Raw genomic sequence first — 72,089 nt, forward strand, 5'->3', positions numbered from 1 at the left:
TGTGTGGTGGTCGTTGTGCGTTGGGTTTTGCATGCTGGTGTAGATGTGGTAATTGTGGGGTGAGAGGCGGGGAGGGTGAGAGTGTGAGTTTGTGGGATGTGTGGGGTGTTTGTTTCGTTTGCGATGTATGCGTCTTGCTGATTTTGGCCCCATACGGAGTCTGGGTATACTGTTTAAACAAATATTCCAATTCACCGTATATAGCTCTAAACCTAACTGGCAAATATACACTAGGGGGGTTATTCGAGTGCACCCAAGGGAAACCGACGAGGACCTCAACATATACGCCCAAGAAGCTAACACTATCCAAACCCAACCACAAATAACTAGCCTCTGCAGGATTAAATCAAACAGAAACGGGAAAACCACCCCCACACCTATTGCAATAATAAACTTTAAAAAACCCACAACTAACCACCCTGAAGCCCCCAAACATATCACTTTCGGCGCTAACCATAACTTAGAGGTCAAACCATACATCAAGCAAGTAAAGCAATGTTCTAATTGCCTACAATATCATCACAGCGCTAACCAATGTACTTTCAAAAAAACCAAATGCAAAAACTGTGCCCAAACGGACTGCTCAGGCATATGCACACCCTGGTGCATCCATTGCAAATCCATAAAACACTCACCACTCTCCAACCAATGCCCCCACAGACTATCACTCACCCAACAGGCCAACAAACATATAGACATAAACACGGCCAAAATCCAAACCAAAAAACCCACACCGCAAGCATATATACAAACCACTACTACCAACACCACCCCCAAACAGCAACACTCACACATGCAATGTCCACACGCGAGTGTGATATAAATAGAACGACCGCGAGGGCTATCTTGAAGGGGGCTAACTCGTGATACCTTATCTACAGCTGTCGCCCTATCGACGATAATGGCGATTAACTTGTATACCCGGAAGTGTTGTTGACGATGTGATTGGTTGAAGAGCCCCGTGTACGTGTGCAGTGAATGTGTCGTTCTGTCATGGTAGTTACTGCATAAAGGTGTGTGCTGGCGGACTACTGTGTGTCGTCAAACTGTATCAAACTTTCTATACAAGAGAGGGATGTTCATTCGTTTAACTGATCGCCAGAAGCGATAGGATTTCCAGGTGAGTGAGCACATTACAAAATGTCGGCCATGTCTCGGCTGGAGAAGTATGATATGGGTCATGCTTGACGAATCGTAACATTTATGGTAAAGTCAGTTCGAACATGTTTTTTTCAGCAGGATTATTGACTGGACGATATGTCATAAATATTTCTGAATATTGTTGACAGTGGATTAACCAGCCTACGAGTTACTTGGCATATGCACTGTTTTATTGTATTGAAAAAATGACACTGTTCTATTTTTTTTATATTTACTAAATTAGTAGGGACTGGTAATTCATTTATGATAACGTGTGTGTGTGTGTGTGTGTATCTGTGGGAGGGGGTGGGGGAATCTTTGTTACATAAAATGCTTGGGCCCAGCAAAATATGATTCAGTACTGGTCTATTGAACAATTCCCCCACCTCCTTCATATTAAATGACCAGTCCCTAAAACTATTTGTGGAACAGACCCACATTGTGACGCACTGTCTAGGTTGTCACTCAAGTGACAGTTTGATACGCATGGTTGGTAGTCACCTCTCAGTGCCAACTTAAACCACTATCATTTTCTACATAACTTGTACACTGTACATGTGTATAAAGCTGATTGATCCTACACTGTACAGGTATGTTCAGGTAATTAATTCTACACTGTACAGGTATGTTCAGGTAATCAATTCTACACTGTACAGGTATGTTCATTTAATCAATTCTACACTGTACAGGTATGTTCACGTAATTAATTCTACACTGTACAGGTATGTTCAGGTAATCAATTCGACACTGTTCAGGTAAATTCAGGTAATCAATTCTACACTACACAGGTATCATCAAGTAATCAATTCTACACTGTACAAGTATGTTCAAGTAGTCAATTCTACACTGTACAAGTATGTTCAAGTAGTCAATTCTACACTGTACAGGTATGTTCAGGTAATCAGTTCTACACTGTATAGGTATATTCAGGTAATTAATTTACACTGTACAGATATGTTCAGGTAATCAATTCTACCCAACACAGTTATGTTCAGGTAATCAATTCGACACTGTACAGGTATGTTAAGGTAATTATTTCTACCCTGTACAGGTATGTTCGGGTAATCAATTCTACACTACACAGGTATCATCAGGGAATTAATTCTACACTGTACAAGTATGTTCAAGTAGTCAATTCTACACTGCACAGGTATGTTCAGGTAATCAATTCTACACTGTACAGGTATGTTCAGGTAATCAGTTCCACACTGCACAGGTATGTTCAGATAGTCAATTCTACACTGTACAGGTACTTTCGGATAATCAGTTCTACACTGTACAGGTATGTTCAGGTAATCAATTCTACACTGCACAGGTAATCAATCTTACACAGGTATCTTCGGATAATCAATTCTACACTACGTCTACGTATTAACTTACTATCTATTTGACACATCTCAATAATCACCTTTCAATGGTCGGCCTACTGATCAATAATGACACATTAACCGCCACAGATACATTAACAACTTCGGAATTCTCCCCCGTAAGGTTTATTGTGTCGGCCATTTTGACGTCTTGCACTTGATGTAAATGTATTCTGACGCGCTGTCATTGTGACTGACTTACTGAGGTGGTTCTTAACAGACCTTTCCCACCAAATGATGATATTATCTGAATACAGTTCTTGTAAACGAACTACAATAGATGTTCCTGTAACGCAAGTTGAGGATACATACGCTCAAGTCGCCTCTCTCTTGGGGGGAATTATTTTTAGTCGCAGTAGAGCTGGTTGTTGTTTGGTTGCCAGTGTATCACGGAAGGATCTGGCGCCACATCCCTCGAGGTATAAAATAGTGATAAAAAGATATAAGAATTCACTTCCACTTTCTGTTCGTTCATAGGAGTATGAACCTACATGGGCCAAACACTGTATATGTACGTCGTCCAATGAACGAACAGAAAGTGGAAGTGAATTCTTATAATTTTTGTTGCGTTTAAATACATTCATTTGTTCAGTCTCGGTTTGTTGAAGAAGACGTTTATTCAGGAAATATGTAGAGGCCATGGGCTCATTACGCATACAGGTTGAAAACGTCATATTGGAGAGAGGTCAGTACATGTTATGTTAATCCAATTTACTTTTTTTTTCAAAAACATGGCATGATGTACGCGAATTGCGAGATTTCTAATTGTACATGGATCAGAGGAGGACATCAGCTTCTTATGTTTATTGACTTATCATAATGAGATTGATAATTATAAACTTTTCACAAACATAGTATGGCCTGATCACATTATAAGCATGATTGCAAATCATAACAAAGTGAACTTCATCGTCAATAGCGTTACGTAATACACACACTCGCAGTTGCCGACAATGTCTTTCTTCCTGTTTCTAATTTTAGTTAGCGAACTGCATTTCAACCGAACCAGGGATTTTCTAAATTTGAAAACAGTTATGACTTTAAGGTACAATTCCGAGCAAAAAGAGAGTTTATAAAGGATATAACTATTGGTTTTGCTGCCCGAAGGAGCATCGTGCCAGTCTTGTCGTATTTTGCCTTCACACGAAATACAAAGATGAAAGCTGAAATAAAAGTATTAAACACAAAATCACGCAGAAAAGAGAATGAGTTTTACTTTTGAAATCCAATTCATTTCATCATTTCATTTTAGGACATTCGTAAAGAACCGCACCACTACTTGAAAACGCGTTTAGGTGTACAGATGTAAAGAGTATCAAGTGTATCCCTCAACTAGGACTTAGGGTGGAATTCGGCACTTTCATCGAAAACAAAAATTGTTCCATTAAATACTTGAAGAAAAGAATTATGTTTCGGACTGCTGGTTGCCATGACGTCACAATCACATGACATCACTAATGACTCTGCTACTGAAGCTGTTAGCAGTACCTTTTACACTTAAGACACTGCGTATAACTGTCTACAAACTGCAAAAGTTGGACGAATGATGTTGGATGATAAATATAATCTCACCCTCGTGAGCAAGCCTCGCCTCAGAGTTTTTCCACTTGTATCAACTCGTGTTGATATATCTGATATCAATAGTCACTCGGGTGAGATTCTATATATGTAACGTCTCCCAACTAGTATTTGATAAAAAACCTGGAGTTTTTAGCAATCATGTAAGGTATACATTTGCACAACTATATATCTGCATGTTCCTGCAAAAAAGCTGTTATTCGCCTACACTGTACTACAGAACTCATACGATCGATATGCGCACCATTCCCACCCTGTCCTTTGACAACCAGCCTTCACCACAATGTATAAACTCAGCCTTCTACACAAGGATATATAAGCCTTCCCAACCGTTGTATAATTTTAGTTTTCAACGCAAGGATATATTTGCCTTCTCTTCGTAGTATAAACTCAGCCTTCTACCAAGGATATATAATCCTTCTCCACCGTTGTAAAATTTCAGATTTATACGCACGGATATATTTGCCTTCTCTTCGGTGTATAAACTCAGCCTTCTATGCAAGAATTTATAAGCCTTCTCACCTTTGTATAAAATCAATCCAGAGTTAACTTCTGTATTTATGTTAGAGCTGTAGTTGTGACGTATACCCATTCATGTTCACTTAATGTGAAAATAATATGCTTATATCAAAAACATACCTCCCTCTAAGTCCTCAGTCAGACTGAGTGTTTGTCACAAGATGGTAGAGGTCAGCTCTCTCTGCAACTGATGGAAACTATTCGACTGAATATTGGTGGTCAGTGCTCTGTGACAGTATCCCACTAGATGACAGTGGTCAGTTTTCTGTACATTACTGTCGCCCTAAACCATTCAGGATAATGTATTTCTCTTCCTTATTGATACTACATATTGACAGCTATCCAGTGACGCTTTATGTCAGCTCCTACAGCAAGTGTTTCATTGAGTTCCAGGTCATTACATCATTGGTGTTCAATGGCGTGCCTTATATAGAAATTGTTTCTCCCTCTTTAAGGGCGTTTAATTCTCTCTCGTTACCGACAACACTGCTACCTGTGATATGCCTATTTTACCCCAGAACGTATCAATTGTCGATATGAGAGCGCCACCTAGAAAATATGTAAAATTTGAAACATAATGGATGTTTAATTACTGATACTGTATATAAATGTAGCTCCATGTATGTTTCTCAAATTGTCAGAAGTTATATTTGGTGGCATTCATATGACTGAATGGTCATGACTGGTAGCGACTTTGATTACTTTCTTGAGTAACACTACTGCCATTTCTTGGAGAATGCGGCAGAGTAAAGAGTTCAAGGTTGACATAGTTCCCATCACTGACAGAGTTCACCCCGATCTACAAGAACGACGGCTACTTCACCATCAGAGCCTTAAGACCAGCTTCTGGAGAACCAGGTGTCATCATTATGATATTACAATGAGAAGAGAACTGTGTGTTATATTTGTTATTTTGTCTCATTTATTCGAATTACGTTTCTTTTATTTCTGTGAAAAGAGAACACTCGAGGCAATGCCATTCGGATTATCATGTTCTGCTGTAAACGATGGTATGCACATGTGATAGTTAATTGTGATATCGCTCAATGTTTAAATGTAAAACCAAATCTTTTTGGGTTCAATGAGAAGATTGAAAACAATTGCAAAATACAGTTCATGTTGGAACGTTTAAATTATATAGAATAATTTCGTAATTCCATGACATTTTTATATCCAGAGAAGCATTTCATAACCGGTATTAATGCCGGAAATCGTTGTAATTCCTCTGTCAAATGTAAAATTGCTCTCCGTATGATCATTCTTCAACATCACAGATAGATATCAACCGTTATGATAAGACAGCCCAGAAGACAATGTAAATGAAATCAAGTTGTAACTGTGACATCGAATGTCTACTCTACAGAGTGATTCGATCTACGTCATTAATTAATATAAAGACCCGTGTTTTAATCTTTAAAATGTCATAGAATAAGTTTGACAATTTCTATAAAACAGTTTTTATTAGAATATATTTTATAATATTGTATTTCCCCCGCCTTGCTGGTTTAGGTTGGAGATGAGAAACACATAAAAACATATGGATTGTCTGGCAAACATATGCACTACAATAGTTCCTGAATGTATACAGTACACACATAAACTATCAGTATAGAGATAGGTGAGGTGAGGTGAAATGGGGTTTAACGTCGCATCCAAGATTATTGCACTTATATAGCGACGTGCATGCACGTGTATGTGTGTGTGTGGCTGCTTGTACTAGTCCGGACTGATGCCGATTTATAGTGCTAGCCCACTGAGATACCATGCCGCAGTTTAACATGAATACCCCACTCAGACACAGTATACTGACTCCGAGCCGACCAGTCTTTGTTTTAGCCCCTTAATGCCGAACGCCAGACAGGGTAACAACTAGTACCAGCTTTTAACGTCTTTTGGTATGACGCGGCTGGGGATCGAACCCCGGACCTTCCGGTCTACGGGCGGACGCTGTACCATTAGACCAGGGAGGCGGTCGTATAGAGATAGGGTACCCGTACAGATGGAAACCATGTTTTGAATTTGAATCCAGATATATCAGGTCACGATCATTTCCTGGAACTGGTTACGCTGGCCCAAAGGGTGGAGATCAAAATCGTGAAAGGGACAGTTTTTTACAGTGTAGAAATCTGGGTATTTTTAAATCACATTTCCGTTTCTAATCATAACTTATATTTTTGATAAATTTCAAATTTTAATATTTGTTTCTTATATTCTGATTAACAACTTTCATATACCTTTGATGGGTAGCGTAAAGGCCTAGTAAGGAATGGTGTGACCTTGATGGACTGCGTTGATGAAGTTGAAGGCCATGTCTGTTGTGTACGACTTTTTACACCACCGGGAGTACATCTTCTACACTATAGGGATCCAGGCACTCCAGCACTATAGATAGAAGTGTGTTGCCCTCATCGGGGATTACGTTTCAAGACTAATAAGCGGCCAACACCATCAACACAGCTCATCATAGTTAGACTCATACGTTTTCAGTTCATGAACATATTCAGTGGTATGGTATTTTTGTATTAGTTAAATAATTGTGAATTTTGAAATTATGAAGATTTCTAAAATATATTAACGATATAAATTTATAGTTAAGATATTTGTCTGCAAGTTGTTTGTTGAAATACTGATTTGTTATCTTTCAACCGGACCAAGTTTGTTGAACCACTTATCTCAGTGTCAGGTCATATCAACTTTGGTTGTCATACCATACAGTGATTGGCTCTGTTGGAAATGTTCATGTTGTTGAGGTAAACTGTAGGGTTATCAAATATAAATGGCCTTCTGTTCGATCTTAAACCTACAGTGTTGACATTGCAATTGATGTTCCTCTTACCTTTTTCCTCAAGGGCAGGAAAAAAAATACTACGTCTAGAACTTCCAATCAGCATAGGTTGGTCCAGTCATGACAGATTTTTTTATTTACATCCAGATGTTTCGTAGTAGCTCCTTGAGCTCGTTTAGAAGAGCTGTGAGCTTTTGTAGCTGTGGTTGTTTGGTTGTTCATTAATGTGAAAGGAGAAATTTGACATAATCGTCCTTTTCGTTGTAAGTTGTACAAAGTCAATCTCACAAAGTGCAGCACGAAAGAGGAACAACTACAACAGGATATCCTTATCCTTTTCGCGATCTCCTGGTGTCATCAATGATTATTAGTGATCCTCTTATATAATTTTCGCCGTTGTTTTGCCTTATACGCCCAATTGAATGTTTCGTCGCGATCGGATAGTGAGTGAGTGAGTGAGTGAGTTGGGTTTAACGCCGCTTTCAATAGTATTCCAGTTATATCACGGCGTGTGAGCTTGATGTGGGAGGAAAGCCCAAAGTGGTAAACGTCTAAGACCTGCATCACTCACTGAATAACTTGAAACCTACGGGCACGGGTATGGTGTCGACAAACCTAGAAACATAATGGGGGCGAACCGGGATTCGAACCTACAATCATAGGTTGCAACGGACGCAACTCTGCACTACGAATTGCGGCGCCTTAGACGACTGGGCCCCCAGTGCCCCCGTTTCGTCGGATAATCAAGTCTATTCATTGGCGTTGACGTTTCATATTTACAAGATGAGCTGTAGGTCTTTATCACGTTTCGGGAAAACGCTTTCCTCAATTATATTGTGTTTGTTTGTTTGTTTGTTTGTTTGTTGTTTAAGACCGCACTCAATATTCCAGCCATATGACGGCGCACTGTAAATAATCAAGTTTGTTACAAGCCAGTCCAGTGATTGATACTGTGATCAACGACCCAAGCCGTTGGAGTAAGATGACAACCATATAACCGAGACTGACCACCCGATCGATAATTACATCGTGACTTTACTACAAGTACGCCGACACTTATGACAGAACCTTGTACTTATTTTTGCTGCTTGCTCCGGTTGGTACTGAACCACACTATTCGACCTTTTCCCTATGTTATAAGAATGGTTCGTAGTTCTATTGAGAATGTAGTGACAGAAGCGTACGGTCATAAGCAAACACATAGCATAGATACCAACACACATACGCTACCATATGGGCAGTGAATCATATTCATACAGGTAGCAATGAATGTGTTAATGCATGCTCTCTGGTTCGCAGGCTGTGTGTCGCCAGCAGCTAATGAAGAAGAATCTATCCCAACAGAAGAGCACATTGTTACACTTTGAATGTACACATGTATCTTCATCAGGAGCTTCACAATAGGATGTCATTAGTATCTCAGATGAGGACAACATATGCTAAAGATCACATGGGAACACCAATCAATCTTCTGCTGATGTTCCAATGATACGGTCTACATGAGTGTTTCCCCAAGTAGACTACATTAGTGAGCTGCTATGAAGCTATGGAAGCGCCACCTGAGATAAAGAACGTGTCCATCTTGGTGCTGTCCCAAACAACAAAGAAGGAACTGTCTCTTTTATTAAATAATACATCAGAGACACTTGTCTCAGGTCACGTAATGGACTACCGAGGACTGGCAGAGATATACGGGAAAACCTTCCAGTTCATCTCCGAGCTGGAGGAGAAGAAAGACCCCATGGCCCATCTGCTGGCGTCGCTGGCGGGGAAGGAGGCGTTATTGTCGACATTGTGGGAGAAACTGGGGCAGCTGGGAAGGACCGACGTTCAGAGCAGATGCCGTAACCTCTTCTGTAAGTTGAGACTTGAAGCTTCATGCATTCAATATGTCACATATGTTGTGTATACGGGATGTAAACGGTACTTAATAATGAAATCGTTCTTTTGATACAGTTGGTTTGATATTGACAACGGGTTCTTCCTCTTCATCTTGGCATCTGTCCTGATAAGATACTGAAACTTTATCATGTTTTCTTTATCAGGTAAAGATGTGTTGGCATGGCAGCATCGTAAGCCTAGAAACAGGGCAGAAGGTAGGTACAGAGAGTAAACTAACTTCATGCCAGCCCCAAAACATGTTTTTTCCTTAAATCTATCCAACTAGACAGTGCAAATTAGCCATGCCAGGATCCGCTGATTAGGGGTTCGTGTATTTCATCGAAGGTTAAATATCTTCCAAGTGAGATATGTCTGAAATGTTGTCTCCGGTAGTTTTGTACTTTTTAATCTTTCAGAACCTGTGCATTCTTACTCGAAGCGAAATGAGCGAAATCCTTCTTGGATGTCCATTTTGGTTATTCCGTTAATCCTTACGAGCGCTATTTTCTAATACACGTTCGTTTTTTGTCCTAAAATTTACCCTCTGATTAACTTTACAATTAACTGAAAGAAATTTAAATCTTCCATTCTCGTGCTATTTGTACACTATCCTTTATTTCTAATCTGGGTGTTCATTCAAATTATTGGTGTCTATTTTTTGTCATTTTAAGCGGAACAAATTAGGAACGAAAAGAAAAGGAGTACGATTCAAGCATTCTTTAAAGACTTATCTCCTGGCCATTCTGGAGCAGCTGTTCAAACCCAAGCTGTGGAGCAAGGAGACGTACGGAATCAAGAAATGTGTGCGTCAGGTTCTTCAGAGTCGAATCCTATGTCAAGACCAATCGCATTAAATACACAGAGCGAGGAAAAAGCATCTACGGTCACGAAATCGGGTTCTAGACCATCAAATCGGAAGATTCTCAGCACTGACGATGGTGAGTAGGCCTGTTGGAATGTTGAACTGCCGTACATATCTGATGAAGCGAGATGCGTTGTGTTTTGGGTTTAATGAACATTGGACATAATCGGAATACTGATTAGACAAATATGTTCGACCTTAATGGTTTTGGTTAATAAGTGAAAACATGACTTTGACATATTGTCAGCACTCTCCTAGAAGCCATTGTCAAAGAACTGGGATAGATCCAACTCTGTTGTAAACCATGCCCGTGGATACCTGATGATGTCGTCACTGCAGCGAGTGGTGGTATCTTATTATTTGAGATTTATTGTTATCATGTTCTAAGGACTACAACTATCTGGGTGATGTTTCAGTGATACCATCGAGGCGTGGTGTTTGTAGGCTTGTACTTGATTCTGTGAAGGTAGTGCAAAGCATAGGAATACACGAAAGTCACTCCACTGTACTTGATGGACAATTAGCGGCAGTGTAGCATGTATCCGCACTGAATGCCACATGTCCGTGGCACATAATCTTATTTTGAATGGTTGTATTATACAATTTGATATACCATTTCGTAATGGCACACACACACACACACACACACACACACACACACACACACATTCACACATACACACTTATGTCTATATCTCATATACATATCTACATATTCTTATCGATTTCGACTTATACATAGTATAACTATATATTTCTCCTTATAAACAGTATAAGTATAGATTTGTGCTACGAAAGGAGTATAGTTCATTTATGCATTAAACTCTATCTATTATCTTCTATCAAGTCTTTGAATGGCATTTAGAAGTGAAACACATAAGGAAAAATAATGGATGTCAACTTCTTTATCATGAGGAGCACCCATAAAAAAGCCGTTGACATCCATACATTCTCTTCCTCATCTTCTATTAGATGTAATTAAAGCGACAAACCCCTTTCCATAGCAGGGTCAAATGTACTATTCCGACTAAGTCCCAATGTTAACACGATCTTATCTTTTGGTACAGTTAAGCGGCTTCTCTGTTCAATCATTAAGCCATGTGAACGTCATTTAAACTGGGCCTGTGCATCTCTGAACATTTTCAGATTTATGTCAAACAGGTATTTGAGAATATATATCTATGTTTCCATATATAAGATATTATTTAGTGATAACTGATCGTACCAAGTATAGCCAAGTCTACACTCTTTTAGTGGGAATTGTACGTGATAAGCCAAATAGTATTTTCATACGTTCATGATATTTTATGCTGCAGAATGATCGTTTGTACAATATAATCACAAATGTAATGGTTTATGACAAGAACTGCAAGATCCGTATCATTAGAAATGTTTATTTTTCAGATATCATTGTGATTCTGTTGTCATATATTGTGTTGTACCCAATTAATACCGAATAAAATATGTTCAGGCTTAACGATTAAGGGTAGACTGACATGTGTTAGTTACTATGAGAATATTCTATCTTGGAAGAGACCAATTCTAGGACTGTCTTTGTATTAATTCCACATGTTTAGTCGAATGAGCTGACACACTTTCTTGGGCGTGCAGAGTCTCGGCTGCCAGAATCCGATAGTCGTGGATTCAAATCCTAAATCAACACCAATTATTAAAATCGTTGGGTTGTCTGCACCAAACATTTGCTCACCTCTAAAACGTCTTCAACCAGCATCACTTTGATCATTCATCCAACATGAGGCACTTGCCCATTTATTTGAACAAAATAGAATGGCAAAATCGGCATTGAAGCTAGCGCACAGAAAAAACAAACCAAACACACTTCCTTTGTTGCCTCTCTGAATTGGACATAAGTATATATACTGGCAACCAAGTCGTCAAGTGTAAATGGTTACGATCAAATTATTGGTTGCCAATTCATGGGAAATGAGCTTAATATGGAGTAATGGTGATATGTCTTTAGACGGGACAACATGTGCCATGTACGACGCTTACATCAACTGCGCCGAGAAGGACATCTTTTTGGCGAAGGAAATGCTGAACATCCTTGAGTCCTCCCCTCACAACCTCCGTCTCTTTCTCCCGGAGCGGCAGTTGATGCCTGGGGGGTGCAAGTACGAGGACATCGCTGACGTTCTGGAGGATAGGTGAGGTGATCTTGCAGTAGGGTGGAAGGTATGGACACAGTTGGTGCCTGTGGGTGCAAGTACGAGGACATCGCTTACGTTCTGGGGGATAGGTGAGGTGATCTTGCAGTAGGGTGGAAGGTAGGTTGGTAGACTGTGTGTGGCTGTGTCCGGACTGGTTTTATAGAACTACCCCACTAAGATATCATGCAGTAGTTTACCGTGGACTCCGAGCTGACCAGTCTTTTCGTTCATCCCCTTAATGCCAAGCGCCAGGCATTGTAACAAATGCTTTAACGTGTTTTGGTATGAAGCAACCGGGAATCGAACCACAGACTTCCTGCTCCCCGGACAGATGCTCTCTCCACTAGACCACTGTCTTCAGGGGACTGAGGTTGATGTATCTTTAATCTTGTCCCATCGGTACAGCACGGCTCCTCTACCTCGGATGGCGTAACCATGTAGCAGCTGCTAGTGCACCTGTAACACCATGACATTAGCTGTTAATTATAGTGTTATCATCTAAGTTACAAAGCAACCAGTGTTTGCATGCAGCCTAAATACACACTTCAAACTATGACAGGTCAAAGCATATTAAGCGAATATACATAACAACAGTACACATACTCTTTGTATGGATTTTTTCAAGCCACGTGCAGCCTGTTAATATTTTCAAAACACAGTATTGGACTTCAACGATCCATGTATCAAAGACAATATATATTTTAACACATTGAGCTAGGTTTCACAGGGAGAGATACTAATGGTTACTAGTAGATCTGTAATCGTTTCTCATTTTACTATTCGCGGTTGTCATATTTATGAAGCGTATTAGCCCGGAGTGATTAACAGCTATTGACCTGATGTTTATTTCCGCTAGGTGTCGCCGCAAAGTCGTCATCATCCTGACGCGAAACTATGTGGATTCAGAAGCATGTCAGTTTGTCACCAACTTTTCCAGAGCGTTAGATCCAGGTGGGCTATCTCTGACATCTTACTGGTTGGTTTGTTCTTTAACGCCGAATTCAGCAATATTCCAGCCATATGACGGCGGTCTGTAAATAATCAAGTCTGAACCAGACAATCCCGTGATTGACATCATGAGCAATTGGGATAAAATGACATGCATCAACCCAGTCAGCTAGCCTGACCACCCGATCCCGTCAGTCGCCTCTTACGACAAGCAAACTTACTGTCCCGATGCGAATTGGTTCGTGTTTCCAGCTGCAAAAACGTATTGACGCCCCTGAGACCCGGTTTGGGGATAAATGATATTAATTAACACCAAATAACGACCCAATATGTCACACTGTACTTTCGACTCATCATATAAATGGTCCATTTTGAATAGAAGAACTTTATATGTGAATTGTATTCTGATTTGAGAAAAAAATATTGGTAATAAATGCTGTTTAGTTTCAAAGTCGCATCACAATATATCCATTGAAACTAGTCTCTCCTGATTCATATCTTATGTTGGAAACAGGCCAGAAAAATTTCATTTTCAGATTCACTTGAAAGATTAATAAGTTGTTTCCTGTATAACGTTTATCACATTTGCGGCACAGTCAATAATGTGCTTTTTGACTGAACAAGCCATCTTATGAGTATCGTGGAGAGGTATTATTCTGGGGTCATAGGATTGCACAGATAACATCAAGGAAGCCTTTTATTTACCCTGCTGTGAGGGGCCGGACCCCATGACCCACCCCACCCCACCCTTCCCCCATGACCCACCCACCCCTTCCCATATGTAACTAACCATTGGTTAGAAAGGCAACATTTATACTTGTGGTTGTCATGTGCAAATTTACTTGTAACTTAAAGATCGAGAATCCTATCTAAACCAGTTCAGTTATGTATTTCATGAATAGATATTCAAGATGTAGATGTAGGTTTCAATCAAGTATATGTAAGGTCGACGTCCGACAAGTTGTAGATTTAGACAACTGCGTGGAAAGTTATTAGGGATGCATTTTTCAGTCATGTCTTATGGTAAACAGTTCAAGGGAAAAGTGGATGATACGTTCATGTTGAGTCTGTCCTTCATAGGTTTTCGTTTTAATTTTCATAACATCTTTCTACAGGACATCCCGCATGTCAAGCGACAAGTGATGTTTTTATCACCAGGAAAACAATAAAACGAAATCAATGTAATTCCAGTAATTTTAAGGCATTTCTTAGCGTTTATAAATTTATGAAAACTCCTTCTAGGTGCCAGAGAGAAGCAGATCATTCCGATAGTATACGAGGACATTGACGAAACGCCGCGGATGTTGATAGGGCTTCAGTTCATCAGGAAACAGAGAGACGAAAAACGAGGGTGGTTCTGGTCAAAGCTGAGGGAAGCCATAAAGAATAACCAGAGATGATGAGCTATATTTCATTTTTTGTTGTTGTAATCAGCCTAAGGGTTTAAACGATTGATTGTAGGTGAATCATGTCCCAGACACATCAAATAGTAGTTGCAAGGTAGGGATGGGGCCGAAGAAGGATATGTGATGGTCAGTCAGATCACTGGTGATGTTGCAGTCCAGAAGAACGGCTGGTGATGGTGCGGATGTCGGATATATCATGGTCCAGAAGGACGGCTTGTGATTGTGCAGATGTCGGATATGACATGGTCCAGAAGGACGGCTGGTGATTGTGCAGATGTCGGATATGACATGGTCCAGAAGGACGGCTGGTGATTGTGCAGATGTCGGATATATCATGGTCCAGAAGGACGGCTGGTGATTGTGCAGATGTCGGATATGACATGGTCCAGAAGGACGGCTGGTGATTGTGCAGATGTCGGATATATCATGGTCCAGAAGGACGGCTGGTGATGGTGCGGATGGCGGATATGTTATGGGCCAGAAGGACGGCTGGTAATTGTGCGGATGTCATATATGTTATGGTCTAGAAGGACGGCTGGTGATGGTGCGGATGGCGGATATGTTATGGGCCAGAAGGACGGCTGGTAATTGTGCGGATGTCGGATATGTTATGGTCTAGAAGGACGGCTGGTGATGGTGCGGATGTCGGATATGTTATGGGCCAGAAGGACGGCTTGTGATGGTGCAGATGTCGGATATGTTATGGCCAGAAGGACAGCTTGTGATGGTGCGGATGTCGGATATGTTATGGTCAGAAGGACGGCTTGTGATGGTGCGGATGTCGGATATGTTATGGTCCAGAAGGACGGCTTGTGATGGGGCGGATGAACCAGAGTTAGGGACGGCGATTATAAAGATCGTACGTTCAGTTACGGAGAAGATTGCTTCAGGCATAGACTACAATCTTTCAGTCACTTGGTACAATATTTCAAGCTTGAAGAACAATGCTTCAGTCACGTAGAACAATTATTCTGTCAAGGAGAACAATGCTTCATTCACGTATGCAATGCTTTGGTCATGCAGTACAATGCACATTAAATGTCTGTCATATGAGAACATTATTAACGAAGGCAGTATCAAGATTGTTCAAAAGGAAATAAAAAAATGTTATGCTTAGATCGGAGCAAGATCATGTTCCCGTGCATTCCAATCAATCTCCGGTTTTCCCATGTCCATGTGGGCTTACCCAGTAGAAAACAATGTTGTATTCAATGCAATGTGCATGGCGATCTTCCGTGTTGCACACAAAACGATACGTGCGCTTACAGATAATGGGGGTGTTCTTATGAAGTGACAAGGAAGTGTATCCAAGCAGCGAGGACATCAACAAGGAAGATCAACTCGTCTTTCTTTGTTTGCCACTGTTTTAAATAAAGTATCTGAAATAACTTGGAGATACAATCTTGTTAATCTGCTTTCCTTCTTAGCACTATCTCTATTACATCCATTGCCCCTCCTATCATTACTACATCGTCAACCGACCCACCATCACTACCACAACATACATCCAGCACCAGCACTACAACATATATCCCCCCACTACAACATCTCCCACCACCACTACAACATCTTCTCCCCTACCACCACCACTACAACATATATGCCCCAACTACAACATCTCCCACCACCACCACTACAAACTCAACTCCCCTACCACCAACACTACAGCATCTCCCTACACCACCAGTACAACATCTACTCCCCTACCACCACCACTAGAACATCTCCCACCACCACTACAACATCTACTCCCCTACCACCAGAACAACATCTACTCCCCTACCACCACTACAACATCTCCCTACACCACAACATCTTCTCCCCTCCACCACCACTACAACATCTCCCTACACCACCAGAACAACATCTACTCCCCTACCACCAGAACAACATCTACTCCCCTACCACCAGAACAACATCTACTCCCCGACCACCACCACTACAACATCTCCCTACACCACCAGTACAACATCTACTCCCCTACCACCACCACTAGAACATCTCCCACCACCACTACAACATCTACTCCCCTACCACCAGAACAACATCTACTCCCCTACCACCACTACAACATCTCCCTACACCACAACATCTTCTCCCCTCCACCACCACAACAACATCTCCCTACACCACCACCACAACAACATCTCCCTACACCACCAGAACAACATCTACTCCCCTACCACCACCACAACATCTACTCCCCTACCACCACCACAACAACATCTCCCTACACCACCAGAACAACATCTACTCCCCTACCACCACCACAACAACATCTCCCTACACCACCACCACAACAACATCTCCCTACACCACCAGAACAACATCTACTCCCCTACCACCACTACAACATCTCCCTACACCACAACATCTTCTCCCCTCCACCACCACAACAACATCTCCCTACACCACCAGAACAACATCTTCTCCCCTACCACCACCACTACAATGTATCCCTCCACCACCACCACAACTCCCTACACCACCAGAACAACATCTTCTCCCCTACCACCACCACTACAATGTATCCCTCCACCACCACAACAACATCTCCCTGCACCATCAGAACAACATCTTCTCCCCTCCACCACCACTACAACATCTCCCTACACCACCACCACCACAACATCTCCCTACACCACCAGAACAACATCTTCTCCCCTACACCACCACCACTACAACATCTCCCTACACCACCATCACAACATCTCCCTACATCACCAGAACAACATCTCCCTACACCACCACCACCACAACATCTCCCTACATCACCACCACAACATCTACTCCCCTACCACCACCACTACAACATCTCCCTACACCACCACCACAACATCTCCCTACATCACCACCACAACATCTACTCCCCTCCACCACCACTACAACATCTCCCTACACCACCACCACAACATCTTCTCCCCTACACCACCACCACAACATCTTCTCCCCTCCACCACCACTACAACATCTCCCTACATCACCACCACAACATCTTCTCCCCTCCACCACCACTACAACATCTCCCTACACCACCACCACAACATCTCCCTACATCACCACCACAACATTTTCTCCCCTCCACCACCACTACAACATCTCCCTACACCACCACCACAACATCTCCCTACATCACCACCACAACATCTTCTCCCCTCCACCACCACTACAACATCTCCCTACACCACCACCACCACAACATCTCCCTACATCACCACCACAACATCTTCTCCCCTCCACCACCACTACAACATCTCCCTACATCACCATCACCATCACAACATCTCCCTACATCACCATCACAACATCTACTCCGCGTGTTATTTACATACCAGGAGGTAACTCTACGTGTTATTTACATACCAGGAGGTAACTCTACGTGTTATTTACATACCAGGAGGTAACTCTACGTGTTATTTACAGACCTGGAGGTAACACCACACGTTATTCACATACCTGGAGGTAACACCATGTGTTATTTACATACCTGGAGGAAACACCATGTGTTATTCACATACCTGGAGGTAACACCACACGTTATTCACATACCTGGAGGTAACACCACACGTTATTCACATACCTGGAGGAAACACCATGTGTTATTCACATACCTGGAGGTAACACCACACGTTATTCACATACCTGGAGGTAACACCACGTGTTGTTTCCATACCAGGAGGTAACTCTACGTGTTATTTACATACCAGGAGGTAACTCTACGTGTTATTTACAGACCTGGAGGTCACACCACACGTTATTTACATACCTGGAGGTAACACCATGTGTTATTTACATACCTGGAGGTAACTCTACGTGTTATTTACATACCTGGAGTTAACATCACGTGTTGTTTACATACCTGGACATACACTACGTGTTGTTAACATACCAGGAGGTAACACTACGTGTTATTTACATACCTGGAGGTAACACTACGTGTTATTTACATACCAGGAGGTCACTCTACGTGTTATTTACATAGCTTGAGGTAACACTACGTGTTATTTGCATACCTGGAGGTAACACCACGTGTTGTTTACAGATCTGGAGGTAACACCACGTGTTATGTACATACCTGGAGGTAACACCACGTATTATTTGCATACCAGGAGGTAACACCACGTGTTGTTTAGGGACCAGGAGGTAACACCACGTGTTATGTACATACCTGGAGGTAACACCACGTATTATTTGCATACCTGGAGGTAACACCAAGTGTTGTTTACAGACCTGGAGGCAACACTGCATGTTGTTTACAGACCTGGAGGTAACACCACGTGTTATGTACATACCTGGTGGTAACACCACGTATTATTTGCATACCAGGAGGTAACACCACTTGTTGTTTACAGACCAGGAGATAACACGAGGTGTTGTTTACAGACCTTGAGGTTACACCACGTCCTATTTACAAACTTGGAGGTCACACCACACATCATTTACATACCTGGAGGTAACACTATGTGTTATTTACATACCTGGAGGAAACACTAAGTGTTATTTACATACCAGGAGGTAATTCTACGTGTTATTTACATACCTGGACATACACTATGTGTTGTTAAAATACCAGGAGGTAACACTACGTGTTATTTACATACCTGGAGGTAACTCTACGTGTTATTTACATACCTGGAGGTAACACTACTTGTTATTTGCATACCTGGAGGTAACGCCACGTGTTGTTTACATACCTGGGGGTAAAAGCACGTGTTGTTTACATACCTTGAGGTAACACCACGTGTTGTTTACAAACCTGGAGGTAACACCATGTGTTATTTACATACCTGGAGGTAACTCTACGTGTTATTTACATACCTGGAGTTGACATCACGTGTTGTTTACATACCTGGAGGTAACTCTGCGTGTTATTTACATACCTGGAGGTAACTCTGCGTGTTATTTAAATACCTGGAGGTAACACTACTTGTTATTTGCATACCTGGAGGTAACACCACGTGTTGTTTATATACCTGGGGGTAAAACCACGTGTTGTTTACAGACCTGGGGGTAGCACCACGTGTTGTTTACAGACCTGGAGGCAACACCACGTGTTGTTTACATAACTGGAGGTAACACCACGTGTTGTTTACAGACCAGGAGGTAACACCACGTGTTGTTTACAGACCTGGAGGTCACTCCACACGTTATTTACATACCTGGACGTAACACCACGTGTTATTTACATACCTGGAGGTAACACCACGTGTTGTTTACAGACCTGGAGGTCACTCCACACGTTATTTACAGACCTGGAGGTAACACCACGTGTTATTTACATACCTGGAGGTTACACCACGTGTTGATAACATACCTGGAGGTAACACCACGTGTTGATTACAGACCTGATAGTGACACCACGTGTTGATAACATACCTGGAGGTAACACTACGTATTATTCACAGACTCGTAAGCAACACCACGTTTTATTTACAGACCTAAAGTTAACACCATGCATTAATTACGTTGAAGCACCACATTGTGCTATATGCAGACCTGGAGGAACCACCTGGGTGGATGAGTTTGAGTGAGTGTATGATCCAGCAAAAACAGTGTCGGGACATAAAAATACGTTTGGTATCAATCTGGAAAATCAAACCCACTGAGCTGCTCCGCATGTCTACTTCCAAAGAAGGTAGAGCATGAAGAGAATAGATCATTGCCAAACATTATCTTGACTGCGTGTCGATTTAATCACATAACTCACCAGGTACACATGAAGCCCCTGTGACTCACACAAATCGTTATTTATACACCTTATCAACGCTGCAATCTAAGTCCCGTAATCATACAGGTCAGACTGCATGTTGGACCTAATGCGTCGAGTATCTGCTTCCGTGATGAAACATCAAATCAGTGACTGTTAAAATAGTCTGGCTCACATTATACTCGATCAGGAAGTAAGTGTTCCCTCAGTGGTCACGAGACGTTGACATGGCGGTGTGTCCCCTCTGATCAGCCCGGTGAACTTAGGGGAACTCGGGGGATCGCGGGGATTACAGGTGAGAGTCTTTGTATAATCTGTTAACACAGAATCACTACACTGCTTCAGGATCCTTCTACGAGTCGATGGTTCATTGAGTTGATCGTCAAATAGTGTAACCAGTTTTATACGACAACCATATTTTACACAAATTACTGCATGTGAGAGATTGGTGATTGTCATTGGGTGGAGGATGTTTGTGAGTAAATATGTGGGTGAGTGAGTTATTGAGTGAACTGGTGAGTTGGTGAGCGCTTCGGTACATTTTGACGCTCCTGATGACAGTACTGCAGCAATTTACACCCGTTAAATATTATCTTCTTTTTGACAAAATGTGGTTTTTTTCGTGAGTGTTATCTGGGTATATACTTATAATTATAATTAATGATATAAATAAAGCGACAAAACTCATTCCATATCCAAAAGAAACCTCTGCATAAAGAAGTCGATAGGATTCCGACTATATCATAAGCATGTGTTTTATGAATCACTATCAAATAGTGAAGATACCAGGTGTTCGCGAAAAGGTGAGCGTATCCTGCCCGGCGGTGGCACCCGTCACAAACACATGCAAAGGCAAGTCAATTGGTCACCTGAAGCGTGCATTTATGTCTGATAAACATACGAACGCACGTTATAACTATATGTATTCGTGAACGTATGGACAAAACACTGGTTCCCATATATAACTTTCTGATCCTGGAATAGCTTCCTTGTTTTCCATGCAGATGAGATAAGATAACAGACCTTACACACGGCCCGTCACAGGTGTTCATATCTGGGAATCACTTGTCTGACAATAGAAGTTACACGTATGTGACTTCTTTGGGGGTGGGGGTAGCTGGAATTTTGTATGGAGACTTCCAACAATGTATTTTTGTGCCGACAATTTCATTCAAGAGACGGAAGTTAAAAAGAAATTGCAAGATATTTCGAGGACAAAACACGAGACATTTCCCAGGTCTCGAATATAATGTGAGTTTCAGTTTGAGTAACATGACTTATTTAAAATGTTAATATTTTCATAAGTTGGCTAACTTGTATGTATTATCTACCAAGCTTTCCTCGGGCTGTGATATTGGGAACTGATCTATTAAGATGCCTTTGCAAACACGATCATGAACGTTAATAATATGTCGAGAAGGATTAAATCCCGGGATGTCAGATGAATACAGAAGACTTGGCGAGATCTCAACATCAAAGATATCAAAGAGTACATCATACGGTAGATTAAAAATTATCTAATTCTATTTTTCAAAGTATTAAAAACCTTTGTGGCATGTTGAGGAAGTGTTTTGGTGCTGTATACCAGCTACCTAATAATGATAGATGAACTAAATTTATATAATTTAGGGAAATTTCATCATTTTCCTCCCCAAAGAAAATGCGTTTGTATAATATTGATAAACGCCCATCCCTCCTAACGACAATACTTAATTTTCATTTATTGCATTAAGCAACTAATTTAGTTTTTGCATTCCCAGCAATGTATCTATAAAGATGATGTCATCTGCAAAAAGTAGTATACAAAGTAATATTTTACGCAATTTTACGTATACATCTCTGATCACCTGCATTTAAAACCTTTTTATATTATTCACACAATATGAGAAAAGAAAAGGTGATAACTTGCATCCCTGACGCACCCCAAAAGAATGTGTATATCCTCCATCAAAGGATAAACATGATTTAACATCATTGTACATATTTTCGAGAATTCGATTTTTTTTACCTTGAAGATTGTTAATCCAAATTTTATACACAAGACTTTTTCTACAAACAGAATCGAATGCACCTTTAAGAACCATAAATGTACGATAGAGCCTTGATTTATGTAGAAACAAATGTCGTTTTTTTTCAATTATACTGTTAATGATATATATATATTGTATATATTGTATTGTGTTTTATAACTCGTTATAAAACCGGCTTATTCAGGGATAACGAAATGTTCTCGTGTCGCTCAAAATTATTATAGAGTCCTTTGTATAAAATATTTGCCATGTACTTCTAACAAAGATGTTGGTTTAAAATTACATGGTTCATCTCAGCGTCCATCCTTTAAATATTGTTCTACAAAAAAATTAAACATTTCAAGACAATAAGATGCATGCTTGAAGAATTCTATGAATAAGCCGCCATATCCAGGCACCGCTACAAATATTTTTAAAAATTAGACTTAAACGAACAAAGCTGTTTGTAATGCTTTAGAGCATCAACACGTGCCGAACTTGTTTAGCACGTGCAGAACTTGTGCAATGAGATACGCGTGGTAGACGTATTGCCATAAATCTCAAGAATTCGTTTAACAAATACTTTCTTCTTTCCTTAGCATAATAAATATAGAAGCTTATTACTTTGATTTCTTCCGTAACGTTTGTGGCGGCAATTATCTTGTTAAAGCATGCATATTTACATTAGTGATATATGACTTTAGTAAGAGCATCAAAACTAGCACATACAAGTTAAAAGGATATTCATCGTCTGTACTTCGATCACATAAAGGACAACATATATGTTTACCCACCTTCATTGCTTCTCAACCGTAATTGTCCCCCTCAAAACATTACTAAAACGTTACTACTTGTTTAACACAGTATACCTTTCCTGTCTTTACAATCTATAGTAAAAATATTTTTGCTATGATGAGACGGATAAGACATAATGTTGTTTTATTGTAGGATAACAATTTATAACAAAATTTAGCAATCAATAGTAGACCTCTTCTGCTTGAATCGTGCCCATGGTAAACATGTGCTGTTTGTGTACAGTTCATATCTTTACACACAACACGTAATTGGGAAGGTCTATGAAGGAAAACTCACACCAATCAATAGACACCAGTTTCTCATAGGAAACAATATACTGATTACTACCTGTAGTCAAATGCAAACGCCGACAACATATCTTTAAATGTAGATCCCCGATAATGTAACATTGCCCTGATAACGTTACACTAACTGTGTTAGGGACCGCTCATTTGTAATGCTTTGTGGTGCATGTGTGTTTGGGGTGTGGGTGGTGGGGGGTGGGGGTGTCGGGGGCGGGGTGTGTGTGTGTTAGGGGGTGGTGGATATGGTGGTTCTTTCACGTAATGAGGGGGCACGGCACGGGTGGCCGAGTTGTCTTAGGCGCCGCGATTCGCTGTGCAGAAATGTTTGGGCACGCAAACTGGTGTTGGGCACGCAAGAAACCTATGATTGTGGGTTCGAATCCCGGTTAACCCCCATTATGTTTCTAGGTTTGTCGGCACCATACCCGTGCTCGTGGGTTTCAAGTGATTCATTGAGTGATGCAGGTCATCAACTCATCACTCACTCACGCACCATGAAGCCAGATATTAACATCACGTACTCACGCACCATGAAGCCATATGTTAACATCACTCACGCACCATGAAGTCATATAATATGACTCACTGACGCACCATTAAGCCATATATTAACATCCCTCACTCACGCACCATAAACCATATATTAACATAACTCACTCACGCACCATGAAGACATATTTCAACATTACCCACTCGCGCACCATGAAGTCATATATTATGACCCACTGACGCACCAGTAAGCCATATATTAACATCACTCACTGACGCACCATAAACCATATATTAACATAACTCACGCACCATGTAGCCATATATTAACATCACGCACTCACGCATCATGGAGTCATATATCAACCTCACTCTCGCACCATGAAGTCATATGTTAACATTACGCACTCACGCACCATGAAGCCATATAATATGACTCACTCACGCAACATTAAGCCTTATATTAACACCCCTCACTGACGCACCGTGAAACCATATATTAACATCACGCACTCACGCATCATGAAGTCATATATCAACTTCACTCAAGCACTATGAAGCCATATAATATGACTCACTAACGCACCAGTAAGCCAGATATTAACATCACGCACTCACGCACCATGAAGCCATATGTTAACATCACTCACGCACCATGAAGTCATGTAATATGACTCACTAACGCACCATTAAGCCTTATATTAACACCCCTCACTGACGCACCGTGAAACCATATATTAACATCACGCACTCACGCATCATGAAGTCATATATTAACTTCACTCAAGCACTATGAAGCCATATAATATGACTCACTCACGCACCATAAACCATAGATCAACATCACGCACCCACGCACCATGAAGTCATATATTAACATCACGCACTCACGCACCATGAAATCATATATTAATCTCACTCACGCACCATGAAGCCATGTGTTAACATCACTTAGGCACCATTAAGCCATATATTAACATCATGCACTCACGCACCATGAGGTCATATGATATGACTCACTGACGCACCATTAAGCCATATATATACATCCTTCACTCACGCACCATGAAAACATATATTAACATCCCTCACGCACCATGAAGTCATATATTAACATCACGCACTCACGCACCATGAAATCATATATTAATCTCACTCACGCACCATGAAGCCATATATTTACATCACTCACCCACGCACCATGAAGTCATATGTTAACATCACTCAATCACGCACCATGAAGTCATATATTAACTTTACTCTAGCATCATGAAGCCATATATTATGACTCACTCACGCACCATGAAGCCATATAATTAACATCATGTATGCACCATGAAGTCATATGACTCACTGACGCACCATTAAGCCATATATTAACATCCCTCACTCACGCACCATGAAACCATGTATTTACATCACTGACTCACGCACCATAAAGCCATATGTTAACATCACTCACTGACGCACCGTTAAGCCATATATTAACATCACTCACTCACGCAAAATGAAGCCATATCTTAATATAGATCACTCACGCACCATTTATGTACTGGACCAACATCACATCCAATGGATAATGGATGACACAGCATACATGTGTGAATATTCATGGATGCAGTACATCGTACACTAAATTACACTTCATGCGATAACACTAAAATGACAGTGAAAAGTGGGGCGCGAAAACATAAATACAAGTTATTTATAAATTGTTTAGGAACGCCGTCTAAGAGCCCTTGAGCTCTTGTCATTTCCTGCCTTTACATAACATAATGAGGTCTTTCACTGTCAGTATGAAACTGCAGTTTACTATTATTACCCTTCTATATTTCCACTGTTCATGATGTTATACTTAGACCACATAATCACGACCCAGAACAGGAAGTACAGGACTAGGTCATGCGGTTCTTGGTCGCGTCCGTATATGTCTCTTTCCCAGGCAAGGCCTCAGCGCTACGTTTATCGAGAGGTACGCTTATTGAACACGCGCGTATAGTTCAACTTAACTGTATTTGAGCTTCCGCACGACAAAACGAAATGCGCGACTAATATTAGACAAATCCCAGTCAAATTATAACACACTGTTTTACACATTTATGTCTGAATAAATATTTGTGAAAAGCGAACGCAGTATTCTGGGACAAATTTTTCATAACATATAACGGTAAAGGAGAATATCTTTTTTCACTAAGCCTTAAAATACAGACTGTAACATGTTTTTTGGATGTGCAAATATATATTTAATTCAAGATCACTTAATATGACACATTTAAAGCTATTAATTTTGTTATCTGTGTTAAGAAGGTGACGATTGAGATCATCTGTAGTTGGATTTAATCTCTTTAGACATCATCGTAATTAATGTATCACACTACAATAAACTGATAAATACATGCACGTTTGTAAAATCCGTTTGACTAGATACTTGAACGTATATATACACATTCATATTCTTCATACACATTCACGGATTCCCCCTAACATAGCTGACAAACGATGGCTGAACTTTCTTTTCTCAACACAGTCGACAATGTTTTGCTCTAATTCCTTTTTTTTCGTTTTTCTAGAGGTAAGTCATCAGAGAGGAAAACATATATTAAAACTGGTTGGCTCACATTTATTATGCAATATTTTCTGTTGACCCTCGGATTTAAATAATTTTGAATAATCAAAGTGGAATCTCGACTTAACATAAGCTTAACCACTGAATCCTGGGTTGTCAAATTCTCATATAAATAATTAAACATAAAGGAAAATACATGTTTACAGCTGGAGGATATTCGAAGCCAGTGCCTTTAATCTATTCAACGTTCTTCAAAATGTTTTAATTGGTAGAATACAATCTTTTTTTATAGATTTACTCCACTGATATGTTATTCTTCCACATAATTATAGAGAAAGAGTCTTGCATATACCATACCATTTTATACGTGCCACGAAAATTAGTCTGGGGAAGGGACAACTGCAGACGGTTTATATTGCCTCATAAAGGGTGTGGGAAACTCATCGACGCTACCCCCACAGTTGATATACATGTATTACATATATTGTTTTATATTTACGCCACACATATTTCACACTACACATTATTATATGAAAGAAAGAGCCTTTCTTATGTTCCCTATCATTATACTCAGGTCTGGGAAAGAGACAACTACAGACTGTTTATATTGCCTTAAATATCGGCGTGTGAAAATCCTAATCACTACCAACACGTGAAGATCCGGGGTAGAATAGGTCTTCAGCAACCCATGCTTGCCGTAAAAGGCGATTATGCTTGTCGTAAGAGGCGACTACCGGGATCGGGTGGTCAGGCTCGCTGACTTGGTTGATGCATGTCATCGTATCCCAGTTGCGTGGATTGGTGCTCTGGACTGTTTGGTCAAGACTCGATTATTTACAGACCGCTGTCATATAGCTGGAATGTTTCTGAGTGCGGCGTTAAACAACAAACCAACCAAATTGCTACCCCTAGAAGTGATATAATACAATTCACTTGTTTATATTTAGTCCACTGGCATGTCACTCTTGCACATTATTATGCGTATTTTCCATATTATTTCATTTTCCCCCGGGAAAGGGACTACTGTCTGTTCAGATTGCCTTGCCACAACTAGATTAATACAACAAATGTCATATTTGGGATAACACTTTCTGAGTAAAGTACAGATTCTCGTACTTCTTGGGTTGAGTCCCATCCGGGATTCGAACCCACACTGTCAGAGTGAGGCACCTAATCGCCAGCACACAAAGTCAGCGATCTTACCCACTCAGCCACCGATAGATTAATACAGTTATTATTTGTATATTTAAGCCACCGATTAGTCACTCTACACATTAGTATATACACGGACTTGTATATAGGTCCGTGGTATATAATAGAAACATATCCTTGTGTATTTTCCATACCCAGTAAACGGGAGATGGAAACCGCTCTGGGAAGGGACAACTACAGGCTTTTCAGATTGTGTTGCATATATAGGATGTGGGACAATCATGGCCGCTACCCCACAACTGGTATAAATGCAATTATTATTTTTAATATGTATGACTCCTACTGGTCACTCTACACATTAGTATATATTAAAGAAACATCCTTGTGTATTTTCAATATCAATGAAACGTGAGACGAGCACTGGTCTGGGAAAGGGACAACTACAGACTATTCATATGACCTTGTATAGGGGGTGGGAAAATCATCGCCGTTACCCCACAACTAGATTAATACAGTTATTATTTGCATATTTAAGCCACCGATTGGTCACCGGATCGCAACGACGGTGTCACCAAGCTTGCAGTGTCACGAGTAAAGGGCCGCAACTCGTAGTCATTTTGATGTCGTAACAAGCAAGATTACTTTCTGTAATAGTAAATTAACGTAATAAATAAACATATTTAACGAATTATTATACCAGTGCAATTACCAAGACGTGTGTAAAAATGAAGACAGGAAACGGCCAATAACGACAATTAGACTTATTTCAATTTCGCACTTTACTTCCTGGTTGGGCGACACAGGATATGAGCGAAGTTCTCAACAGTCTATGAAAATACGCAGTATACAGACGACAACAGGTATTAGTAAACACCGCCACCAATAGAGGAGTGGCATTTTCTTACGAACTGTATGTGTCATTACAAGATTCAGAAGTCATCATATTGATTTCATTCCTCCCTTTCAGATGTAGAGCTACCCTCGACAGTTCAACCGCGACCAATGTGACGGATTGTGCAAGTGACGTAGGCTAAGTGACATGGCGTCCAACTCGGACGACGATGATGTGTCGATTCCATCACGATACAGGTGAGAGAGACACCACAGACCCGACCTTTAACCTAATGATCGGGCCAACCTCTTAAACAAAGAAATCCAACCCCACCCACTGGCTTGGCCTAATTTCAAAGATAACCCAGAAGACAAGGACCAAGCGAGGATTGCTTGGCACACTGCGATTGTGACCAAGAGAAAATACTCGGCCCTTCCTACAAAATAGACCAAACAATTAATAGCCATATGAATACTTAGTATGACTCTATATTATAGCTGTCTATATTATGTCTGGCTCTATATTATGGATGGCTCTATATTATCGCGGCATCTGTAATTCTCATAATCCACACACCCCTGTCGACTGTTTACTTATGCAAATCTAAGCACGATGTTTCATCGCATGATCAAATACAGGACTTGTTCAGGTTTGTCACAGCTCCTCGTAAGAACACACATTATGATAGTTTCTGGAATGTGTTTGAAGTGGAATTACCCCTACCTTATTTCGAAATTATTATTGGCCCAGCATCAGATTTTCATTGGCCCAATGTCAACGATAATTATCGGCGCAGCATAATGCATTGGGTTGACATTGGCCCGACAGTAATTATAGGTTTAGAATCATCCTTGTCCAAGCTCTCAGGTTCTATCACCACCCAAGCAGTGGTCATTCAGACTTCATCTTCTATTCTATGCTCATTTACAATATGGGTACAATGTGTGAAGCCCATTTCAGGTATAGCTGAGATTTTGCTGGAATATTGCTAAAAGCGGCGTAAAACCATACTCAGTCACTCATTTACAATTGCAGCTGGGATGTTCAGTATTTTTACCTTTCATAATATTTGGTGGCAATTTTTGATTTTCTTAAAAAGAAATGCACAAATTATGAAACAAATGGCGATCAACATGCAATAATCGTTTAGAATTATCAGTATCTTCAAAAATAGTCCAAAACATCCAAACTTTCATTGTTTCTTAATACTTCGTTATAGTTTCCTCATCTGCCATTGTGTTAAATAGACTGATGTTCTGTAGAGTAGTTGCCTGCAGTAGTCATTACTGAGAACATCTCATCTTAATATTTCATGCGCAATAGTGCCACAAAAGAACTTTTCCAAGTGTAGTGTTAGGGCACATAAACTAAACATTTCCAAGTGTAGTGTTAGGGCACATAAACTAAACATTTCCAAGTGTAGAATTAGGGCACATAAACTAAACATTTCAAAGTGTAGTGTTAGGGCACATAAACTAAACATTTCCAAAGCTACAGCTCTGACGTTAAAGTTACGAGGAGTACAGGAAAAATTAAAGAATACTGAATTTTTTAAAAGATAATCATTTGTGATCATGATTAATACTTACACAAGAGTTTGAAAAGGAACCGTAAGTAATAATTATGTATCTCAAAACCAGTCCCTCATGTTAGCGTGCAAAATGTCCTTTATGTGGCTTCAACAGTTTGTGAAAAACACTAGTTTTCCCCATCAGTGATGCATCAGGTTAAAAAAGCATGAAGCAAGGGCCATAACTCCATACAAAATACATTCTCAAAACCAACTTTTGAATTTTGCCTGACATATGTCCCTCAGATTAGCATGGAAAGTTTTATTTATGTAACCTCAGTCTATGAAAATACGCATATTTCGTAATAATTATGTATCTCAAAACCAGTTTTAAGACTCAGTCTAAACATATATCCCTCATGTTAGCGTGCAAAATGTCCTTTATGTGGCTTCAACAGTTTGTGAAAAACACTAGTTTTCCCCATCAGTGATGCATCAGGTTAAAAAAGCATGAAGCAAGGGCCATAACTCCATACAAAATACATTCTCAAAACCAACTTTTGAATTTTGCCTGACATATGTCCCTCAGATTAGCATGGAAAGTTTTATTTATGTAACCTCAGTCTATGAAAATACGCAGCGAGGGTCATAACCCTGTGAGAGATAAGTTGTCAACACCAATCTTTTGTCATATAAAGTGCAGAAACAACTTTGGATTTCCTTGTGCCTTTACAATTTAGCACTTTTGTTTACAGATTCCTTAGCTGCAGTTTTGTTTTTCATTTTACGTTTTCCTTGCGCCTTTTTGAGCCTTGGGGGAGGTCGGGTAGCCTAGTGGTTAAAGCGTTCGCTCGCCACGTCGAAGACCCAGGTTCGATTCCCGACATGGATACAATGTGTGAAGCCCATTTTTGGTGTCCCCCGCCGTGATATTGCTGGAATATTGCTAAAAGCGGCATAAAACCATACTCACTCACTCACTCACTTTTGAGCCTTGCTTCTGAAACTCGAAGCCATTCTTTTCCATGGGTCCCCATGTCCTTGTCAGTGGCTTTTGAGACCAGCCACAGGCTTCCTCCTCAGCTTCTGTTTACAAATGATAGCAAATAAATGTCAGTGTGCATATCAAAAGTAATTGTTTTGGCAAACTCTTTCCCAAACTGTTTGATGTATTGTGACAATTACAAAAAGTGCAAATAAATGTTTATCATTAAAAGATCTGCAACAAAGGTATGTACAAACATTGTATGCCAAAAATAGCAGCAGAGTATCAGGGACAAGTAACTTTCTACACAATTATATTGCTGGTATACACAGGACTAGGGCCCTTGATAAACTGAAATAATATATCTTTAGTTAGAATAGATCAAATTTGAAAAGGGGCTCTGGAAAGTATTTTTCTACAAATGGGTAATGACCTGACCTGTATACTGCAGTATCTGTTTTTCCTCATCAAATTATTACCATTATTTGGAATTTTGATTTAATAAATGGAATCTTGTCTTGATATATATATTTATATTTAGCATCAATCACCTTTGAAATAGAGCTCTGGAAATATTTTTTAATCTATTATTTTCAGTATTTCATCACAAATGTACATAAATTTCTTAACCTGATGTCCCTAGAGGAAATTTCTGTGGGATCCCAGTGGGAAATTTGGTCAGGATCCCGGTGAGATCCCACTATTATTGTCACTTGTGAACACTATAGTACGTCTCCCCTTTGTCGGGGAAAAACTGTACGATAGAAGCCCTTCCCATATAAACCTTTTTAAAAATAAATGTTTATGGTTTACTTCAACTCTCTATGGCATAGTTAATAACTTCTTAATATAAACTAATAATCGATCAGGAAATAACCATATCTCGAAATGAAACTACGTGATCACACCTTTATCGATTGATGCAGATTCCATACATCGGTATCTGATCTCTGATCTATATAGGCCTTAAAGGTATCCATATAGATCTGGATAAAACTGCCCAGACCTGTGATACATAGTGATCTTTAACAAGATCTTTTACAAGTGGGCTTTTGTTTCGCCCTTTATCCAATAAACATGATAAATGGGCAAAATTCACAAGTAACTATGACATTCCTGTCAAATAACATCAACTCCAAAACAATTTTTCATTTACACTTTGTGGTGATAGAAAACCGGACTCGTAAAATTACTTCCTGCAAACGGCAGTGAAGCTCCGTTCATCCACCGTTTGGCATCCACACGCAAAGCTAAAATTTTTAAAAAGCCTCATTATGAATTTTATGTTCACCGCTTTTAGCCTAGTGATGGCAGCAGTCACAGAATTGACTTGTTAAATCAAGTTTGTTATTAGTTTCCTAACCTTACTCGTCCCCACACGTAACAAATACGACTGCGGCAATGCCAAATGAAGCAATGTACATTCCCAAATACCATGTAAGAAGTTGTTTTTTTCTGCTGACCCAGGATCTCTACTCGTAGGGCACGGGTCGTACATGATATTTGAATAGTGAGTATGGTATGCAGTGTCACAACAAATCTACAGATTTTGTCATTGACGTAAGATAAGCAGGATACATTGACAGGAGTGTGTTTCACTTTATTTCCAAAACATATACTCACGTTGATACTTTTCAATGAACATTGTTTTTCTTTTCAATTGTAAGGATTGAAAATGATTTGAACACCCCATAAACACATTGATGTGAACATTTACCGCAAAATAGGTTATCCCTCAGCCCTCAAAGTATCCTTTCGCGTGGTCTGCTTGAGAGGAGTAATATGTTGTTGCAGCGAACACTGAGCCGGAAACTAGCACGGAAGCGACTTTTGGACACTCACTTATATCATTTCAAAAGGAGAGTTATCACCCTTTGGGACATAAAAATTATCATCAGCCATCTTTACTCATCAACACTTACAGTGAAAACTTCTCATTAATATATCATCTCTTTGTAAGTGAAAAGACCCTGGCCTTGTTGGACATATGAACACTGTACAAAAAGATGCTGTTACCCCATCCCCTGGGTTGCCACATGTAGCAGTGTTTGTATTTATATAGCGGCTAATACCTTCACATGACTAAGTGAGGGCCTTGTGACATTTTGTATGGCAGTACTACGCACTAGGGCTGGGACAGGTAACCTCGGTACGCAGGTCGGGGGGGTATCTCCATGACGACCCATGGTTAGTCACATGATATATTGTATAATGACTGTAACACTAAAAATGTTTCGTCCATGGTTACACAACAAGTCGCTATCTAAGATTGCAAGTCATTTTTTTCTGATTATGCTCACATTTTTTCTGATAGTAAATGTTTGAATAAAGCTTAGGGTTCAGCCAACTTCAGTGTGGGCATGATAAGAGCTTTTTATTCCAGGAAGCAGATAAAATAATTCTCAATTGGACATTTTGTACTGAAGACAATTTCTTCCAAAACTCGTCCGAACATCTATGATTGGCGACCTAAATTTATCTACCAGTACTGCTTGCCACTTGGCAGCCTAAAAGTAAAAGTAAGTGATATTGTACCAAAAGGAAATATTTACATTATTATTTAATGTACCTGTCTTTTACAATTGAATTCCCATCATTAGACTTCACACAATGAAGCCCCTGCATACATATGCCCAACCCCAAATGAAACCTGGGCAAACATATGTCCCATCTCAGACTCTCCATCTGGCTCTTTGGAAAAATAGGTTGGCTCCTATTATGATCTACGTTTTAGACAACAGTGAAAGATAAACAGTAATGTTAGAGTACTTGTTCATCATTTGCCTAAAATATCTTGTCCACATACAATGTTACATCGTCTATTTATTTATTATCTGAATGTGAAGAGTGTACTTCGAAAGCCGAGGTCACTCTGAAGACCTGGGTTCGATTCCCCACATGGGAACAATGTGTGAAGCCCATTTCTGGTGTCCACCACCATGATATTGTCGGAATGTTGGTAAAAGCGGCGTAAAACCATACTCACTCAATCAAAAACGGAGGGCCCTTTGAATTTACTTGCTCCAACAAGAAGATTACTTTGAACCACCTCTGAACTTTATGAATGCCATTTTACCATGAGCAAGATAGTAAACAGTCGTAATTTAGAATGATTTTCAACATCCACTTTACTGAGACATGCCAATCATGTCTTTGCTTGAATATTGCTAAAAGTGATACAATACCATACGCATCACTGATTGTGAGGGGACATGTGTGGCCAAGTCATCTAAGGCGCCGCAATTCACTTCACAGTTGCGTCCCTTGGGCACACCAGAAACCTATGATTGTGGGTTCAAATCCCGGTTCGGCCCGATTTTGTTTCTAGGTTTGTCAGCACCATACCCGTGCATTGTGGGTTTCACCGAAGTGGTAAACATCTGAGACCTGCATCACTTCGACCTTTCCTCCTTTACTTTGTTGACATGCTGTGTTATAACTGGAATGATAATAAAAGCGATGTTAAACCCAACGCACTCATTCACTGATTGTGATATTACAACTATATTAGAAGGATTTTATTATGATTGATGTTTTAATGCAGTCTTCAGTAGTGTTATTTAAGACTAAGATGTGTCATTGCAGCAGTTGAATGCCTACTGACACATGCCTGTACACACATAAACAAACCCAAAACTTAAAAAATAATCCCCTCCCTCACTCCCTTTTCTGATCCGTGAAGATTCCGGGGTAGAATAGGTCTTCAGGCGTAAAAGGCGACTATGCTTGTCGTAAAAGGCGACTAACGGGATCGGGTGGTCAGGCTCGCTGACTTGGTTGATACATGTCATCAATCCCAATTGCATGGATCGATGCTTATGATATTAATCACTGGATTGTCTGGTCCAGACTTGATTATTTACAGACCGCCGTCATATAGCTGGAATATTGCTGAGTGCGGCGTTAAACAACAAACCAACCAACCAACACTCCCTTTTCTCTCGTGCTGCAGGAATGTGTCCCTGGATGCACTCCGGGTGTCAGCTCGAAAGAAGCTGTCTCTCTACCTCAACATCGAGAGGCTGCTGAATGAAGATGGCATTGTACCAGACTATAATGGACTGGCCGAGCAAATTGGCTTCTCCTTCCTGGAGATCCAGAACTTTGGCCGACAGAGAGACCCTACAACGGAGGTGCTGAACGAGTGGACGAGGAGACCAGACTTGTCCCCGACTGTAGGCCAGCTGTTTTACTATCTCAAGGTGATGGGCCGTGAGGATGTGCTGACAGACTGCAAACGTAGCATTGGTGAGTCACATTCCAATTGCCCTAGTCCTGTTATTGTTTGAAATTTTATACATCTTGACTCTATTGAAATATCTGATTGGTTGTAATTTGATGATTAATGTGTCTTTGAAATTATGTAAAAATTGCTTGGGTACAGGGCAACCAGAAAATTATCATCAAAGCGCCATTAGTGATGGTTCCAATAAACACAGGGTTGTAGGAAAAGTACCTGTGTTACCAACAAACACATGGTCGGTGAGTTGTAGGAAAAGTAGTACCGGTGTTAACAACAAACTCAGGGTCGGTGAGTTGTAGGAAAAGTAGTACCGGTGTTACCAACAAACATAGGGTCGATGAGTAGGGTCCGTTCCTCCGTCCTTCCGTCCGAGCTTTTGTGCGGCCCATAACTTTTTAACCATGCACCCTAGCTTCACCAAACTTGCTAAACATATTTACCACAATGAGTACTTGTGCCTTTTGCTAGTTTGAAGATTCTGAACTTTTTAATTTTTGCCGTTTCCATGGAAACATGGTGAAACAAATTTTGGGTAGAGTTTTTGTACGATCCATGTTTACAATATTATGTATCCTAGATTCAGCAAACTTGCTACATTAACCACTATGACTATTTTTTTATCTTTTATAAGATTCTGAAAGTTTTCTCTTTTGCTGTTTTCATGGAAACATGATGGAATTTAGAAATTTTGATGACTGGTTTTGTATAGCTAATATGTTTTCCAAAATTGTTTCCACACATGTAGACCATCATAAGTGTCTGTGCTTTGTGTTAGTTAGAATTTATGGATTCTTTACCATATCTGTTAAGGCTAGATGGAAACTATTAATTTACTGATTTTCTTATATGATATTGTTCCATTTTTTATGTGTTTTTATATCAACAATTTTTGGTCCTTTTGATAATTCTTCTTATGTAACTCCTCAATCAAATTTTTATTCAAAGGTGTTCATGGTGATCTACTTCCTCGTAGTGAACACTGGTAACATGGGAGATTTTTTTTTGGGGGGGTGTCAATTGTCACTGGAAGTCAATCTTAGTTTTTGAAACATTGAAGTTAAAATCAGTTAGAAATATGTAATATTTCATTAATTAACAAACTATTTATCATATGTTGTTGACAAGTGGGGATAACGGGGGTATGTGAGCTTTGCTCACTTCTTTCTTGTCTTGATACTATCACATTGATACTTTTGTGTTGTGATACATATTATATGTAACTGATATGTTGGGAAGTGTTTCATACAGATGCCCCTCTCATGGTTTCAGTTCTGGATATCGAGCACTACGTGTCACAGCAGGAACGTCGCCAGGACGCCGTCGTACCTCTCCAGGATGACACCATATCCCAGAGTTCCACACCCGAATCTTCTGATTTCACAGATCATGACACTGATGAATACAGATACATGACTGTTCAGGATGGTAGGAAGCTTTTCTGTCTACACAAACTACATCGACTTGGTAGTGATGTTTGAAGCTGCACATGGAAGTCAAAGGGACGCTTGTCATAATCATCATGATTAACATAAAAACATGAGGTGGTCACTTGATCAAATAGTAGACCAATACCACAGCAGAGAAAACTCACAAACCATGGCCTCCCTTAATTTCAATTGAAAGGAAATGCATACTCTGAATCAATTGCTTGTCTGATAACAGGGATGTATAAAAGCTGTGTGGGGTCTTACGGTTTTTTACCACCTTTGTATTATTGTTTTGAGAAAAGGCACTGACAAACTACAAATCTCATCATGTTTTTACCATAGTAGTACCTAGGCCACAGTAAATGATATCAGCATACAATTTAATATGTAGATAATTTTGCTGTGGTACATTTCTCTAAATGGATCTTGTGAATGAACAAAACTTGCTGCTTCAAGTGAAGGTTATTCTTGAAGATCCATTAATTTAAGACATCATTCTAATAACGTTCACACATTATAATAACATCACACGTATACAACGAAAGCCAATATGATGTATCGCCCACACATACAGTCTCAGCTGAGTTTATCCAGTTCAGGTGAGCTCCTTCAACATAGAAGTGACATCTTCGTCACAGAATAGATTCTTGTCTCTTCCTTGGGATTTAACTTTGAAAGTCCAGTTACCACCCTTGCCGGAGTAGCATGGTATTATGGAGTTATATTTTGGCGGGACTAATGAGTTTATGCATAGTCCAATCAAAATTGCGAAATGAAATCGAAATCTGGTTTGTTAACTGTTGTGCTGATTTCGGTCGATTGCAAGATTTGCAAAGCATGTGCACCTCCAACACGACATCAACAGATATTTTCCAAACCTTTTCATGTTTTTAATCAAGGTGCTTACGTGATTTGATGCACTTTGTGATGTAAGGCCCGTTTTATCACAATATAGATCTTGATTATTGATCAGATTGTCTTGACTGGGTACTGCCATTTTGTTTGAAGCAAACAAATAACATTCTCACATTGCAACAACAAAAGCCAATACGATGCAACTGACAATAACATCGATTCTTGAATTCACATAGAATAAACGCTTCAGACAATGAATGTTATCTCACTTGTATCACTTGTTTTTTTTCAGTTGAGAACAACTCACCAGCTTTTTATGATGCGTTCGTGTGCTACGACCCGGAGGGCTATGACCTGCAGTTTGTGAAGAAGATGCTGTCGGAGCTGGAGTCTGTGCGGTATGGGCTGAAGCTGTTTGTTCCTTGGAGAGACGATCTGCCAGGGTCATCCACACACACGGTCTCAGCTAAGCTTATCCAGGACAGGTAAGCTCCTTCAACATAGATGTGACCCCTTCATTACGGAATAGATTCTTGTCTCTTCCTTGGGATTCCAGAGAAGATTGTAGGTCCCAAATACTCTATGCTTGTCTCTTCCTTGGGATTCCAGTGTAGATTGTAGGTCGTCAGTACCCCATACTTGTCTCTTCCTTGGGATTCCAGTGTAGATTGTAGGTCGCCAGTACCCAATACTTGTCTCTTCTTTGAGATTCCAGAGTAGATTGTAGGTCCCCAGTATTTCATGCTTGTCTCTTCCTTGGGATTCCAAAGTAGATTGTAGGTCCCCAATACTCCATGCTTGTCTCTTTCTTGGGATTCCAGTTTATATTGTAGGTCCCCTGTACTTCATGCTTGTCTCTTCCTTGGGGTTCCAAAGTAGATTGTAGGTCCCCCAGTACTCCATGCTTGTCTCTTTCTTGGGATTCCAGTGTAGATTGTTGGTCACCAGTACTCTTTTCTTGGCTACTCCTTGGGATTCCAGTGTAGATTGTAGGTCCCCAGTACTCTTTTCTTGGCTACTCCTTGGGATTCCAGTGTAGATTGTAGGTCCCCAGTACTCTATTCATGGCTACTCCTTGGGATTCCAGTGCAGATTGTTGGTCACCAGTACTCCATGCTTGCCATAATAGAACTGAAATAAGGACTTGGCGGTTACAATGTGTGATCTGTCTGACTTTGTGTCATGCCCTGATGTGATGGATCATTGTTTCTGTTGTCAACAATAGATTCACCCTGCTCCATCTAAAATGTGTTATTGGCCAACTTGATGTGGCTGTACAATGGCTGTAATGTAGTACCCACTCCATTTAAGTGGTCAGTAAATTGGGAGTTGGGTGATCACTATGTTTGGGCGTGTTGATTGTGTTGTCATGACTGTCTCTAACAGAATTAACTCATGGTCTTATTGACATGACAAAAAGCCAAATTTCAAAGCATGCTGATGGTGGGTGTAATTTGTGTATTTCCCCTGATATTGCAGATGTCGAAGAATGGTGATCATTATGTCTCCCCGCTTCTTGAAGAGTCCTGCCTGCGACTTCCAGACGAAGTTTGCCCACAGTCTCTCGCCAGGTGAGGATCAATGTATTTCAGGGCAGTAATGGGTTCAAAAGGGTTAATCTTAACCAATCATAATATATCTTCCCAAGACAAGTGAGTTAAGTAACTTTGAAAGTCCAGTTACCACCCTTGCAGAACTAACCTGGTACTATGGAGTTATATTTTGGCCGGACTAACGAGTTTATGCATAGTCCAATCAAAATCGCAAAACAAAATCGAAATCTGGTTCATAAACTGTTGAGCTGATTTTGGTCGATTACAATATTTGCAAAGCATGTGCACCTCTAACACGACATCAACAGATATTTTCGAAAACTTTTCATGTTTTTAATCAAGGTGCTCATATGATTTGATGCACTTTGCGATGTAAGGCCCATTTTATCACAATATAGATCTTGATTATTGATCAGATTGTCTTGACTGGGTAGTGCCATTTTGTTTGAAGCAAATGTAAGTGATACAAGATGCGGAATCTGATTTGTCAATAGGAGAGGCATAGATGGGACAACTTGGGACAACTCGTAATAGTGTGAGTGAGTGGGTGGATTGGGTGAGTGAGTGGGTGGATTGGGTGAGTGAGTGAGTGAGTGAGTGAGTCCTAAAGTGGTGCAAGTCTCAGATGTGTCATACATATAGTGTTGTACATGATGTATATGTTGCAGTCAGATGGGATCACATGTTTAAACCACTTCCAACAAGTACAAAAGTTGTTGTTTTCATAGCGCAAGGTGTGATAAGATCTAAAAATTCCATTTTTGCATCTGTGCATGTATTTTCTTTGTTTTGTAGGTTCCCGCAGCAAGAAGTTGGTGCCTGTCCTCATCACACCCTGCTTTATACCCCAGATCCTTCGCCACGTAACTCTCTGTGATTTCACAAAACGAGACCTGATGGAGTGGTTCTGGCACCGGCTTGCCCGAGCAATTAAGGCTCCCCTTAACTTTGAGGAGCTGCAGATAAATGACAAGATTTCATTGGAAGACATCACCCTTAGCCTGGATCAAGAACAATATCGCAACAGTGGGAGCAGCAGCAGCAGCAGCAGCAGCCAACCGCTACCCATCATCCACTCTCCTCCCTCCTCCTCTTTATCCTCCAGGCCTGCTGCTGCAGCCAACTCCCCTGGATCAAGCGGCGACCACACTCCAATGGAACCAGGGTCCCCAGTGCAGAGTGCTTCTCCAGGCTCCCCCATAGCATCAATGTCCTCATCCACGCAGTCATCAAGCCCCATTCCCCCTCGTCGCAGACATCGACAGGCTGACAGAAGCATCCCTCAGCTGTTCCCATCCAGTCAGTGTTGATTAGTGTCTGAAAAGATTGAGAGAATTGGGCCTACAGAGCAAATATGTTTGGAAAGGAACTTTTGAATTTAGTTTAATTCAGGTTAAGTTCAACTTTTCAGCATCACGTAAATGTTCTCATCCAGTCAGTGTTGACTTTGGTGGAAATAATCATTTGAAGAATTGGACCTTCAGAGCACATATTTTGGCTATGGAACTTCTTCATCAATTTGATTATGTTACCAACAGCTCAGCATTCCAGCAAGATCAGTTACTTGGTTGGGTGTCAGATTCTCCTGTGCGTACAAAACATTGTCAGTAGAAACTGGATTCTGGAAATGAATTGGCAGGCTCCATTCTAAGTTTGAGATTTATAATCTTTCTATTTATTAAAACAATTAAAGGTGTCAAGGCGTAACTATACAAAGACAGTTTGTAATTGGTTAGGGTTAGAACTTGTTCCCAAATATGACATGAATCTGGCATGATCCTTCACAATGGATTACTGGGGTTCTTGTGTTGTAGTGTAGCGAGCTGGCTTGTGCAGGCACAAGTCTGTCTTAGAGCTGCATATCAGTGATGGACCTGGGGTAACTGCAACCTAGCTCTAGGGCCACAACATTGTCTTTGTTAACCCTGTTGTGTAACAGATGCCGTTATAGGACCATGGCGACCATGCAGCTGCTCGTGTAATGAACTCCGGCTGAAGTCTCAGTTGTCCTCACTCAAGTTCAGAGGGAAATTGTGTTCACTGTTTCAAGAGATCATGTGGAAATAAACACACTGTGTGAGCAGACTACCCAGGATCTTCAGTTCAACTGGAAGAGTAATCTGAGTGAGATCTTGTGTTGTATCACTTGCTTGCAGGCTTCACAAGAGAGGGAAGTGAAATCTCCAAAACAGACATATACGTTCACACAGTTACAAAGAAGTGTTTCACATTGTTTATCTCAAGCATTTGACATGTTTCAAAAAACCTTGTTGGAAACTGTAAGATTAACTTTACTTTGTTTCAGAACAATATGTCTGAGTGACAGATGCGAAAAAGACTGGATGTATTTCTTCAGTTGAAAATGACAAGGACAATACTTAATTACCGGAAATAGGGAGCCCTTTGTACATGTGGAAGTTCTGACAGATTAAACACATAGGACTTGCCCTACACAATGCGAGTATATCGAGAAAGCCACAAAGGTTAAAACAAGGCAGGGATGAACAATCCTTTAACAGATGAATGCAGGTTGGATAACAGATCAAAGAGCTGTTTGTGTTGAGATGTGGCTGAACGTATCATTGACCGGAGGATAGGAGTGTTTACTCATTACTTATAATTTTATGAGATGAATTTAGAACTTGTTTGTCATATAATATGGTAAGACTGTCGAAGTTGTCCTCACTCAAGTGCAGAAAGAAATTGTGTTCACTGTTTCAAGAGCAATGTGGAAATAAACACAGAGTGTGAACAGACTATCACAGGACCTTCAGCACAACTGGAAGAGTAATCTGAATGAGATCTTGTGTGGTATCACTTGTTTCTTACAGGCTTCATTTAGAACTTGCTCTGGTAGAACTGGTAAGACTGTCGAAGGTACCCCAATACAAGTTATATGTTCATTTGTCCTTACAGGAACATACCAGTTGATCAGTGTACGAGAACGAAAGAGAACAGTTCTTTAGTGGTACATATGACAGTGGTACATATATTTGACATCGCTGGTGGTGGGACAGTTGCATTTATATTTGAGAGTTTGGTTTATACCATAAAACTAGTTATTGGATAATACTACATGTATTTGAGAGTAGGGTCTGTACCACACAACTGGGGTCAGGACAATAGTACATATATTTGAGAGTTTGGTTTATACGACAGACAAGTGTCAGTACTTAATTATTTAGAGTATGTTATATACCACAGAACTGTTGTTGTTTTGAGAGTTTGGTTCAGGTCAAACTCCATTCTGTAATCATCTATGAGAGTATGGCGTTTATATAGTCGCTTGCTGGACAATTGTGAGAATACGTTTCTCTGTTATACATGTGAAGGGAATATATCTCGTAATAGAAGATCTGAGAAATAATACCACATAGGGCAGAGTTCTGAGTTTATCATTTATGTACCTGAAAACTGGCCTCTCAGGGCATGTTCTACCACTTACAGGGCTGTTTCAATCTATTGGGTAGAGCATCTGCCAGAGAGCAAAAGGTCTATAGTTTGATTTTCTGGTTGCATCATACCAATAGATGGTGAAAGACTGTACATGTTGTTACCCTTCCTGGCGACTAGCATTAAGGGGATAAAACGAGCACCGGTTGGCTCAGAATGTTTGAGTAGGGTTTCCATGTTAAATTGCTCTTACATTTCCATGACGAGTCCTGTAGCTTCAGTACTGTCTGTAACGTGTCCAGGAGGGCTCAATTCTCAAACACGTTTTAATACAACATGGCACCACTGAATCCTATTTTGTGTTGACAGGTTTTATAAGTTGTGTTAAGATTCTAACATTGGTGGTGATGATTCCTCTATGTTGTAGTCATGTACACCAGTCACGCCTCTTGCCACTGAACTGGTTTGTTTACAGATCATTAATGCAATGTAATAGATTGTCATGATCATTTAGAACAAATAAATATATTTAGATATTGGAAGTTGTATGTAGTTTGCACTTGTCAGTGGTTTTCATTCAGGGACAACCAACCAGGGTAGCTGTCAGTTAATATGGGTTATTCAGCAGACAGACCATGCAACCAGTAGTTACTGACGAATTCCTACATACTGGATCTAACGGTGCCAGGGGCACGGTCTTCAGCTGACAGGATCCGCTGGTGGTAGATTCGAACCCAGAATCATCCCGATTATGTGCCTCAGCCTGCCCTAAAGAAGTCAACGTTGAAGCAGGCCCACCACTGCCGTGTTAAACCGAATTGAGTCAAGCAGTGATACCTTGTTTCTAGCACATATACATCTCTTTATAACCTTACAACGACTAAGTATAGAATGCGTGGTTAGGGAACAACACTCACTCACGCACCATGAAGTCATATAATAACATCACTCTCGCACCATGAAGTCATAAAATAACATCACTCTCGCACCATGAAGTCATATAATAACATCACTCACGCACCATGAAGTCATATAATAACATCACTCACGCACCATGAAGTCATATAATAACATCACTCTCGCACCATGAAGTCATATAATAACATCACTCTCGCACCATGAAGTCATATAATAACATCACTCACGCACCATGAAGTCATAAAATAACATCACGCACCATGAAGTCATATAATAACATCACTCACGCACCATGAAGTCATATAATAACATCACTCTCACACCATGAAGTCATATAATAACATCACTCACGCACCATGAAGTCATATAATAACATCACTCGCACCATGAAGTCATATAATAACATCACTCACGCACCATGAAGTCATATAATAACATCACTCTCGCACCATGAAGTCATAAAATAACATCACTCACGCACCATGAAGTCATATTATAACATCACTCACGCACCATGAAGTCATATAACATCACTCACGCACCATGAAGTCATATAATAACATCACTCTCGCACCATGAAGTCATAAAATAACATCACCCTCGCACCATGAAGTCATATAATAACATCACTCACGCACCATGAAGTCATATAATAACATCACTCACGCACCATGAAGTCATATAATAACATCACTCTCGCACCATGAAGTCATAAAATAACATCACTCACGCACCATGAAGTCATATAATAACATCACTCACGCACCATGAAGTCATAAAATAACATCACGCACCATGAAGTCATATAATAACATCACTCACGCACCATGAAGTCATATAATAACATCACTCACGCACCATGAAGTCATATAATAACATCACTCACGCACCATGAAGTCATATAATAACATCACTCTCGCACCATGAAGTCATATAATAACCACTCTCGCACCATGAAGCCATTTATTAACATATCTCACACACGCACCATAAAGTCATATAAAACCATCACTCAATCACGCACTATGAAGCGATTGCCCAGGATATGGACCAAACCCTGTGTTGAGGCCATACATCAATGCAGTCGCTGTTGGCGATGTTGTCGACTCAATATGACGCGTCGAACAGGACGTCTTGCTCGTAGACCTGCTGCTATTAAACGGTTTCGTACGGTCTGGTCGGAGATTCTGCGCAGTCCGGGTATTTTGGGATGCGCTTGAGGTGGCTGTGGTCGCCCTTTCACGTTGGTGGCGCAGTCAGATGTAGCGATCCTGGGCTGGGGTGGTTACTCTTGGTCGTCCCGACCTTGGCCGATCACGTGTTGACCTATGCTGTTGAAAACGACCCCATAGCCTTGTGATAGTGTTGGGCGCTACATTAAAAAATCTGCGTGCAAGCGGCCAATGACATTGTTTAATTGCACTTCTGTTAATCTTGGCATGTTGTTGAACTATATCTGTTCGATTTACGCAGATGCCAGGCATTCAAAAATCCTGCACGTAAATACCGTTCATAGTACAGCTGCACGTGCAGTACGTGCAGCTCCTTGGCCCTTTCGTTAATCCACTGGTGCGTTTTTCAGAATCCTAAGTGTTTTCCGACTAATGGGTTGCATGTCCTTGTTGTGATCATTTTGATCCGGGAAATGTGTCACTGTTAGTATAACATATTAAACCTCTTCATTTTGCACCTCTTTGTCATCAAATTTCGTTTTTATGGCCAAATATATCCGTATTGTGTTTCTTGTTTTAAGAGTATATTAACTTCATACACTCACACAACATGAAGTAATATATTAACATCACTCAGGCCTCACGAATAGTCAAATCTAAACATCGCTCACGCACGCATGGTGCATACTTGTAGTCCTATATTAACATCACTAGGGCACCACGAATAGTCAAGTGTAAACATCACTCACGCACGAACCATACATACTGGTAGTCCTATATTAACATCACTCAGGCACCACGAATAGTCAAGCGTTAACATCACTCCTGCGCCATGGATAGTTCTATATTAAGGTTACTCGCTCAACCTGTATGGTTAATGTACACACTATTGCATATCCCACGCATAATGATTACACAGCATATTTGTAAGCTTATTCAGGAATATAGTATATTGCACACTTAATGACATTTCATGCTATAACATTGAACCCAAGTTTGTGTGGCAATATTATATGTGGTAACAGTTTTGTATATATACTTATATATTGTAAAATGTGTTTAATTAACGTTAAGGTATGATATTTAATGCGTACAAGATCTCGTTTGAATCTGATGAAGACATGTTGACAAAGAAAGGGGTGACAAAGTCCCTTAAATTATTGCTCATTGGAAATGTCAAATTCAAAAGTTAGGGGAAATGTTGAAATGTTGACAAAGATAAAATGCATGACAAGTAGCCTATTTTTTTCTTTCTGACACTAGCAAGTGTTTGACTTCTGGTTTGATCAAGTACAATGTACATGAAAAAGGCTGAAATATGCAAACGGTATCTTGTTCCAGCTTCATGAGCAAATATTTCCGTTTTAGCACAAAGCATCCTGTGTTTCTATACATGCACAGAGCATTAATTGTCCTGTGTAATTCCGACTATATGCAATTCCCTTGCTTGATTTGCACCACAAATGTACCTGGTTTTTTTCAGGTGAACAGTTGATCATTAAAAAATGGTTTTGCATATGTTTGTGGCTGGTGCCATCGGCTGGGGCAGGATACGCTCACCTTTTCACAAACGCCTTGTGTCATCACTGTTTGACACTGATTCATAAACATATGCTCATGATATGGTCGGAATTGTACCATCGACTCTGCTTGGAGCAGGATTTCCCATGAATATGGAAAGGGTCTTTCTTAGATCAAAGACTTACATTATCATATCATCACATGTTTGAAAGAACAATTCCTGTCTGAAAACCCAAACAATAATCCTTTTTGACACATTTCAACCTCAGCTATACACTGCTGTTATTGGCCCAAAACAGGCACGTTTTAAAATGGACAAAGTCGATCTAGCTTTTATTACATATATTGTGAAGTCATCAGATAAAATTCGTGTCTTATATTATGAAGATCCGATGCGCCGAATAGAGCCCTTGTCGTACCCCAGCTGTCCTTCCATGAAATGATATGGTTTATGATTACAATATGTAACTGTAACTTACTATTATTATCCTTCTATATTTCCATTGTTCATGACTGGGATTTCAGCCTAGATGCTATAAATAGAACACGCAATCACGACCTCGAACAGGAAGTAGGACTGGGTCATACAGTCGCCTAGCGGCGATACCACCAACCTGTTAGGACGACATTTACATTAAAGTGTCGCCGGGTTTGAGTGAAGGCGCACAACTCCTGTGAGCTTTTTCGCATGTCGTAAAATCAACGGTTACTTTCCGCATGAGTTAATTTACATAAGTTCATTGAAACGTGTAATAACGACAATCAGACTTATCGAAATCTCGCATTTTACTTCCTGCTTTGGGCAAAACAGGGCACGAGAGAAGTTATCAACACTATATGAAAGACGCTTACAGGTATAAGGTATGAAAGACGCTTCCAGGTATCAGGTATTAGTAAAAATCGCCACCGTACGAACTGTATGTATCATTATAGGATCTAGAAGTGACCATTTTGATTTAACTCCTCCCTTTCAGATGTAGAGCTACCCTCGACAGTTCAACCGTGACCAATTGTGCAAGTGACGTAGGCTAAGTGACATGGCGTCTAATTCGGACGACGATGATGTGTCGATTCCATCATGATGTAGGTGAGCGAGACACAACAGACCCGACCTTACTGCCTACCCCTAAGTTGAATCCAAACGGCGGGTAAGCTCCATTGGATGCCCAAGCCCAACACACACACACACACACACACACACACACACACACTCATGAACGTGCAACCCTATTCCTTCGCACCTTTACCCTGCCATGAAATCAGATCTCCTTTTCATATCCCACATCCCGTTACTAGCAACCAACATCCATCATTTTTGCAACCCACATCATTTATTTTCCAATTGAAGGCTTCAGTCGCATTTTGTTACAAAGAAACTGAATAACCTTATTTATTATCTTTAGGAAACGGAAACCTAGAATCGTGTAAGTAGAATAAATATGGAATTAGGACATTTCCTGTGTTCCTAGTCAATGAATCATTTAACCAGAAAGTGAACTTTTGTTAACAAACACCGTGTCGGTGCATATGAACACATAGCAACTGATCAGAATATTGAGAGACAATTCATGTACCCGACTCACATTGGTAAGCCACGTTACTCATCAATACTTACAGTGAAACAACTCATTAATACATCATCTCTTTGTAAATGGTTTTAACTAGAAGAAAGAAGACCCTTTACACATCCTTGTCGGATGTATGGAACTGTGGATGCGATGATGCTTATTGCTCGATCACACCACCAAATGTTGATATACATATCAGCTCATACCACGACATGACTCATTAGGGGCTTCGTGTCAAGTATTGTTCCATTACGACTGTGTTATGAACATGTGTACACCATGGATCACCATCATGTTGAGACTCTTCGGTGGCACCAGTCACAAACACACGCAAAGGCAAGTGAAGTGCCACATTATATCGGACATCGTTTGTGTCAATGATGCGACGAATTTTGAAATGTCCTCCCCATGTCCATCACACAACTGTTTAAAGGTTTATGCCTTGAATGTCGCGGGGGCACGGGTGGCCAAGTCGTCTAAGGCGCCGCGATTCGCTGTGCAGAGTTGCGTCCCTTAGACACGCCAGAAACCTATGATTGTGGGTTCGAATCCCGGTTCACCCCGATTATGTTTCTAGGTTTGTCAGCACCATACCCGTGCTCGTGGGTTTCACCGAAGTGGTAAAAGTCTGACACCTGCATCACTTCGGGCTTTCCTCCCACATTAAGCTGACACGCCGTGATATGACTTGAATACTGTTGAAAGCGGCGTCAAACGCAACACACTCACTCACTCACTCACTTGAATGTCGCAACCTTGATCAAACAACTTTTTGGCAAGAGTCTCATGACACTCGTTGAAATCTTCGCAGAAAGAGCATGCTTGAAAGTATCTCAAAAGTTGTGACATGTAGACACCAAAGGTTGGAGCTGCTGGAATATTGTTCGACACAAAAGTAAAGTTGACTATTGAAAAGTTAAAGTCTTGTGGACAGTTTTTGTCACTCTTAATCTTTTATGCATAGATGTAAATATGAAACATTGCTTATTATTTGTCTCCTCTATTTCTAGTTCAGGTGGGTAAACCAGTAAGTGAGAATTGGCTATTTGACCATTATTGAACGATATCAGATCAGATATAAACTTGAAACATTATTTAAACCTTCCTGGCCAAATTATCTTGATTTCATTTTGCCAGTCCCAGCAGACTTTCCGATTCATATGGAGCACTGTTTAACCTGAAAAAGCTCTTACGTAAAACCGATTCTAGTACTAGTTCCCTATTGAGAATTATTGCCCTGAAAACATGAACAAATAACAAGTATTTCATGATAGTTAAACAACAGTCATTGACGAAAGTTTTTGCCAAAGCTGATTGGATCTATCATTGAGCTCGTTAATAATGTATTTCGCACCGGACCAGGTCATACTTGGGTTACCAAATTACAAGAGCGCACAGACAAATCGTGGCCGCAGTTGTATCCATGCTTGAAGTTCCCCCTGTTGAGACGTCAGCTTCCGGTAACTTTTTCTGCGAATTGTGCATGTCCCAAAACAAACAATACTCTTCAGATTGGAAAATTGCATAGTCTACCGAAAAAAATATGTTTAATAAAACATAACTTGTGGTAATCCTGACATCATCATCATCATAAGAAGAAGAAGAAGAAGAAAAAGAAGAAGAGGGAGTGAGTGAATGAATGTGTTGCGTTTAACGCCGCTTTTAACAGTATTCCAGTTATATCACGGCGTGTCAGCTTAATGTGGGAGGGAAGCCCGAAGTGATGCAGGTCTCAGACGTTTATCATTTCGGTAAAACCCACGAGCACGGGTATGGTGCTGACAAACCTAGAAACATAATCGGGGCGAACCAAGATTCGAACCCACAATCATAGGTTTCTGTCGTACCCAAAGGATGCAACTCTGTACAGCGAGTTGCGGCTCCTTAGACGACTGGGCCCCCAAAACGAAGAAGAGGAAGAAGAGAAGAAGAAGAATTTAATGTACATTTAGGAGATAAATATTTCGTTTTGTAAGATTTGCGTGATGTTATGCTGAATGGATGTACGGAAATTTCATTTGAACACGACGCCGTAAGGCGGAGTGTTCAAATGAAAAATTTCCGTACATCCATTCAGCATAACATCACGCAAATCTTACAAAACGAAATATTTATCGACATTGTAACATGAACGTTAATTATATCGATATTTAGGAGGAACTAATTTACTGAGCGCATGACACAACAAAACTGTCGTTAGTAATACGTCTCCTCGTGCTCACCTTCGAAAAGATGCATGATATGGGGTGCCGCGAAACCGATCAATGGTTTCGAGGTACTCCAATAATGAGGGTCCATTTTACGAAAGGGGTGGTCACATGTTCAAGCTCATTTCTCAGAAAATAAACAAACAACAGGAAATATCACAAATTCAATTCTTTATCACAGTTCCTCATCTTACTTGTAATTTGTAGTTATGCGTAACTATGAAATTCAAATAATCAAAATTAGAAAAGACGTACATACTGTTTGGCCCCTGTACAAGATAGTGTCAACTCGCCTGAAACTGAGGTGGTGACAAGAGACGTCAAACGTGCGAAATTTCAGACATGCAGCTTAGCTGGGATTGAAAAAGTTGTTTACTGTTACAGTGGAATAACATATGTGAGAGAGGCCGTGGAAATTAGCAGAAGAATTAACCTGGAAATTACTCACGGGAGCAGTGGACAGTGGCAGGATATTTGTATCTATGATAGGTACCAAATTACGTTCGTTAGCGAGCTACTCCTGTCACTGAAAAATGTTCGAATAATGTCGTTTTTGAGACGAGCACGAGTCAATGGAATACGACTTCAACGATTCATCGGATTTGTGGCCGGTAATTCTGCAAATCTCGCGATTCAATACCTGCGTTTGACAGTAAAGTGACGGCAGTTTGCAGTGTGAAATTCCCGGTCTTGGATAATGTTTATGCTGCGCTCAAATGGCGGCCCCCTGATGTGCCTGTGTATGGCAGCACGCAACCCAACAAAACTCGATTTTGAGTAAAGTTCTCCCTCAGCATTTCTGACTTCGGCATAAAAGAACCTCAGTCTCTCATTCAGTTGAAAAGCAGGAAGCTCTTCGAACGTGGGTTCAAAACCTCGGAAACCAAGCCATTCTGGAAGTGAAAAGATTGCTGTGTTCAGGGTACAAATGTGACGGTAAGTGGGAGTATTTCGTTATTATTACGGTGTCGTGTTTAAATGAAATTTCCGTATATCCATTTAGTATAACATATCTCAAATCTTACAAAACGAAATATTTAATTTATGTTAAGATTTTGGTCAATCTCGTTATATTATTGCCAATTTTTGCGATGACACATTGGTCACGCTTTACATTGCTATTATGGCAATGGTGTAAGGGAGGTAACTCTCGCTGATGTTGATCGAATCTGCGTAGGAATTTTTTTTTATTTGTTTATGTATTCTTTCATGTTTCAATGGCTTACGTCGAAATATTTTAACTCCCAGTAGATTTGGAGAGGTTCCTATCCACGATGTCCTGTACTGCTTTTGTATCAAGGGACGCGAAGCGGTGACTGGACGCTTGAACTTTGGGCTCGCTGGCTGTATTTCCTAGTTCGGGGGCCATCTCAGAACGGTTTTCAGCTTCAACAGCTTTTTGTGGGTTATAATAAGAACAAAATTAGGTGGATGTATGAAAGTCATTATAGAGTTGCAATAAATGTTTTTTACTCTGTTAAAAATTGATTTTGTTTTGTTTTTTCCTTTGGCCAAGCCCAAGAAAATTACATTATTTATGATTATGATTTTGTAATTAATGGAAAAAGGTAAATTTCATTTACCTTCAAATTCTTGTATTATCTCAGAAAATGTCTCGTCGCCCTATTCACTCAATATTTCATCGAAATCTCCGATGTGGAAGTCAGGGTAAATTTCCATCTGTTCCTCCATGTTGATGATTTCAAAAATAGTTCCATTAATTAATGTATACATACACGGTGATGAGACCCCAAAAATTCAGCGATGTTATGCTCATTCGACAACACTTTTTAACCAATCAGATCAGGGAACATACCTACATTTATGTTACAATATGCAATATTTATATGTAATTAACACAAGTCCAACCGCATTACATTGTAGATAAATGTAGCTATGTTTTGAACAGGGATACATCATTTGAAGCCATCAATCTAATTATCCTACATAATGTAGGGTTTAAGTATATATACAAATGATAACGATAGAAACTACAGTTATTACAAAATGATATTCATCTTCAACTTGGCCCTATTTTCAATCGAAACACAACCTTTGATATGTTAGGTCTTGTTTGTATCTCAGTGTCAATGTTAGGCTGGTGGGTACAACATTTGAACTGAGCAAGTACTGTCCTATTCATGAATGTTGTAGTTTGCTTTCTTTTAAATATTATTCTGAACTTAATTAATTTTGAATAAACTCAAAAGGGTTAATGCTAAGGCTAATGCCAATCTTGCTAAAAGGAAACTTCAGACTAATTATATATTCAGACATGAAGCTGACAATGCTGCTTATAAGTAATTGCAATTCCCATATGTACCCAAAACCACTACAGAATAGAATGTGTTAACGTTTGATGCTAAGTTGGTCTTACCTGTTTCACGGTCTAACATTAACAGATCATAAAAGTTCTTTATTTCAGACCATTACTTAACAACATGGTTTGAGGAAGGCTGCTTTAATTTACACATAACGATCGATTACACGCAAACATGTGTACAACTTCTATATCCTGGTATTTATCAACATCTTATAGTTCAGTCCCTAAATTGGACTGATTTTAGAATCAGATATTTATAAAAAGGCTGCAGAAAATATAACGATTTTATGAGTTCACTATTTTTTAGATTCTTGACAAATTCACCATCTTTCTGAAAACGACAATGCTATTGTTATCTACATTAACTGACAAATGGTAGTTGTCACGAAAACATACTTCAGACATCAATACGTTTTTGTACCCCTTATGTTTACAGTATCAGGAAAATGGACAAAATCATCTGCAAATAACAACACAACTTATATAATATGAGCGTGTAGCTGTACACATGGGACACAAGACGATTCTATTTGTTATGCAAGTTCTTTGACAAACATTGAGAAAAGGATATAGAGCGGCAGCCCAGAGCACTTTGGTCAAACGAACAAGGTACCAATATCCGAACACAGAAACATTTACTGTGTAACCCAACATATTCATATATGGATGTCTGCGTGTGGCCCCTGGCCCCCCAAAAGAAGGGGCCATTCAAGGGCTGGATCAAACATTGGACGTACCACATGAAAGTAAGTGTAAATGAACTGGTACATCTCACAGAGTACAGAATGGGCCACGCCAGACAAATCTTCCTCTGCAAAAGGCCTGCCAGACACCCCCAAGGAGGGTTCCGAAAATTTGGGCTGGGTTAAACATTGGAGGTACCACATGAAATCAACATAAAATGAACTATTTCACTCTACTAAGAATAAAAAACCCATTGCCAGACAAATCGTCTGCTGCAAAAGGCCCGCCAGACACCCCCAAATGTTGACCCTTAATGCACTCAGTGAACACTCTGGTAAAATTTGACTAGAGTATACATTCAAAGTACCAGATGGAAGTAAGTTTAGATGAACAGGTATATGTTACTGAGTACAACACGGCCCATACCTGACAAATTTTCCTCTGCATAAGGTCCGCCAGACCCCCCAGAGAGGTTTGTAGGAATCCATAGCCAAGCTATCAGGCTGTAGCTTTGAGGACTTCATAGCTGATCAGATATATATTCACAAGATTCAGATTCATGCCATTTTTCATTACATTTCAACGATAGGCCTAATCTATGATATCAATACTAGTATTCAAAGACCTGATTTTATAAATACGTGATTTTAATCTCAATAAAATCCTTCCATCTTTAAGAACAAAACATAAATTTGACCATCTGTTGACTCTCAGAGCTGATGTCCAATGTTTCATTATGCACACTGGGATTACAGAGGGTCAACTGTGTGGGGTGGGGTGAGGGTGTGTCTAGCGGTCTTTATGCAGAAGAGGATTTGTCTGGCAATGGGTATTTTGTAATAAGTAGAGTGTAATAGTTCATTTTATGTTAGTTCCATGTGATACCTCCAATGTTTAAGCCTTATACAGAGGAAGATTTGTCTGGTGTGGCCCATTCTGTACTCTGTGATATGAACCTGTTCATTCAAACGTACCTTTATGTGGTACAATCGATATATATTCCACACCAATTTTACCCGTGTATACCTGAAGGGTCAACTTTTTGTGGGTGTCTGGCGGGCCTTATGCAGAAGATGATTTGTCTGGCAATGGGTATTGTGCAATAAGTAGAGTGCAATTGTTCATTTTATGTTGATTTCATGTGGTACCTCCAATGTTTAACCCAGCCGAAATTTTGGGACCCTCTCTGGGGGGTCTGGCGGACCTTATGCAGAGGAAAATTTGTCAGGTATGGGCCGTGTTGTACTCAGTAACATGTACCTGTTCATCTAAACTTACTTCCATCTGATACTTTGAATGTATACTCTAGTCACATTTTACCAGAGTGTTCACTGAGTGCATTAAGGGTCAACATTTGGGGATGTCTGGCGGGCCTTTTGCAGCAGACGATTTGTCTGGCAATGGGTTTTTTATTCTTAGTAGAGTGAAATAGTTCATTTTATGTTGGTTTCATGTGGTACCTCCAATGTTTAACCCAGCCCAAATTTGGGGACCCTCTTTGACATCCATATATGAATATGTTGGGTTACACAGTAAATGTTCCTGTGTTCGGATATTGGTACCTTGTTCGTTTGACCAAAGTGCTCTGGGCTGCCGGTCTAATAGGACTCATCACACAGCCTTGGCTAACACATATTGCACAATTGAAATGTTCCCAAACATTGTCATTAGACCTAACACATCCATTCACACAACTATAAATAGATTCGGGTGCCTTTATCATGTTTGATTAAACTCCCTATACTTTAGAATATACCATCAATAAATTTAGATAGATTTTGTTGAATAACACTTTAAAACATGAAGATATTCCTTCCCGGAATTCAACTTGTGATTCGATATATTTTTATAAAAATGAAAATAATAACATTGCATTGAGAAAGCATGGATATAGCTAACTGAAAATGCTTAAAAGTGACAAACCTCTATAAACCTTAGGAGTAGAGAAGTCATCCTTTTATCGCAAGTAATGATGACACATGTACAGCGTGATTCAGGGAAATTAGATGTAAACATAACATAAAACAACGATTCATTGTATGGCAGTTACATATCCACTAAAGATTTATGTAAATTCTGAAATAAGATTATCTTTGCCAGAACTTCTTTAATTCACGGATTGCTTTACATTTTTCTTAGGGGCCAGTAGCGTCCAGTAAGCAACTGGTCGTGTCATTAACAGTAAAATCCATATTAAAACCCCCAGTCTGTTCAGTGGAGTTGGCATTGCATTCTGTTGTAACTTCTTTTGTTAATGTTTCCTTAATACAGCCAATAACTCATTCTTTTAATAAGTATTGACTCACAGATGTTCTCTTGAAGAGGCATTATTCTGTCTCTTGTTAGTCCTATTTAGGTCTCTATATCTAATGCCGCCGAGAAATATGGGATTGAAGTGATGCATTGTTATTTGAACTTCTAAAAATGTCAATAACCTTTCGGATCTGTTATAATCACATTCAGAATCAAACCATGGTTGGTCAGATATTACACAGCTGTACGTTTTCCTAGTTTGGAGAATGTCTTCATTGAATACATTTATTGCCTTGTTAATATCTGTTAATATGAGAGCGCAGCAGAAAAAAACCACTCAAATATAGATGATCCATCTGTTGACAGAATGTTTTCTCTTAATAGTTCCGCAACGTTTATATCCCAAAGAAACTTAAAACAATACCGATGGTGGCGTGCATCTCGCGGAGGGCCTGATCCGATATCAGAGTCACGGGATTGAAATGAACAGCTGATGGGGAAGTATGGCGAGACACTCCGAGATCCGATGTAAACAAATCACCTGACACGATGAAATAATCAACACCACTTGTTCCTGTTGATGCAAGAAATGTAAAGTCATCAAATGATGCATCCGTTCTAGACTAACGCCTAGTCACTGAAACTATATTATTGTGATATAAATGAGCAACTACATATAAATTGAAAAGGCACCCCAGTGAGATTGGAGATTCCGAATCTGTTGAAAATCTAGACTTAAGGATGTAGCATTACCGTAAGCGACTGGGCGGAAGGGATATAATTAAGGTTCAGGGATATCAGACAGATTACATCCGTTCGACAATGACCGATTTAGAACTTTCAGGTTCAATACGGAAGTGGAATATATAAAATGCCAAATTTCAAATAGTCAGTTGCTGTAAAACATCCACAATGGCTGTTGTTGGTGTTGTGTTGCCATGACAATCACAGGCGTATATTGTACAGACTGCGGTTGCTCTTGGAGGTTATGTGGAAGCTGGTCTTTACGTCTACTGTACGACTCCTGTCTATCTGTCTGCATTCCTAAGTACTTATCTATCAGCTGAGACACATAATCATCGTTCGATAAAATAAATGAAGAGTCACATTGAAACGGTTCTTGTCCGACGTTGATACCAACACCATCAACACGAAGACACCTTGCTGGGACCGAGCTGAGTTCCTGTTGTAATCACTTTAATTAATTTAGTCAATGAGTTGATTTCGGAGAAGAAAATCAGATATAACTTTATAGAGTCAATACTTGTGTTGGTTGTAGTGAGTGTGCCTGGGTTACGCTGGGGCAGGATACGCTCACCTTTTTGCTAACACCTGGTGTCATCACTATGTGATATTGAACCACAGACACATGCTTATTATTTAGTCGGAATCGTATAATTTCAACATCCCAGCATAGTATGAGAAGGAGGCCGCATGATTTGAAAAGAATGTCATGGTTTTCCTTCTCAATGTCGATTGTCTAAAATAGTGTTTGGTGATGATTCCATGAAAAAGACACACAACACACGCTGATATAGCTTTATTAACGTGCACCCAGCAATCGGCACACCGAATATATGATAAATGAATATGTTTTCGTCATAAAAGAAAACCGTTTTGAGTTACTTCATTTATGAAATGGTACTCTACAATTGTGGCGCAATTTGTTGTCTCTGAAAACAACTCTCACGTTACAATCATATGTGATAGGTTTGATAACAGAAAAATAAAAATGTTCATTTTGACATGTGCTGTAAATTAGCCTGGCACGTTCAACCTGCGAGTGCTCCTATGTAGTGCTCAAACAAGAAGAATCCTCTGAACCATCTACGAACCATCTACGAACCATCTACGAACTCTCTGGATGTCTTTCTATAAGGAGCAAGATAGTAAGCAGTTACAATTATGAAAGTTTGTCCAGATCCATTGGATTGAGAAGTCCTCCACCGTAATGTTCCTCGAATACTAGTATTTCACACCTACAATTCCACGACTAAAATAACCCCCTCCCTCACTCCCTGTTCTCTCGTGCTGCAGAAACGTGTCCCTGGATGCGCTCAGAGTGTCAGCTCGAAAGAAGCTGTCTCAGTACCTCAACATCGAGAGACCCTACGACGGAGGTGCTGAACGAGTGGACGAGGAGACCAGACTTGTTTCCGACTGTAGGCCAGCTGTTTTACTATCTCAAGGTGATGGGCCGTGAAGATGTGCTGACAGACTGCAAACGTAGCATCGGTGAGTCCCATTCAAATTGTCTGTCAGGATACATCATCCCGAGGCAAGGGAGCTAACTGACTATAAAAGTGGAAACTGGACTTTTACAGTCAGTTAACTCCCTTGCCCCCGGAAGATGATCAGGATATATTGTATTGTTACTTGTAACTACACACAAAACTGATAACTTTAGAGCAATACTTTACATTCAGTTGAAATGCTTGATATAACTGAAATGAATGTGGTGTACTGACAATTCACAAAGAGGTGTTGCCTCTTTCTACCAATATTTGGAAGTTTGATATTTCTGTTCATTGTAATTATGCATTTGTTATAATCATACCCAGATGATACTTGTATAGGGGCAGGGGAGATGACTGACTGGATTTATTGCCTTTGACGAACTTGCCCAAGAAAGAAGATGCATACAAAATTGAAAATAACTAAACTTAAATGGACATCGGGAGACAATTCTGTTTTACCTGTAACTGATATATTGGGAAGTGTTTTACACAGATGCCCCTCTCATGGTTCCAGTTCTGGATATCGAGCACTACGTTTCACAGCAGGAACGTCGCCAGAACGACGTCGTACCTCTCCAGGATGACACCATATCCCAGAGTTCCACACCCGATTCTTCTGATTTCACAGATCATGACACTGATGAATACAGATACATGACTGTTAAGGATGGTAGGAAGCTTTTCGTACTGCAAAAACAACAAGATGTGAGAGACACTCAGTACAGTGCTCTACTGACAGCCATTGTAATTAATTTTGTTTGTATACAACATATAGGATGTAATTCTACCCCGTGCATGTGATGTAGACAGTGTTTGGAGGTGCCTTGATTAAATGGTACAGCAGAAAGCCTCAAGGACCCTAGTCACACCTTGATTTAAGGGAAGGGCCCACGAAGTGAGGTTGCCAATGACAAGAGGTACAAATTTTACCATGATTTTACCAAAGTATTTGCTGTGCCACAAGGTTACGAGTATACAATTTATGTAGGTGATGTTTTTGTACATCACTCTCACTGAATCTTGTAATAGAAGACAGAACGTGCATCATTTATTTTTTTCAGTTGAGCGTGACACACCAACATTTTATGATGCGTTTATGAGGTCTATGACCTTCAGTTTGTGAAGAAGATGCTGTCTGAGATGGAGGCTGCGCGGTATGGGCTGAAGCTGTTTGTTCCTTGGAGAAACGATCTGCCGGGGTCGTCCACACACACAGTCTCAACCAAGCTTTTTCAGGACAGGTAAGCTCCTGCAACATAGAATCGACCCCTAAATCACGAAATAGTTTCTTAGCAGTGATACCTCCTTGTCCACTTCCATGTGAAGCGTCGTTTCGAATTGGGGAAAAGCAGAACTCAAAGCATGCAGTTGGATGTTTTAACTGGTGTATTTTCTCCGATGTTGCAGATGTCGAATGATGGTGATCATTATGTCTCCCCGCTTCTTGAAGAGTCCGGCCTGCGACTTCCAGACGCAGTTTGCCCACAGTCGCTCACCAGGTGAGGTTCCATGTATTTCATGGCAATATTGGGGTCAAATGGGTTATGTCACAAAAACTCCTTTTGAACAATACTTCAGTTATATCAGTGCGTGTCAGCTCGATGTTCGAGGAAGACCAAAAGTGGTATTTTAGATGAAACCAATGAACAGGAGTATGGCGTGGTCAAAGGAACAACTATATAATCAGAGCGAATCTTCCATTCAACCCGCATGTTTTTGGCGCCTATAGACTACAGAGCCACCTGGCCCTCCACCAAACACTTCATAAGCTGTGCACCTGTCACAGCTTCATGAGCAGGATTCGGCTTCTAATTAGACAGAGATCGACAGAAGTAGGCTACAGAGTAGACAATGGTAGAGATACAGAGTTAGTGTGTTTATCCAACATGAGTTGAAGGATAGGCCATTTTGCAGGAAACTGAAACAGTTTCTATTTGTAACTAGAATGCAAAAAAAACCACTGTTGATGTGGAGATAATTTGTGTCTTTGCAAAGCTGACAGGTGTTTCTTGTATATTTCAAAAGTTCTACAGAAAGGTGTTATGAGCAGCAAGCTTTAAGGAGAATATCATCGAATGTAGATACATTTATAGACTGTTCTGGGGTAGTTGTGTGTTCATAAATATAAAGGTACCTTATATATGCACAATTCAGACTTATCACAGAAATACATCAATATTTAGGGAATATCTATATTCAGCATAAAGGAGATAATGGGACAGGCAGTGCTTGTTTCATCATGGACAGTGTGTTGTACATGTTACGTTTGTTGTAATCAGATGGGATCGCATGTTTATATCAGTGCAGAGAAACCAAACGTCAAAGTCAAAACATAAGTTGTTTTCATGGGGCAAAGTGTGTTAAGATCTCAAAATTTACCTTAATTTCCTGCAGCAAGAAGTTGGTGCCTGTTCTTATCAGACCCTGATTTATACCCCAGATCCTTCGCCACGTAACTCTCTGTGATTTCACAAAGCAAGACCCAATGGAGTGGTTCTGACACCAGCTTGCCCGAGCAATTAAAGCTCCTCTCAACTTTGAGGAGCTGCAGACAAATGACAAGATTTCATTGGAAAACATCACCCTTAGCCTGGATCAAGAACAATATCGCAACAGTGGGAGCAGCAGCAGCAGCAGCAGCAGCCAACTGCTTCCTATCATCCACTCTCCTCCCTCCTCCTCTTTGTCCTGCAGCCAACTTCCCTGGATCAAGCGGCGACCACGCTCCAATGGAACCAGGGCCCCCAGTGCAGAGTGCTTCTCCAGACTCCATGAAGTCATCAATGTCCTCATCCACGCAGCCATCAAGCCCCAACCCTATCCCCCCCCCCCCCCCCCCCCCCCCCCCCACACACACACACACACACACAGAGGTCGCAGACACCGACAGACTGACAGAAGCATCTCTCAGGTGTACCCATCCAGTCAGTGTTGACATTAGTGTCTGAAATGATTGGAAGACTTGGGGCTACAGAGCACATATGTTTGGAAAGGAGCTTTTGAATTCAGTTTAATTCAGGTTAGAGACAGTTCAACATTTCAGCATCATGTAACTGTTCTCATCCAGTCAGTGTTGACATTGGTGGCTGTAATCGTTTGAAGATTTGGACCTAAGAGTACACGTGTAACTTCTACGTTCAGTGTAATATGTTACAGTCAGCTCAGCACACCAGCTGTGATCAGTGCCTTGGCTGGATTTCAGATTCTCCTGTACATACGAAACATTGTCAACAAAGGCTGGATCCCCAAATGAATTGGGAGGCAGACTCCAAACCAAGTGTCAGATTAAATATATTTCTATTTTGTGAAACAATCACAAGTGTCACATGTGTGACTGTACAAAGACTGTGTTTGTAATTGGTTATGGTTAGAACTTGTTCCCAACTATTACATTAACCTGCCATGATCCTTCACAGTGGATTACTGGGGATCTTGTGTTGTTGTGTAGCAAGTTGGCTTGTGCAGGCACACGTGAGTCAGGGGAGCTCCCAGGTACAGTGTCTCAGAGCTGCATTTCAGTGATGGACCTGGAGTTACTGCTGCATAGCACAAGGGCCACAACATTGTCTTTGTTAACCCTGATGTGTAACGTATGTCGTTTTGGACCATGGCGATCATGCAGCTGCTCGTGTAATGAACTCGGGCTGAAGCTCTCAGTTGTGTTCACTCAAGTGCAGAAACAAATTGCGTTCACTGTTTGAAGAGATCTTGTGGAAATACGTTTCCAGTAGGGTTCCTGGAGGCCTATTTGCGTTCTGTCATTATCAGATTCGAGATTCAAATTACGTTGGCTTAGCTTAAACACTATTTGCAACATGTCGCCGAAACCTACTCCCTATTTGTGGGATGTATACATGCTTACATTAGTGATGATGTTTCTCTCTGTTTTGATCATGTACATCAGTTGCACATCTTTCCACCGAACTGGTTTGTTCACAGATCACTAATGCATTGTACAGTATTGTTCTTTTGGAACCAATAGATATATCTAGATATTACAACTTTTATGTTATACAAACTTGCAGTGTAGCTGTCAGTTAAACATCAAAACAGTTCAAATGTACATCAACTCATGTCAAACAGGAATTTTCAACCGCTGCGATTGTCAGTTAGCCTGGGATATTCAGGGACCACAATTAAATGGATGTGGCAGTTATCCTGGATCAGTTAAACGGGGTCCTTCACGAACACCCAACCGGTGTATCTGTCATTGTAACGGGGTAATTCACGAAAACCTTACCAGTGGAGCTATCTGTTAGGAGGGGTCATTCACGGACACCCAACCAGAGCTATCATTTAACAGAGTCATTCACGGACATCCAACCAGTTGAGCTATCAGTTAAACAGAGTCATTCACGGACACCCAACCGGCGCATCTGTCAGTGTAACGGGGTAATTCACGAAAACCTTACCAGTGGAGCTATCTGTTAGGAGGGATCAATCACGGACACCCAACCAGTGGAGCTATCATTTTAACAGAGTCATTCACGGACATCCAACCGGCGTATCTGTCAGTGTAATGGGGTAATTCACGAAAACCTTACCAGTGGAGCTATCTGTTAGGAGGGATCAATCACGGACACCCAACCAGTGGTGCTATCATTTTAACAGAGTCATTCACGGACATCCAACCGGCGTATCTGTCAGTGTAACGGGGTAATTCACGAAAACCTTACCAGTGGAGCTATCTGTTAGGAGGGATCAATCACGGACACCCAACCAGTGGAGCTATCATTTAAACAGAGTCATTCACGGACACCCAACCAGTGTATTTGTCAGTTTAACGGGGTAATTCGTGAAAAACTTACTAGTGGAGCTATTTGTTAGGAGTCATTCACGGACACCCAACCGTTGTATCGGTCAGTGTAACGGGGTGATTCGCAAAAACCTTACCAGTGGAGCTATCTGTTAAATGGAATCATTCACCCAACCGATGGAGCTGACAGTGAGAGTACGAGCAGACGGAGACCTAGATTTACGTGTGGTCCTGTTTGTGGAACACGACTGGGTGACACACCTCGATTCCGGAGAGGAACGGTCCTTATCTGAGAAACATTTGGCCACGTGATACTCATGACTGTTTATTTAATCTGCTTGTCCCAGTAAACGTCTCTCCTGACCTGTTCATTTATTAGGTAGGCTGTTTCATTCACTGAACTGATTACACTCGTTTGTAATAATGATAAATTGTTACCTACTAACATTGCGTATCTCAATTGCGTGGATCGATGTTCATGATGTCAGTGACTGAATTGTTTGTTTCAGACTCGATTATTGACAGACCGCCGTCATATAGTTTTTCACAAACAACAAACAAACACCATATTGCTACTTCCATCTTTTAACTGTTCTGAAAATGTTTTAAAATTCTATTGACGTGTTGAATGGATGGTGAATGGCTTCCAAGAACAAGGCTAACAAACAGGTTAACCCAACGACTTGATTCGCGTTTATGTACACACAGTAGCGCAAGAACATATTGACATGAACATTTTATACAATCGATAACGCATGCTTTGTATGAAGAAATCGGAACATCTCTTATTGTAGCGTTGTGTAATATAAGGACTTCATTGCAAAGAGTTGCTCTTGTGTGGCGAGATCACTTACTAAGTTGCAACTAGAATCAGTCCGAAATTGGAACATTCATTAACGGTACATTTTGGCATGTCTTACTTGGTAAACAAGGCGTTTAAGACGATGCTATTCTAAGGTCACGGTGGAATCTCTAAGAGTCCTAAGGTTTGATATGTATACCCTTTACAGTACTTCTGAACTACCGATGACCACACGTGTTTCACTGTCGGTAGGATTCAAGTTAACGCAGTTTCACATCAGGTTTTGCAAACGTATTGAGTGGGCAAATGTTTCTACATTGTATTACTTCAAAGGTAATTACCTACCTTCCTCCAAGAGCTCTCAAAACTATGAAAAGTCCCAAATATATCCCCAATAAGTCTCAGCGCAAAATAAGAAGTAAAATTGGTAATCGTTGACACAGAGTATCGTCTGTTGTGCTCCATCTGTGGGTGAGACATACACTTATCAACATAGGTCAACATTGTGACAATATTTCCGCCGTCAAGATAATGTCAGATTGTCATCTTAATTATCAAATGCTAAGAAATATAATTTTCTCATATTGGTGACAAAACGGCAATTAACGTTCATGTCTTGTTGTCTTGTATTAACATAATATTGCTTAGTAAAACAATGTTCAACCGTAACACAACAGAAATGAAAGAAATAGCTTCCTCAAAGTCCTCTGACCAACCCCTAAACGCCACGAGAGGCGTTATGACGTCACTTCAAAAGATGAATTACAGAAAGTTTAATTCAACCCATCCTTTCCATGTATAATCGTTTATCATAGATAGGTTTCTCGGCAGTTGACCATGAGAGCCCGCGAATAAAAGCGGAATTCGTTTGGGTCATTTACGGATAAATATTAAATCTAAAGGCTATGTAGGTACTGCTGTCAGTGTTTTCAAACATGGCGTCGTCCTTGCCGATCGGACAAACTACTGGGATAATTGTTATCATTATCAAAATTAAAGTATACCACATCAAAAACCAGGGTCTTAGAAGGGCGTAGCTGAGTGTAGTCTGGAAATATAGGGGATCCGTGCTCAGTTCCTATTACATTTGTGCTTGTAGAACACTGCAGCTTAGCTCTTTTCCAAGAACAGTTGGGTTTGGCCGAACCAGTGTACTTTGTTTCACTGTGTCGTTGTGTAGGACATCTGACGGCATTTCGGAACGATATGACAGGTCAGGTAGACTCTAAACATACGTGACGTCACATAGAGTAGCTTCACTTCGACAAAGGACCGATGAATTGCCACTAACAAGGACAACTTGCAAACTTTAGGTATCATGAGATGAGAATACATTTTTAATGATAGAGTTTAAAAACGTCATTATATGATCAAGGGGTTATCGTGCTTGTGTGTTTGGGGATGGTATCAGTTAGCTCGTCAATACTTGTTAGATGCGATGTTTAATTCCAATACAGAATATCTAAAATCCCCAAACACACATGCGTGATAACCATAAGTCATGGCTTGCTAAATACAATGTTTATCATTGACACAGGATGTCTCAAATCCCCAAACACACATGCGTGATAACCACAAGTGATGGCTTGCTAAATACAATGTTTATCATTGACACAGGATGTCTCAAATCCCCAAACACACATGCGTGATAACCACAAGCGATGGCTTGCTAAATACAATGTTTATCATTGACACAGGATGTCTCAAATCCCCAATCGCACTCCCGTGATAACCACAAGCTAATGCTTACTAAATACAATGTTTATTCCTGACACAGGATGTCTCAAATCCCCAAACACACTCCCGGGATAACCACAAGCTAAGACTTACTAAATACAATGTTTAATCCTAATACACGATGTCTATTTATATCTCACAGGATGAAAACCTCATTGCTTTGTGTTTCTCTCATGGTCGTTGTGGCCTTGACCTCGGCTGACCTTCTGTCGACCTTGAACGCTATCCACGCTTCAGACGCCTTCAAGCACCTGCCACCGCAAGGTCAGCTGCTGATGGTGGAGTTGATGAGTGAAGCTGCAGCAGGGCAACTTCATGCTTACGTGGCTCAAGTTGGAATTGACAAAATATTTCTCCTCCTCTCCCGTGAGTACCACGTTAAGTATCTCACTCAAACCGGATGTAACCTCCTCTCTCTAGTTAAAACATCTCGACAGCAATCTGTCTCACGCAAACAGGATGAAACCTTCCCTATCCAGTAATAGTCATTCGACAAACGTTTGTCTCACTCAAACAGGATGAAACCTCCCCTATCCAGTAATAGTCATACTGCAGACGTTTGTCTAACTCAAACAGGATGAAACCTCCCTTATCCAGTAATAGTCATTCTGCAGACGTTTGTCTCACTCAAACAGGATGAAACCTCCCGTATCCAGTAATAGTCATACTGCAGACGTTTGTCTCACTCAAACAGGATGAAACCTCCCCTATCCAGTAATAGTCATTCGGCAAACGTTTGTCTCACTCAAATAGGATGAAACCTCCCCTATCCAGTAATAGTCATACTGCAGACGTTTGTCTCACTCAAACAGGATGAAACCTCCCCTATCCAGTAATAGTCATTCGGCAGACGTTTGTCTCACTCAAACAGGATGAAACATCCCCTATCCAGTAATAGTCATTCTACAGACGTTTGTCTCACTCAAACAGGATGAAACCTCCCCTATCCAGTAATAGTCATTCGGCAAACGTTTGTCTCACTCAAATAGGATGAAACCTCCCCTATCCAGTAATAGTCTTTCTGCAGACGTTTGTCTCACTCAAACAGGATGAAACCTCCCCTATCCAGTAATAGTCTTTCGGCAAACGTTTGTCTCACTCAAACAGGATGAAACCTCCCCTATCCAGTAATAGTCATTCTGCAGACGTTTGTCTCACTCAAACAGGATGAAACCTCCCCTATCCAGTAATAGTCATTCGGCAAACGTTTGTCTCACTCAAACAGGATGAAACCTCCCCTATCCAGTAATAGTCATTCTGCAGACGTTTGTCTCACTCAAACAGGATGAAACCTCCCCTATCCAGTAATAGTCATTCTGCAGACGTTTGTCTCACTCAAACAGGATGAAACATCCCCTATCCAGTAATAGTCATTCGGCAAACGTTTGTCTCACTCAAACAGGATGAAACCTCCCCTATCCAGTAATAGTCATTCGGCAAACGTTTGTCTCACTCAAATAGGATGAAACCTCCCCTATCCAGTAATAGCCATTCTGCAGACGTTTGTCTCACTCAAACAGGATGAAACCTCCCCTATCCAGTAATAGTCATTCGGCAGGCGTCTGTCTCACTCAAAAAGGATGAAAAATCCCCTCTCCAGTAATAATATCTTGACAGCAATCTGTCTCTCAAACAGGAGGAAACCTCCCATCTGTAGTAATGACATTTCGGCATCAATCTGCCTTACTCAAACAGGAACTCGGTAGGAGTCGGCTGTAGACCTCGATAGAAATATGGGTGAAAGCAATTAACTCAGATAGGAGAGCATTTACAAGATGTGTCATCACATTTGCTTTACTTGGGTGGGGACATGATGAGGCTGATGCTTTGTATCTGCTGAACAAAGAAGAGTTTTTAATGAGTTACACACAGACATAATCACAGAGCTTAATAGTGTCTTAGTTAGATGGAGAAACCTACATCCAGTAACGCTTTCTATTCTTATTTCTATAGATCTTCCAGAACATGAAGAGGCCTTGGTTGTCAACGCATTGAACAAGGTACGACTGTTCAGATGTACAGATACACGCAGACGCACACACACGTACACACACACAGACGTGAACGCACACGTACAGACACACACACACTTGAACACATACACACATGTACACACAGACACACACAAACACACACACGTACACACTCATTCAGGCACGTACACACACGCACATACGCGTACAAGCAGACTTACACACACGTACACGCACATATTCACACAGACATACACACACATACACGCACACTCACACGTCTACACGTACACGCATATACGTGCACTCGCACACGAACACACACATACACATGCACGCAGGCACAAACGTACATACACACGTACACAGACACACAGGTATACGCAGAAGCAGGCGTTTTCGTGGTACCCTTTTGAATGCTCCAGGGAACTATGGACAAATAAGCACTCAGGCAAGGTTTTCTCGAAGCAAACTATTGGGAACTCGGGGATACGGGTGTCCGGACGGCAAAGGGGCTGTCCTCGCTGTGTTGTGTTGCGTCCTTTTTGGTTCGAATCCAACATTTGCACTCATCAAGCTTCTTGGTCTGTTCGCACCCTATCCGTGGTAAAGACTAAGACTCGCATCAAATCGGGCCTTTATCTGACACCCAGAACACACGCTGTCACTGGCATACTGTTACAGGCGGCGGTAAAGCTAACTCATTTAATCACTATTGTCCCAATCCATGCTGGTATATTGAGGACCTACTATTTAAAATCCTAGTGGTGGCGGGGAGGTGTGTAGAGACAGTATACTTCATCGATTAATTCTTCAAAATGGACATGTCGTGATAAAACAGGCGCAATGAAAGACACCCTACTCAAGCTTCACCTGATGCTTGTTTAAGGCGAACAAGTTTACATGCAATTCAGTATGTGTACCAGTTCGTTTATTAATCATTGTTTTGCACTTAATATTGAATAATTATAATAAACACGTGGTGTATTTCAGGCCCTGCAGCACGAGTCTCACCCCGGCAACTAGGACGTCATCACTACGTCATTATTCAGTCTTCCAGTAAATAAACATCCTTGACTCCGGAATGTGTTCAAAGTATTGTTTTTAGAAATGTAATTTGTAACAAGGACAATTTGATTAGGTTTTCTGATTTGGTCAAGTGCTGTACATTATCATTAAGTATGATAAGAATACCCAGGTGCCCGCCATAATTGAAAGAAACCCTATTATTTTACTTGCTTTGTAAGTAATAGTGATACAAACTTGCAATATATATCATGAATCGAGGATTATGACATGTGGTTCACTGGCTGTATTCAATGGTCTGAAGCGAGCGTTTAATATAGGCTAAATGTGAATCATTAAACCTATTGATCCAGACTACATGCAGTGATTATTAATTTGGCTGACCTATAACGTCACCTATATATGTCTCCATCCCGTACAGTCGTGTGAGATACTAAATCTAAAAAAGTCGTCATATGATCCGCAATTCAAACAGGAAACTTCAGATGTGTAAACGGGATGTAATAGTAATGCTGAAATACGTGTCATTCAATCTTCTTGCTTGAGGGAATCTATAAAAACTGGTTGTTTTCAATTTAATTTTTGTGCAATTAGTTTTCTAACAATCTAAAAATCTCACATGCAGATATACGTCTGCTGATAGATAACAGTTTTACTAGGTCAATTGCATGTTTAAAAGTCAGTGCTTTGCAGGGTCATTAAATAAAACGTTTGACATATGTTGGTCAAATCCAGTTGTATATATTGTTTGGTCCGACAATTTATATTACAGTGACCTACATATGACCTACATATGAGAGAATAACAGTGAAAACAATAATGTACGAGCTATACCATTGTTCCCTAAGTGGCATTGTGCAGTGGCTGGTGCCACATTGTCAAGTTCTACCTGTATGCTAGTGGACCCGCATCAGTAGCAGAAGAAGAAGGAGGTCAGCACGCTGTGTGACAACCATACACGTTCCACTACATGTAATCTGCCTTCAATGTAGATTGATTCTTCTGGCAACTGTGATTGGGTGATGTTGTGTAAGATATTAATGGATTTTTTTATATGTACATCCTTCCAGTACCTAAAACTGACCATGTTGTTCTGTATTTGATTGTGTCTTTTCGACTTATGTTGAATGTGACCACATATATTTTCAAGCAGGGGAATTTGGTGAGGAACTAGGGGTGGTGTGTTTAGCATCCTCGGGAAAGGAGCTGGCTAAGCTAGTCATTTGTTCGTTTGTTCGTTTTATTGCTGCTTTGAGGAATCACTGTGCGCACATGTAGAAGTAACAGCTGTTGAATGCTTAGTTATTTTCTCATAAAAATATAACGTTACTATGGAAGCCTATGGGAAAACATTTGGTTGGAGAGAGAGAGAGAGAGAGAGAGAGAGAGAGAGAGAGAGAGAGAGAGAGTATATCAATTTACCTGGGGTTGTAAGGCTTTGAGGCTATAAGGCTACGTTTGTCGTCAATAATGCTCCCACCACCACCCCCAACATATGACTATGAAATCCTCCTTTGATATTAGAAGGTCCGGTACAATTGGTTACAGGAACTGAATATAGCATATACAAACACGACGATAATCTTTAAACTCCTGGAACCTAGATTCGTTTTTATTTTTGATAAATTTGATAAGTTTAACACAATCACGTGATACAACTTCAAGTAAGACTGCTGGGTATAGCAAAGATTTCGGACAGTGAACCTCTCCCAACAACTGGTGAGTTAGTTCATACAACATACTTGATTTATTCCTACGAAAATGAAAGAAGTAATGTAAGACTATGTGTGTGGTTACATACGCCTCCTTTAACTCTGAATATTTCTGAAACAACCTGATTTAATAAAGAACAATAGCTTCAAGTTCTATTATTTTAGCGATGGACGTTCATCTGTCGTAATTAACGTTTATATTGTAAAAACTCTGTTGCACAATTGTCCATAATTGTTACGTTTACAATGTACATCAAAATATTTACCTGCTCTTTAAAGGATGTGTGACAGTTCACGAACTTACGTGTTCGTCTTGTATGCTTATCGTATCTAACTCTTGTTTACATACGAACATCAATTTACATTCAACCCCACAAATGCTCGTTGTAGGAATCGCCCTCAATCCAAAATGATATGACCTTTGTTCTACTTGGAATGACTATCTCGTTCTGTTTTCAACGAGTTCAAGTATAATATCACCCTGGAATTTAAATATAACATTATGATCAAAATTCTCAACAAAATTATTCAACGGACCATGACATAATATTGACACTATTTACAGCGTTGATTTACGTGGGACGGAAGCTTTGGTGCTACACTTATAATTACACAGTCTTGTTCACACGATGCCATCATCACGTGTTCCCCTCCATAGCCTTGTTCACACGTTCCTAACATCACGTGTTCCCCTGCATAGCCTTGTTCACACGTTCCTCACATAACGTGTTCTCCTCCATAGCCTTGTTCACACGTTCCTAACATCGCGTGTACTCCTGCATAGCCTTGTTCACACGTTCCTAACATCACGTGTCCCACTGCATAGCCTTGTTCACACGTTCCTAACAACACGTGTTCCTCTGCATAGCCTTGTTCACACGTTCCTAACATCACGCGTTCTCCTCCATAACCTTGTTCACACGTTCCTAACATCACGTGTCCCACTGCATAGCCTTGTTCACACGTTCCTCACATCACGTGTCCCACTGCATAGCCTTGTTCACACGTTCCTAACATCACGTGTCCCACTGCATAGCCTTGTTCACACGTTCCTAACATCACGCGTTCTCCTCCATAACCTTGTTCACACGTTCTTAACATCACGTGTCCCACTGCATAGCCTTGTTCACACGTTCCTAACATCACGTGTCCCACTGCATAGCCTTGTTCACACGTTCCTAACATCACGCGTTCTCCTCCATAACCTTGTTCACACGTTACTAACATCACGTGTTCCCCTGCATAGCCTCGTACACACGTTACTAACATCACGTGTTCCCCTCCATGTCCTTGTTCACACGTTCCAAACATCTTATGTTCCCCTGTCAGCCACAATGCGAGCCCTGCTGACCTGTTTCGGCCTCCTGGTGCTCCTCGTCTGCATCTCCGCCGACCTGCCGGCCACGTTGAAGATGATCCACAAGTCCCCTGCCTTCCACCAACTCCCCCCTTCCGAGCAGGTACTCCTGGTGGAGCTGATGGCCGAGGCGGAGGCTGACCAGCTGCACGCGTACGTCAACCACATCGGCATGGACCGCCTCATCGTCCTGATGGCCCGTATGTATAGCGCTGCTCCCAACAATATATGAGTTATGTCAAGGCGTGGCAGTGTAATGTGGGGTCAAAACCTTAGATCCTAGACGTTTACCATTTTGGTTACCCCTGCCCCTCACCACCTGATGTATTAAAGCTAATATAAATGAGTCCAGGTTCCATCCTTACCGTACTAGGCTGGATTTTTTGGGCTCGATCGTAGCGCCACCAATGGCTATTACGAGTTATGTCTCTTCTATGTCCCTCCAACTGACCAATCAGATTCCATCTCTCACAAAATGGCGGCGCCCAGTCAAGACGATCTGATCGATAATCAAGATCTGCATTGAAATAAAACGGGTCTTACCCTGCAAACTGCATCATATCACTTGAGCACCTTGATTAAAAACATGAAATGATTTGGAAAATATACGTCGACGGCCAGTTGACGCTACACATGCTTTGCAAATCCTGCAGTCGAACTAAATCTGCCCTTTGAAAATCCATGATGTAATTTACGTGGACGTATACAAATTTACCCAAATGCATTTGTCTAAGGTGTCGTCTTTGAACACAATTATTATTTATTGAAACATTATTCCTTTGAAGATTTGCCCGAGCATGAGGCTAGCCTCCTCTTTAGATACCTGAATGCTGTGAGTATGTTCCTGTGGTTCAAGTTTAGTGCTTCGAATTCTAGACCTTTTTATGTAACGACCAGTCTGGACCACATAGATCAGTAATGTCGGAAAATACAAGTAAACATATGATAAGATGTTGATGCAGTTGAAAATACTTTAGTGGGTGTAGACTGGTGTGGCGTGTGTGTGTGTGTGGGTGGGGGTGGGGGGGGGGATGGTCTGGTAGTAAAGGTTAACTGGTAAAATTGTCTGTATAAGGGGTGTGTAAATCGGCAGGGGTAAACGGGTGAGTGGGGAATCGTTTGGGTTGTTCTAGTGTGGGTAGGATCGTGTGGCAGGTGTAGGCTGGTGGGAGTAGACTGGTAGGAATAGACCTGTGGGGGTAGAATTGTGGAGCAGACTTGTGAGTGTAGACTGGTGGGTGTAGACTGGTAGGAATAGACCTGTGGGGTAGACTTGTTGAGCAGACTGGGGGGTGTAGACTATTAAGTGTAGACTAGCGGGAGTAGACTGTTGTTGGTAAACCAGTAGGTGTAGACAGGTTTCGATAA

The 72,089-nt window shown here is 40.6% G+C and overlaps 5 protein-coding genes and 1 pseudogene across 8 annotated transcripts; all 6 read left to right on the forward strand.

Annotated features, from left to right (window-relative positions):
- Nucleotides 1–975: 975 nt before the first annotated feature.
- LOC139465898 (myeloid differentiation primary response protein MyD88-like) lies at nucleotides 976–16,018 on the forward strand. Of its 3 annotated transcripts, none has more exons than XM_071247885.1 (7): nucleotides 976–1,120; nucleotides 8,689–9,245; nucleotides 9,435–9,485; nucleotides 9,942–10,208; nucleotides 12,114–12,297; nucleotides 13,157–13,251; nucleotides 14,491–16,018. In XM_071247885.1, the coding sequence occupies exons 2-7, from the start codon at nucleotides 8,936–8,938 to the stop codon at nucleotides 14,646–14,648; spliced, it is 1,065 nt and encodes a 354-aa protein (XP_071103986.1). In that variant the 5' UTR covers nucleotides 976–1,120; nucleotides 8,689–8,935; the 3' UTR covers nucleotides 14,649–16,018. The 3 variants fall into 3 exon arrangements, with proteins under 3 accessions (XP_071103986.1, XP_071103988.1, XP_071103987.1); XM_071247887.1 differs by having other exon boundaries at nucleotides 14,710–16,018; XM_071247886.1 differs by lacking the exon at nucleotides 976–1,120 and adding an exon at nucleotides 2,979–3,192.
- On the forward strand, nucleotides 15,343–20,751 carry LOC139465557 (uncharacterized). Its single transcript, XM_071247275.1, has 3 exons — nucleotides 15,343–15,513; nucleotides 16,082–17,992; nucleotides 20,707–20,751. Exons 1-3 carry the CDS (start codon nucleotides 15,343–15,345, stop codon nucleotides 20,749–20,751), a joined length of 2,127 nt encoding a protein of 708 aa, XP_071103376.1.
- LOC139465899 (myeloid differentiation primary response protein MyD88-like) lies at nucleotides 20,559–43,011 on the forward strand. 2 transcript variants are annotated; one of them, XM_071247891.1, is made up of 7 exons: nucleotides 20,559–20,656; nucleotides 28,645–28,766; nucleotides 34,957–35,252; nucleotides 36,517–36,672; nucleotides 37,822–38,014; nucleotides 39,009–39,100; nucleotides 39,878–43,011. In XM_071247891.1, the coding sequence occupies exons 2-7, from the start codon at nucleotides 28,717–28,719 to the stop codon at nucleotides 40,390–40,392; spliced, it is 1,302 nt and encodes a 433-aa protein (XP_071103992.1). In that variant the 5' UTR covers nucleotides 20,559–20,656; nucleotides 28,645–28,716; the 3' UTR covers nucleotides 40,393–43,011. The 2 variants fall into 2 exon arrangements, with proteins under 2 accessions (XP_071103992.1, XP_071103989.1); XM_071247888.1 differs by lacking the exon at nucleotides 20,559–20,656 and adding an exon at nucleotides 28,456–28,537.
- A 12,603-nt stretch (nucleotides 43,012–55,614) lies between these two features.
- On the forward strand, nucleotides 55,615–60,293 carry LOC139465558 (myeloid differentiation primary response protein MyD88-like; annotated as a pseudogene).
- A 2,118-nt stretch (nucleotides 60,294–62,411) lies between these two features.
- On the forward strand, nucleotides 62,412–67,675 carry LOC139465419 (uncharacterized). The gene is made up of 4 exons (XM_071247130.1): nucleotides 62,412–62,493; nucleotides 64,796–65,019; nucleotides 66,607–66,653; nucleotides 67,620–67,675. Exons 2-4 carry the CDS (start codon nucleotides 64,797–64,799, stop codon nucleotides 67,650–67,652), a joined length of 303 nt encoding a protein of 100 aa, XP_071103231.1. The 5' UTR covers nucleotides 62,412–62,493; nucleotide 64,796; the 3' UTR covers nucleotides 67,653–67,675.
- Nucleotides 67,676–70,698: 3,023 nt separating this feature from the next.
- On the forward strand, nucleotides 70,699–71,640 carry LOC139465984 (uncharacterized). The gene is made up of 2 exons (XM_071248000.1): nucleotides 70,699–70,921; nucleotides 71,507–71,640. Exons 1-2 carry the CDS (start codon nucleotides 70,699–70,701, stop codon nucleotides 71,638–71,640), a joined length of 357 nt encoding a protein of 118 aa, XP_071104101.1.
- Nucleotides 71,641–72,089: the final 449 nt, after the last annotated feature.

Source organism: Haliotis cracherodii, unplaced genomic scaffold (genome assembly GCF_022045235.1).
Source record: "Haliotis cracherodii isolate W230 unplaced genomic scaffold, xgHalCrac1.p SCAF_18, whole genome shotgun sequence".
In the NCBI taxonomy this organism is placed as follows: Eukaryota; Metazoa; Mollusca; class Gastropoda; order Lepetellida; family Haliotidae; genus Haliotis; species Haliotis cracherodii.

Excerpts from the sequence above, each read along its gene's own strand:
- LOC139465898 (XM_071247885.1), top strand. The coding sequence starts at position 8,936 with ATGGAAGCGCCACCTGAGATAAAGAACGTGTCCATCTTGGTGCTGTCC. Across the intron at positions 9,486-9,941 it reads GCCTAGAAACAGGGCAGAAG|CGGAACAAATTAGGAACGAA; the intron begins GTAGGTACAGAG and ends TGTCATTTTAAG. Across the intron at positions 13,252-14,490 it reads TTCCAGAGCGTTAGATCCAG|GTGCCAGAGAGAAGCAGATC; the intron begins GTGGGCTATCTC and ends AACTCCTTCTAG.
- LOC139465557 (XM_071247275.1), top strand. The coding sequence starts at position 15,343 with ATGTCGGATATGTTATGGCCAGAAGGACAGCTTGTGATGGTGCGGATG. Across the intron at positions 15,514-16,081 it reads GGACGGCGATTATAAAGATC|CACTATCTCTATTACATCCA; the intron begins GTACGTTCAGTT and ends TTTCCTTCTTAG. Across the intron at positions 17,993-20,706 it reads TGTTATTTACATACCAGGAG|GATCCTTCTACGAGTCGATG; the intron begins GTAACTCTACGT and ends ACACTGCTTCAG.
- LOC139465899 (XM_071247891.1), top strand. The coding sequence starts at position 28,717 with ATGGCGTCCAACTCGGACGACGATGATGTGTCGATTCCATCACGATAC. Across the intron at positions 36,673-37,821 it reads ATACATGACTGTTCAGGATG|TTGAGAACAACTCACCAGCT; the intron begins GTAGGAAGCTTT and ends GTTTTTTTTCAG. Across the intron at positions 38,015-39,008 it reads GCTAAGCTTATCCAGGACAG|ATGTCGAAGAATGGTGATCA; the intron begins GTAAGCTCCTTC and ends CTGATATTGCAG.
- LOC139465419 (XM_071247130.1), top strand. The coding sequence starts at position 64,797 with ATGAAAACCTCATTGCTTTGTGTTTCTCTCATGGTCGTTGTGGCCTTG. Across the intron at positions 65,020-66,606 it reads AATATTTCTCCTCCTCTCCC|ATCTTCCAGAACATGAAGAG; the intron begins GTGAGTACCACG and ends TTATTTCTATAG. Across the intron at positions 66,654-67,619 it reads TTGTCAACGCATTGAACAAG|GCCCTGCAGCACGAGTCTCA; the intron begins GTACGACTGTTC and ends GGTGTATTTCAG.
- LOC139465984 (XM_071248000.1), top strand. The coding sequence starts at position 70,699 with ATGCGAGCCCTGCTGACCTGTTTCGGCCTCCTGGTGCTCCTCGTCTGC. Across the intron at positions 70,922-71,506 it reads CCTCATCGTCCTGATGGCCC|ATTTGCCCGAGCATGAGGCT; the intron begins GTATGTATAGCG and ends ATTCCTTTGAAG.